Below are 71,630 nucleotides of genomic sequence, written 5' to 3' on the forward strand. Positions count from 1 at the left end.
TCATCCAGCATTCAACCCAGGACCACACACTATTCATTTGTCAGCTCTTGTTTGTCTGGGCTAAAACTGCACCATGACTCTTCCTTGTGTTTCGTTACATTAATGATCTGGGTTGTCTGTTCAAATGTTTGTTTTACAATAGGATCTTGCTATGTAACCCATACTGGCCTCAAATTCACAGTCCTCTTGACTCAGCCTACATAGTGGTTGAATTACAAGCATTGTGCCTCCATGCCTGGCTTGGTTTTGATGTTGTTAGTGAGTATTGCTTACTAATTTTGTAGGGCATATCCAGTTTAAATTTCCCTAATGCTTCTTAAATAATTGAATTGGCTGTGCACTTAACTAGCAAGGCCACAAACATAACCTGTGTTCCTACTCATACATTATCATGGATGTCCCAGAATGTCTGTTGGTTCGTCCCAATTGCCAATTTGAATTGTCATCATTTGGCTTAAAGTGTTAATTAGATATTGAAACTGGAAAGTTATTAATCCCCTTCCTCCTTGTTTTACACAGGGTCTTGAGTAACCCAGAATGATCTCAAACTCACTATGTAGAAGAGGATGGCCCTCAACTTCTTCTAATCCTCCTTCCTCTGCCTCCTGCATGCCAGAAATAGTGTCACCACTTCCATTTACTGTGATAATAGAAATCAAACCCAGGGCTTCATGTATGCTAGACAAGTGTTCTGCCAGCTGAACTACATCTACAGTTCTATTTTTCCCCTTTTTGGCAGCATTTTTCCAAAGTACAATATTTCAATAATCTTATCATATGCTAATGAACCTTATTACCATGAAGCATCTTTGTTCCATAAAGGCAGAGAGTTTTATCTGAGTGATTCAAACATGTCACAAATAGACACCAAAGATATAGAAGAAGATTGCAAGGTTTGCTCTGGGGTCTCCAGTGGCAAGAGAAAGGGAGACAAGGGATTCAAATGTTCCATCTAACAGACAGCAGTGGAAGTCTAGTTTAGACCCTCACTAGTCACTCCCTGTCTATCAATGTAGAAGCACTAATTCTCAAACTTGAGTACCATTAAAACCCTTCCCCTGCAGCCCAGATGACAGGGCTCCCATGGGCTTGAGATTGGAAGACTGAACCTACAATCTATATTCCTATGCCCAGAGTGATGCTAATGTGGCTGGTCTAGGATTCCTACTTTGAAAATCAGTGGCCTGGGGGTGAAGAGATGATTCCATGGTTGGGAGATATTGGAGAGGGCCAGGGTTCAGTTCCCAGCATCCACGTGGTAGTTCACAGCCATCCAGTTCCTTGGAATCCAACACCCTCTTCTGACCTCTCTGAGCACCAGGCATGTGCATAATATACAAAAATATACAGGTGAAACATTCACTCACATAAAATAAATAAATCTAAATTTTTTAAGAAAAGAAAACCAATGGTCTGGTGTTCTGTAGGATTATACCAGCTAGAATTACCTGGGAAGAAGAACATCAATTGAGAAAATACCTCAATCACATTGTCCTGTAGGCAAGCCTATAGGGCATTCTCTTGATTAGTGATTGATGCGGGAGGACCAAGTCCACTGTGAGTAGTGCCATCCCTGGATAGATGGTTCTGAGAGGTATGAGAAAGGCAGGTGAACACGAGCGTGGAGTAGCAGTGTTCCTCTATGGTCTCTACTTCATTTCCTGTCTTTGGGTTACTGCCTTGGGTTCCTGTTCTATTTCCCTCAGTGATGGGGCATAATCTGAAAGACAAAATAAACACTTTGCTCACCAAGTTGCTTTTGGTCATGGTGTTTCACCACAGTAATAGAAACACTAATTAAGACAGTCATCTCTAAAAGTACATTGTGGAACCCACATGACTAGTGTGATGGCCGTAATTGGTAGAACCTCTGAAAGGCAATTATGCAAAGCAGGTTCTGCCTTTGTGATAAGCATTCTGGGCTCTTCCCCCACCCACCTTTTGAAAAGGAAGGGTATTGTTCCTCTGGTCTCTAGGATAAAACAGTGAAGCCCCATTTTGAAAACTAGGAATACTTGCTTGAAACCACACACCTGCTGACACCATGACTTTGGATTTGCCTTCCTATGAGAAAATAAATTTTTATTCCTCATAAAATTTTCCACAACAATGCAACTAACTCCTAGAGAAGGAAATCCATTTAGTCAATTTTTTGAGAATCCTTTGGTCACTATCTCAAAGTCTGTTGAAGTTTCAGCAACTCACCTTCATCCATTCATCGTATTAAAAACTACCTCATCCAAATCACAGACCTCAAACTTGTTTTATTTTAATTTTTGAAGGAGGTTCTTGATATATAGTGCAAACTAGCTTCAGATTCACTCTAACTCAGGCTGGCTTCAAACTTGCAGTCCTTGTGCTTCACCCTCCCCAGTGCCAGCATTACTGGTAACCCCATCAGCAATAGCTGCAGAAGGCAGAAGGTTTCTTGTGTTTTGTTTCTTAGCTGCGATATTAAGAACATTGAGAGTTCATTAGCCACTCACCTCAAAAAACCATTCTGTGTTAGTCAGCTTTCTATAACTATAACAAAATAGATGGGACAATCAACTTACGAGGAGAAAATTTCATTGCAGTTCACAGTTTGTGAAGTTCCAGTCCGTAATGAATTGTTCTCTTTGCTTTGGGTGAATGAAAGCACATGAGGATGGCAGAGCAAAATGGTTTCTTACATGGCCAAGGATTTAAAAGGAGGGAGAAGGGGCCAGGCCCACAGTACCTACAGAGGACATTGTAATAATCTAGAGACCTCCTACTAACACCACTTTAAAATACTTCACTGCTGTGGAATAATGCATTTGTACACTATGAAGATGTGTTGCTCTCGTTAGTTAATGAAGAGATGATTGCCCAATGGCTAGACAGGATTTCTAGAGCAGAGAGACTGCAGAGGAGAAGGGAGGAGTTGGAGGAGACCTCATGAGATGCAAAGTAACCTGGATGGGAAGTACATACATTAGGTAAAGGAACCTCAAGGTAGCACATGCATTAATAGAAATGTGTTAATTTAAGTTATAAGAGCAAGCTAAAAGCAAGACTAAACTGTTGGTCAAGCGTTTATAACTAATATTAAGTCTCTGTGTGGTTATTTAGGGAGTAGGTAGAAGGACAGAAAAGTCTGCCTACATTTTGCCACCTCCTGGAAGCACAGGAAAGGGAGACTTTAACAATGTCAACAACGCTCACTCGGATCCCCTGGCTTGAGGACTGTAGCCAGATCAACTCGCTCCCCAGACAGAAAACCAAGGGACCAGGAGCCTGCAGAGAGAGCTGGTCCTCTTCCACCCACACTCAGGGCAGAGGGCAGAGGACAGAGACCAGAGGCCAAAGAGTATTGGATTTGCTTGCATCCACCGAAAGGGAACCCTGGTTTTCTACCCACCAGGAGAGGAAGAGACTCTTGCTACACCCACTGGAAGACATGATGGGGAAGAGGCAATATAAGAACACACTCAGCAACAGAAAAACAAATATGACACCACCAGAGTCTAGAGATTCTAAACCAGTAAGACCTGAACACCTCAATGCAGATGAAGTAGAAGGGAATGTTTGAAAACACCTTCATGAAAATGATAGAGGCCCTCAAAGAGGATGTGAGAAAATCCCTTAAAGAAATGGAAGAAAAAACAAACCAAAAAATGCAAGAAATAGAAGAAAAACAAACCAAAATATCCAACAAATGCAAGAAAGGGAGGAAAACACAATGCAAAAATTACAAGAAATAATTCAAACAGTGCAAGGGTTGAAAGCTGACATGGAAACAATAAAAAAGCACAGTCTGAAGGAATGCTGGAAATAGAAAAACTGGGGAAACGGTCAGGTACTACAGATGCAAGCATAACCAACAGAATACAAGAGGTCCTGCTCCGGATGAAATGACAGACTCTGGAGATCCCCCAAGGAGGGCCTTACCCTCCCTGGTGAATGATGTGGGGATTGGGCTGAGGGGGGGTGGCTGATGGAGGGACAAGGGGGGGAGCTGGGATTGACATTTGGAGCATGCATGTTTCTAATTTAAATAAAAACACACAAAAAAGTAAATAAATGCAAGAGAGATACCTTTTCAAAAAAAAAACAACAACAATGTCAACAGCCCTTTGGGGGCCACTCAAGATCTGAACTATAGCACATCCCTTCTAGCTAATAAACACCATAATGTTTAGAAGATATGAAAACTCTAGAGCTCTGTCCTCTCTGTGGGCCTTCTAGGAGCCAGGCTGACGATGCAAGTAGATGATGTACTTTGAGCACATTGCTCATCCCCATTACCCTCCCCCTGCTTATAATCAATTTTAAAACAAGATCCTGTTTCTTGTTTTCCAGACAAGTTCCACAAGTCTGGTTTGTGCTGGAATCAGCTGGGAAATGTGTTGAAAGTCTGGACCTCCGACCACAGCTCCACATTTTACCCCAGAGATCAGCAGCAGGCTCCGTATTTCTCAAGCCCCCTTGATGTTTCTGAGAAATGTTGCTGTAAAGGAAAATTGGTTGCTCCATTCTCCAGCTTCTGAAAGATAAGCAGCAAGTCAACCAGTCAGCAAATATTTGCTTTTACCCTGCATTTTGTTATTAAAATAAGGGTTGGAACCTGCTGGTGCAATGGTTTCCAGTACTCTGAAAACATCTCCCAGGGCTGCTCTGTGTGCTGCCTTTCACGGTTCTCACCCCCAGTCCTTGGCCTGGCTTCTAGGAGGCCCACAGAGAAGACAGAGCTCATACACACCTTGAGCACACTATCCTCTGCTCCAGACAAGGTCGTAGGCAGGCTGTAGTTCTGTTATTGAGATTGCTATGTAACCCAATCCTGAGCCTCAAACTCACAATATTCCACCCTCTCTCTGAAACACTAGGATCACAGATGTTCATTACCAGGCCTGGCTTCCATGAACATTTTCTTAGGCATATATAACTGTACAATGTTAGCAGGCGAAGATTCCCTAGCCCAGGTTAAACCCAGAGCCTTAAGAGGAGAAGAGGATGTGATTTTTTTGTAAGGATCCCCAGGGACAGGAAGAAACAGGGGCAGGAATTAAAGGGTCAGCTATTGCTCTGTTTTAGTAAACAGACACCATAATCAAGACAACGTATAAACGAATGCTTTCAATTGAGGGCTTGCTTACTTTTTCAGAGGATGAGTTCATGTTCATCATGGTGAGGAACAAGGTAGCAAATGGGCAAGCACTGAGTTGGAGCTGGAGTTGAGAACTTACATTCTGATCCATAGACAGAAAGAAAGTGAGTTTGGGCCTAGCGTAGCTTTTTGAAACCTCAAACCCTACCCGAGGGACACACCTCCTTTGACAAGGACATGCCTTCTAACCCTTCCTAAACAGTTTGCCAACTTGGAACCAAAAATTCAAACATTTGATCCTATAGGGAACATTCTCATTCAAATAAGCTCAGAGATAAGTGTTTGGATGGTCACTTATCCACATAATGTCATCTGTGCTCCATTTCGATTCCCAGAAAGAAATCTGAGATTTTCGGTCTTCCTGGGCTCCATGTTGAAGGGGATTCCTCTTCCCTGCTCCCTGCACAACTGGCTTAAGCTTTTCTATAACTATTACTGTGAGGGGAGAATTCATTCTTTGACTGTCCAACTCTGAAGTGTGTTTTAAGGTCTTAAGAAAAGGAACCAGGTACTAGTGTGTTGATTGAGGTCAATGCAATATGAAATATAATACATTTATTTACCAGAATAAGAACTTACACACAAAAGGCTGGGGAGTCAGAAGCATGGCAGGCTTCCAGAGGAAGAGGGATTCGTTTCTTTCACTTCCTAAATTTCCTTGTCCCCGCCCTTAGGGTGGAGAGCTTTGTGGGGCTCACCCCTACACTAGGGAGCTTTCTATTACCCGAGTTGACCAAGTTTATGAAGGAAAGGTTTACTAAACACACAGTTTTAGAAGGTCTGGAAGTCCCATATATTTGACCTCTGGAAAAGGTAGCTAATGGCTAAAGTAGGGTTCATGTCTAAGCAAGCAGTCACACTTTAAGCCAAGAAGCAGAGAAGAGGGATGGAAGAGAAATGGATTTCTCCACCTTTTCCAAGGGCACAGCCCCAAAAGGACATCTCATTAGGTCTCACCTCCTGCAGGTCCACAGCACTTCCCAAGTGCTGCTGTGGGGACCAAGTCTTTAACACAGAGACCACAGAGAACACTCCTTTTATTGAAATCATAGTACCAGAATTTTGATTCATCTCTTTTTTTATTTTTAATTTTTTTATTTTAGAAACACTCTTTTTTACGAATCAATCCCCCCATTCCCTTGCCCTCCCATCCTCCCTTGCTCCCCATCGACCCCCTCAACTCACCCCCCACCCACTCCCCAGGGATAGTGAGGCCCTCCACGGGGCACCATCAAAGTCTGTCACATCACTTGGGGGAGGGCCCAGGCCCTCCTTTCCATATCTGGGCTGCAATAGTATCCCTCCATAGGGAATGGACTCCCAAAGTCCATTTGTGCTCTATGGATAAACACTGGCTCCACTGTTAGAGGTCCCAAAGATTGCTCTGGCCTCCTAGCTGGCATCCACATTCAGAGGGCTTGGTCAAATGCTGGTTCCCCTGCTTTACAACTAGGGTCTCTCTCTGCACTCTCACTAGGTCAAGTCAACTGTTTCTGCGGGTTTCTCCAGCACCTTCTTGGCTCCTTTGCTCATTCCTCCTCCTTCTCTGCAACTGGATTCCAGGAGTATGGCTCAGTGTTTAGCTGTGGGTGCCTGTTCCTGCTTCAATCAGCTACTGGATGAAGGCTCCTGCTTGCCTTTCTGTGACTGGGTTACCTCACTCAGGATGTTTTCTTCCAGTTCCATCCATTTGCTTGCGAATTTCAAGATTTCATTGTTTTTTTTTTTCTGCTGAGTAATACTCCATTGTGCAAATGTACTACATTCTTTGGTTGAGGGGCATCTAGGTTTGCTTCCAGGTTCTGGCTATTACAAACAACACTACTATGAACACAGTTGAACAGATGTCCTTGTTATATGATTGTGCATTCTTTGGGTAAAGGCCCAAGAGAGAAATTGCTGGATCTTGAGGTAGACTGATTCCCACTTTCCTGAGGAACTGCCAAAGTGGTCAAACAATTTTGTACTCCCACCAGCAATTGAGGAGTATTCCTCTTTTTCCACATTCTCGCCAGCATAGACTGTCATTGGTGTTGTTTATTTTAGCCATTCTGGCTGGTGTAAGATTGTATCTCGGAGTTGTTTTGAGTTGCATTTCCCTGATGGCTAAGGATGTTGAGCACTTTCTTAGTGTCTTTCAGCCATTTTAGATTCCTCTATTGATAATTCTCTATTTAGTTCTGCACCCCACTTTTTTTTTTTTTTTTTTTTTTTTTTTTTTTGGTTTTTACGAGACAGGGTTTCTCTGTATTGTTTTGGAGGCTGTCGGTCCAGCCCGGCCTCGAACTCACAGAGATCTGCCTGCCTCTGCCTCCCAAGTGCTGGGATTAAAGGCGTGCGCCACCACCACCCGGCTGCACCCTACTTTTTAATTGGATTGTTTGGTATTTTGGGTGACTAGCTTCTTGAGTTCATTGTATAGTTTGAAAATCAGCCCTCTGTCAGATGCGGACTTGGTGAAGATCTTTTCCCATTCTGTGGGCTGCCGCATCTCTCATAAATGCTCAGTCTAACATCTGTAATTATTATAAAAATGCTGACAAATGAATGCATGCATGCATAAATAGATAAACTAACAGCCAAGGACTCCAATCTGCAAAGGTGGTGAGAATACAAGCAGATGGCTACTGATTGAGAATCAAGGTGATGTGGGCAGAAACAACATGGCAGAGGGGGGAAAAGAGTCACTGTCCAGAGCTTGAGCAGAAGACCAAGACAGAAGTCAGTTCACTGGGTGTTTAAAGAAGGAGAACTGAGATACAGTATAGCACTTCAAAACACTTGAAGATAACTAGCCCTAAAGCCAAAGAAGGGGTTTGAGATGCACAATTCTGTTATGGGAAGCAAAACAGAAAGCCAGGTGAGTCAAAATAACTACAAGGACGAAAGCACAGGCCCCACTCAAATGTCCCCATCAAATGCTGGTTTCTGAGCGTGTGTTCACAGCTGTCCATCTGTGCTCTCTGTGTGGTTGGGTTTTATCTTTCTGGATTTTGTTGGTTTTTTTTGCTTTGCTTTGAGACAGGGCCCCATGCATTCTAGACGTGGCTTGAATTCTCCCATAGATGAGGAGACTGTGAGCTTCTGATCCTGCTGCCTCCACCTCCCAAACACTGAGATTACAGGCGTGTGCCACCACATTTGTGTAACCTCTATTTTGTCTTGACTAAAGAACTCAGCCTCATGGCTCTTCCATTCCATTATGAAAGAGTCATTATATTTCAGGAAATCTGTGGAGTCTCAGACACGTTAAGAGTTTAGTAAGCACCTGAGCAAAAGCTCCTCTTACAGGTGACCGTGAGAAAACATGTCTCCCAGGAAACAAGATGCAAAGGGAAGCCATGCTGAGGAGCCAGCTTGCCACTTACATCTCTTCCACTTACATGTGGCCAAGCGGGCCTCTGTCAGAGCCTCACCCCCACCCCACCCCTGTGTCCTATCCCTGGCAGGTAACTTCAGGTCTCCCAAGACCCTGTTAAAAAAGAATTATTCTGACAGAATGTCACAACAGAAAGGCCTACCAAGAATGATTTTTCTTCTTGTTTGTTTGCCTTCCTTCCTTCTTCCCTCCCTCCCTCCCTCCCTCCCTTCCTCCTTCCCTCCATCTGTCCCTCCCTCCCTCCCTCCTTCTGTCCCTCCCTCCTTCCCTCCTTCTTTCCTCCCTTCCTTTATTTATTTCTTCTTTCTAAGGGGCTGGATTAGTTTGACAATTTCTTTTCTGTTTTTCTCAGTTGCATTTATATAAGCCACATATCTCTCTGACAAGGTAACTGTTGCTGACATCTTGCAAAGAACACAGAGCTAGCAAGTCATTAGCAAGGAAAGGATCTGTCTGGCCCTGCTTTCAATGCACCCAGCACCAAGATCCAACCCTTTTAAAATATGGAGAATATACACCGCGTATAATTATAAATGGTTTTGTGGCTGAAACTGTTTTCTGCTCAAACTTCTTGAATTATATTTGCTTATATTTATTTTTTACTATTATTTACTTACTGATCATTACTTTTTATTTTTTGGTTTTTGAGACAAGCTGGATGCTGCCTCAGCCTCCCCAGTAGTGAAATTACATGCGTACGCCACCAGGCCTGGCCTTTCAAATCATTACTCCTTGAATGACTCTTCTCTTACCCTGTCTTCCTGTCCTCATCATACAAGTCTCTGCATCTCACATGCAGGATGGACAGACTGTGACACATGTATTTGCCACTTGGCCAAAGCTCACTGAACTCTGGACTCAATCTGAGCAGAGCAGATTCACTTGTCTGCTCATCAGAACCTGGGTCTCAGAGGAAACATTGCTTAAGGCATGATGGACCATTGGGAGGCAATACTTGGGGTAGCTCGGGCTAAGTTAAAATACAGCAAGATTGTGCTGAAATGCAAACAGGGAGGACATAGAGAGAATGGTGAATGTCTTAGAGTTTCTATTGATGTGATAAAACACCATGACCAAAAGAAACTAGGGGAAGGAAGAGTTTATTTCATCCTATAGTGTGTAGTCCATCATTCAGGAAAGTTGGGGCAAGAATCTAAAGGTAGGAATTGATACATAGACTATGCAGGTCTGGTTCTTACTCCCTTATTTCTCATGGCTTGTTCAGTTTGCTTTCTTGTACAACTCATGGCCTGTTGTACCAGGCCTACCCAGGGCAGGCACCACCCACAATAGGCTAGACCATTCTGCATCAATCATCAATCAAGAAAGTACCATTCAGGTTTGCATATTGGCCAATCTGGTGGAAGCATTTTCTCAGTCATGGTTCTGTCTTCTCAAATGACTCTGTCTCTTGTCAAGTCAACACTACATAAGAGAGCAGTAGGGGTGAGCAGAACAGTCTGAATGGGGTCCTTTCCACTTCAAGGAGCTGAAACAAGAACCACAGAGGTTTCTTCTATTTGTTAGTGGGGATGGAGCTCCCCCCACCCATCTCCAAAGGCCTGGAACAAGATGCTCAGAAACTTCTACAATTTGACAGGGGGTGTGGGGCTCCCCTCCACCCCAGAGAGCTAGGATATGATGTACAGAATCCCCTGCTATTTTATAGTAGAAGTGGAATTTTCCTCCACCCCAGGATACCTTGAGGGACAATGATCTGAAGTCAAAGCTCCTCCGGGAGTTGAACCACCAGCAACCTTTGCACTGAACTCTCTTTCGAGAGATATCTGCACACAAGGACTCTCAGAGCAGAGATAAGATCCCTGGAGTCAAAAGGATAATTTGCCTCTTGAAAAGGATAATTAAGATAACATCCATTGTCTAGGGCAAAGGTAGGGCAGGCTTGCTATCTGCCCCTTAGAAGATAAAGATTTCTCAGATTTAGGAATTACTCAGTGTTGATGGATAGCTGTCCTCCAGAGCTCTTTGTGAGCTGTAGGGGTCGGGGGAGAAGGAAGCAGGGAGATGCCCAGGAGGTCAGCTCTGCCCTGAGTAATATAGCCATTGTTCTCCTCCAGCTTCTCCCAGATACTGTGGAATTGTGGTGACCTAAGCAGTTAGCTTCCTAGGAGGGCAAGCAGTTAACCTGTCACAGTTACTGGAAGAGGTAGGAAATATACTAGTGACTGAACTGCTAAATAGGGCAGAGAGAATGGTTGGGTACTACAAAGTAAAACCCCCATTTCTAAGCTCCTCCAGTTCCCAGGCAAAACTACAGGAGCTTGACTAAATCTATTTTTAAACATGATCGTTGCATCCTGAACACTGGAAAGGCAGAGTTCTCCATGTACTGCCTCTGACATCATCTGATTGTGCGAGAATCGGAACTTCAAAACTCACATAATGCTGAAATCATTCTTCACACATCCCTGTAATTTTCTTCCTGGGGTTGTGGGAGGATGATGGTAACACACACACACACACACACACACACACACACACACACGTTGCCTGTGAAGATCTCAAAGCACAACTTCCCTCTGAATCCACAGCCTGGTAGCGATCGTGTTTGAGACGATGTAGGTTCTGAATTCTGTCCTGAGCATTTTGTGTGTGCTATGTAACTCAACTCTTCTAAACAGGGTGGATCACAAGTGTGGCAGAAGTGTCTTCCATCGTCTTTATCATATTGCCTAAAAATTTGATAAGATAAGCATTCTGGTGTTCTTGGAATAGAAAAAAAAATAGACCATTAAGAGGTCAATAATAGGCCAGAACGCTTTAGACTTTATGTAACTAAAAGCACAACTGAAACCAGTGAAATGAGAATGGCCACCATTTTCCACAAAAAAAAAAAAAAAAAATGGCAGCAGCAAAGTTAGCTGTTTATCACGGCTCATTACTATCACCTCTCTAGTCCTCCATCCTCAGGACACTGGCCATCAGAGTTGTCACAGTCACAGACAGATACAGCAACTGTGTTTCACGAGACAAACACCAAACTTTTCCTGGCAGTTTCCCTACAGATCGGTCATCCCACTTGCCTCCTTGATGAGAGTTGAACCACCACCCACCCTACGAGGAAAGAAGTCAATTTAAGAATATGTACACGTAAATTGTCAGGTTAAAAAAAGTCAGATCTACCTGCGGGAAGCAGTGGGTTCTGGAAGGTGCAAGCAGTATCCTTATGTGGAATTCCATACTTCTATTACATCAGTGCTTAAAACTTTGAGGTTTTAGAGCATTTCAGAGGTCACATTTGGGGTTAGGGAATGCTTATTCTGTGGCAGGAGGCTAAGAAAGGCACTTAGTGTGAGCACTGGGCCTAGGGAGGTACTGTATGATTCTGCCCTCCCGGACATCACTGCAGTTTCAGTGACATTATGACACTAGAAGGCGCTTTCTCCACCTGTTGGAGGAAGCACCTGGGAAGCACTTGAAGATCCTGGGCACTTGGCACTGGGTAAGCCAGGCTCTTGATCTGGACAGCAGCCGAGTCGCTGACAGCAAAACTGAGCAGAAGAAAGCACTTCTGCTTCCAAACGTTTTACTCATCAGCAAGTGACAGGAGCAGCTCCCAGGAGCAAGCCACTGCCACAGTGGGCAGGGCCTCTTGGCTTCCAGTGAACTTCACTTCAGCGGAATAACTTTTAAAAGTCAAGAAGCTCCTGCCAGTCCTGGAACCTCACTCTTGATTCATGCTCAGAGCCTGAGACACAGGTGTAAGGGGAGGTGCCAGGAGAGAACCTTTGGGGGGGAAATGAAAAGATTCCAAGAGTTCCCTGGAGGACCACAGGAAAGATTTTTCCAGGAAGAGAGGGTGTTGAAGGTTCAGTGTGTGAGAGGACAGCAGAGGAGGGGTGTCCCGGAAGGTGGGACAGCCATCCAACATCCTTGACCTGGGGCCAGAAACGATCCACCGAAGGGTCATTTAAAATCTCTCCAGAGTCCACAGTTATGAAAGACCCCCCCCACACACACACTCAAATACAAGCTAGGGAGGCAAGATCTGCCTCTTGCCTGATCTAAACCTAAAGCAGCAGTTTTAGGTAGCAAAGTCTGCTCCACCCAACAGGCACCCAGATGGCCCTTGAGATAGAATAGGCAGAACATTTTGTGGTTCTTTCCAGAAGGACGGATGGCCCCGCTTCCCCGAACCCTCCTAGCCTGAAATCTCCCCAGAAAAGCGCCGTGTGTGACCCCTTGATAATCTTATGGTTTTTGCCTTTAAAAAGAGCTTGTAATAGCTGCTCGGGGCTTCTCTGCCTCCCATGGCTCAGGAGCCCGTTTGTGCAAATGTAGAATAAAATCCTCTTGCTTGTTGCATCTTCTGGTCTGGAGTCTGAGTCTGTGGGGCGTCCACCTGGATACGTTGGAATCCCAACATTTTGGGAGGTCCAACAGTTATAGGGAGAGCACAGCATTCCTTCCCCTAAACATTTGCCCCACTCTTTCCCTTTCTGGGGGTCCAGGTCCCGCAGGTCCCACATGCAGACAGTGATAGGAATAGGACCAAAGGACAAAGCAGAACATTGGAGTGAAGGTCTGTGTAGCCACCATTTGGTTGCGTAAAGCCAGAAAGGTTGGAGGCCAACTCTTCTGTTGCCCAGTACTAACCTCATCTGTGTCCTTAGTCCAAGCCTAAATGGATCACAGCAGCAGCCTCCAGCCCTCTCACAAAGACCACCTCCAGTGGTCCTGAAGCATTTGGCTCCAACTCCTCCTGAACAACTGTCCCAGCCACATAGCACAGGACCATCGAGCTCCCTCCTCCCCAGGCAGACAAGGAATCACTTTATATCCTGATCCATCCATGGAGAGTATACAAACTGAATCATGCTCTTTTCGGGGGTTGGGGGGCGGCTCTTCTCTGAGATCCTGTATTAGCTGTTTAACTAGGGTTGAAGTTGAGGGCTGCCTGCTGACAGTCTAGCAGTGAGGTTGCTCTAGAGTTTGGAGGCAGTGGAAACCCAGGTTGGGAAGCCATCTTCCCTGGCCACCATCCTCTCTAGGGACATTTTGGCAAAACACCTCCATGAATGAGTGCAAGGGGTGGGGGGTGGGGTAATCAGTGGACTCTACCTACTCTCTAAGCACCTGGGAGACAGAGATTGCTTTCTTTTTCTAAAAGTAAATAATTTGTATTATTTATTTATGTGAGGCAGAGGCATGCATGCCACAGTGGGAAGTGAAGGTCAAATGTCTCTTCTTGTAGCTTCCAGGGATGCAATTCTGGTCTTCAGACTTGGGCACAAGCACTTTCATTCCTGAGCCTTCTCACCTGCCCAAGGTTATCTTTAGTTCTCCGAATACCTGAGGACTTTAATTCTACGCAGATTCAACTTTAAAGATGGAGACCAGCATTGTAGGAGAGAGAGAGAGAACCAAGATACACACAGCCCAGAGCCCCACCTCCACCTCTAATGGGCCTGGGAATCACCAAGATGTCCATAGGAAGCTTCAGTTGAGTTAAAGGATGCAGGACTTTTTTAAAACTGAAGGGTCGGAGAGGGATGTCAGGTGCTAGGATGATAGTTCTGCACACTTGGAGTAATCTGGGGCGACTCAGGATACTATGGTACCCAGAGAACTCCAGGTAGCTAGCAGGTCGTGAAGAACCAAGATTTCAAGAGAAGAGGATTTGAAGGGATGTGAAGGAGGCATGAGGCATGATTTAGGGGCAGGTAGGACCAGGGTTCAAGTAGAGTTTCTTTTAGAGTGCAGGCGAAGCTGGCAGCATGGCAGGGGTGGTGCGAGTAGAGAAAGCTTGCTAGGATCCCAGAGCTCTGCTGGCAGAGCAGACTGCACCTGTGGACCGCTCGTGGAGGGAGGGGCGTGCGCAGGGCGAATGGAGCTCCCGCGGCCGGGGGGCGCGCGGCAGCGCGGGGATTGGAGGGCGCTCGCGGGCCCCGCGCGCTTCTTAGGCGGAGCGGTGGTGCAGAGCTTCTGCGCGAGACCCCAGCCCTCCGCTTGGTCCTTGGCGGAGCACTCAGCTGCTCCACCGCGTTCCACCGCCTGGGGTGAGCACCCCAAAGCATGAACGTGCCCTCAACACTGCCCCCCGGGGGCGAGGACACCACCTGGACCCCCGGGACCAACGCCAGCAGCGTTCCGGACAACGAGGAGGATGCAATGCGGTCCGACGGCACGGGGACAGCGGGTATGGTCACCATCCAGTGTATATATGCACTCGTGTGCCTGGTGGGCCTAGTGGGGAACGCCCTGGTCATCTTCGTGATCCTACGCTATGCCAAGATGAAGACAGCCACCAATATCTATTTGCTCAACCTGGCGGTCGCCGATGAACTCTTCATGCTGAGCGTGCCATTCGTGGCCTCAGCGGCTGCCCTGCGCCACTGGCCCTTCGGGTCAGTGCTGTGCCGCGCAGTGCTTAGCGTGGACGGCCTTAACATGTTCACCAGTGTCTTCTGCCTCACCGTGCTCAGCGTGGACCGCTATGTGGCTGTAGTGCACCCTTTGCGCGCCGCCACCTACCGGCGGCCCAGCGTGGCCAAGCTAATTAACCTGGGAGTGTGGCTAGCATCCTTGCTGGTCACACTGCCCATCGCAGTCTTCGCTGACACCAGGCCAGCTCGCGGAGGCGAGGCCGTGGCTTGCAACCTGCACTGGCCTCACCCAGCCTGGTCTGCGGTCTTCGTGATCTATACTTTTTTGTTGGGTTTCCTACTCCCAGTTCTGGCCATCGGTCTGTGCTACCTGCTTATTGTGGGCAAGATGCGTGCTGTAGCCCTACGGGCTGGCTGGCAACAACGGAGACGCTCAGAAAAAAAGATCACGAGGCTGGTGCTGATGGTGGTGACTGTTTTTGTGCTGTGCTGGATGCCCTTCTATGTGGTGCAGCTTCTGAATCTGTTTGTCACCAGCCTCGATGCCACGGTCAACCATGTCTCCCTCATCCTCAGCTATGCCAACAGCTGTGCCAACCCCATTCTTTATGGCTTCCTCTCTGACAACTTCCGGCGCTCTTTCCAGCGGGTTCTGTGCCTGCGCTGCTGTCTCCTGGAGACAACTGGAGGTGCCGAAGAAGAGCCTCTGGACTATTATGCCACTGCTCTCAAAAGCAGAGGGGGCCCAGGCTGCATATGCCCTCCATTGCCCTGCCAGCAGGAGCCCATGCAAGCAGAACCTGGCTGCAAGCAAGTCCCTTTCACCAAGACTACTACTTTCTGAAAACCATTTCACACTCCCTCAGCTCACCTGCAAGGAGGTCGCACCACCCTCTCGGCCCAGCAACTTCTAGAACAACTCCTGTTTCACTAAGTCAGCCCCTTTCTGTGCTGTCCCCAGGAGTCTCGGGATTCCTGGAGCCCCTCTCCTAGGACTGGCTTCAAGACAACTCCATGGGGGTAGGACTCCTCTGGGAATCGGGTTAGAGTAACAGCCATTCCTGAACCTCTGGCAGTTTTTCATTGGGTGGGAAACAGGAGGAGGTCAGAAAGGAGTGTGTACCCTTGTGTGACTGTGACAGTGACCACTTAGAAGAGCCCTGGGAGGGTGAAGTAGGCAGAGCCCCTTCCCCCTGCAGGCTCTTTACCTTATGGTAGTACATGGTGAGACAGGAGAATGTAAGATATCTCCAAGTGCTTTCCCTCTCTGTCTGTGTGAGACCCTCCTTGCTAAGTGAGATGTCTATGTAACAGCTGAGTGCACTTGCTCTGTCATCCTACACGTGTCTCCCAGTTGTCGGGAGACCAGTAGCAAATTTCCTGTGAATGCAAAAGATTTATAGAAATATGATGTGGGGATTGCTGCAAAGCATAAAACTGATCAGGAATTAAAAGGTAGAAAGGATAAAAATATCATCTGCTGCAATTTTTTCCACCTCTTTCCCTGGCTAAAGGAATAGGAAGCCTCATTAAAGCCCATGTTATGCTATGCGGGGAGGGTGTCAGGAAAAGACCAGAGAACGAGGGTGGAGGGGAAACAGACTGTGTTTTGACACCAGATGCTAACCACAATGAAAGGCCATCCCTGTGTGACTGGTTAGTTAGCCACAGCTCCAGTGATCTTTCCCCTGAGAAAGTCTGACAGCCTGAGAGCTTTACTTCTGCTAAACTAGAGTTGGGGGAAGCCAAACAGATGCTGATCGCAGAAGCCAGGAGTGGCTGATTGCAGCCCAGATGTGTACATTAGAAGACCAAGTGCTGGTGGTGCTAGAACGATGAGTCAAGAGGGGAGGAGAAAGGCTGAGACAGTCAGCTGGGCAGTTCCCACGGCTGCCTGGCAGGGGAGGGTGAGCTTTCAAAGAAGCACCTGGATCCCATCATCCTGGAGAACATACCTCTGTGTGTGCTAGGGCAGTCAGCCTAAGTTCGAACTGCTGGGAGGCTAATGGGAATCCAGACTGGCCTAAGGAAATGCCCTGCCACCACATGGGTTACAAGGGCATCTCTGAGAGCCTGGGAGACGCAGGAGGTGACCTCTTCTGGGCTACTTGCCCAGAGTCCTGACTTGTGTGACAGTAGCAGTGCCTGGTATGTGGGAAATGGACAAGAGAGCTGAATTCTGGTTCCAGGCAAAAATGTCTTCTAGCCCAAGCAGGACCTTCAGGCCAGGTCTTCAGAATTCTTGTCTGGAAAAATCAACAGGTCCTTGTAGTGTGGCAACTCTTTTGTTATTCCTGTGTTTTTGTTGTTTTGTTGTTGTTGCTGTCGTTTGAGATGAGATCTCATGTAACACCAGATAGCTATGAATTCACTTTGTAGTAACTAAGGATGACCTTGAACTTCTGATCCTCCTACCTCTCCCTCCTGAGTGTTGAGATTACAGTGTGCAACACCATGCCCATTTTATATACAGTGTTAGGAATAGAACTCATGCTGGCTAGGCAGGCACTCCACCGACTGAGCTACATCTCCAGCCCCACATGGTGGTGACTTACAGGACTAAAGGCTGAAGTTTTTTTTTTTCTTTTCTTTTCTTTTTTTTTTTTTTTTTTTTTTTGGACTAGAAATTTCAACTTCTTCACTAACAATAGAAAAGATAAAGGCCTATGTTAAGTGTCTAGATGTATAACTGTAGGATTCTTACCTTCTCCAAATGCAGCTAGCTAGATGGCCTATGAATAACAATTCATGTTGATGGTAGGTGCATCAGAGAGTTATATAGGAGGGTGTGGAAATAATAAGGGCCTGCTGATCAGGTGAGCCTCACTTACCTCTGAGAGAACTACATTGCCAGACCTCTTCCGTGTCCCCGGCCATGGCTGTGCATTGGAAATCCCTAAATAGAGCACTGACCCCTTGGTTCCACACATGTTTACACACAAGCACATATCATTCCTAACTGGTCATCACTTCCCAGAGTCACTCTGGGCATCCAGAACAAGTCAGGCAGTCCCACATCTGTGGGTCTTACCTAAATAACAGCAACTTCTTGCAAGTCGTTAGAATTAAATTGTTACTTTCTCTGTCCCTGATGCCTGGCAGAGTGGACACCTGATAAACATGCTTGAACTTCACCGCTAGGATCACCTCGTGGGAACTTTTGGCCTTAGCAATGGTTGCAGTGGACAAAGGTGGTAGGCCTTTGCCTCATTTGAGGAAGTCTGGAGTTCCTCTTTTCAGCCTTCTACTGACCCACACAGGCCCTAAGACATGCTTGTTTGCCAGCAAAAAGACTAATTTCATTTTTTTAATGCAAGCTTTTAGCGGGGATTAATGGCGAATGAGGAACCAATACCTTCAAGCTGGAGAGTCACCAATGACAACAGAAAGCATCAGCTTTAGCTAGCTCATGATCAGGACTTTCAGCTCTCCGGCCTCGAATTCCCACTCTTAATAGATGTACAAAAAGAGAGTTTGCGTTCCAAGCTTTCTGTTTTGTCTGTGCTATCACAGAATCTGGACATGGATCCCAGCAAGTCAGGACCTTGGAACCCTTGCCTGATAGATTGTAAGTGGTGAATCACCCCCATTTCTCACCCTCTTAGCCTGAGAACATGACAGCCCGCTCTTAAAATTCTGTGAGCACAGATGTCAGGATTCTGAGGCTGTGTTTGCTGAAGCAACTCCACTGTGTTACTCAGTACCACGTCCCAAAACTCAGCTCTGTGGGTCCCTGTGCAGGGAGATGTATTCAGTGACAGTGTGCTGAGGGTGTCTCTCAGTGATACAACCAGCTTCCAGACAACATGGTGAGTCTGCATAGTGTGGAGCTTGGAAATAATTGGCAAAGATGGGCATTAATCAGATAGCCGTATAAATGGAAGTGTAATTAAATTCTAAGATAAAATAAGAATCATGTCATGACTGGAGATGCAGCTCAATGGTTAAAGTGTTTGCTTAGCATGTGCAAGATCCTGGCTTCAATTCCCAGCAACACACACACACACACACACACACACACACACACACACACACACACACACACTATTCAAAGGAGGAATTTGGCTCCCAGGAGCTAATACAATAGAGTCAGCCCTGCTCTTACAGCAGGTATTCCTGGGACACTGAGGAGGAGGGACTAGGGTGGTGTGGAGGCTTCTCTGTGTGTTGTTATTCAAATTAGACTTTCCTTAGTCACTTTGTGCAGGCAGTAATTTCTCTTCTTCTATTTTGATGAAAGCATCATTTGCATAAGGTAAAATCCACCCTTTCCAGCTGTTCTGTCCTATGACTGCTGATGTTCAGTCATAGTTCTGAAGCTTAACACCCCAATCAAGAGGGCCAGTTTCCATCCTCATGGCTTTCTCTGTGATCTGTAACCTACAGAGGTGGACCACAGGGAAAACAAGAAGCATGAGAAATTATAATAAGGCTCTCCCTAAATCTTCGGATGCTGCCCCTGTTATGCCAGCCCTGGGTTCCTCCTATTCACAGGGAGAACTCAGCCCAGAGACCCAGGCAGCTGCAGCCTGTCCTTCAGCCCTAAACCTGGGAGAAGTATCCTGTACTTCAGAAGTCTCTTGAACAAATGGGGACTTGGAATAAGTTGAGAATTCCCTATGGACCTTGTAACCTTTGGGACACTGGAGGAGGAATGTGGCTTCCTTTCAGGTCAGGAACCCAGGCTCCCTTCCTGGAAGAACAGTGGGGGCATTCCTCTAGACTCTGCCTATGCTGCAGCCTGCCCGCTGCCTGCTAACTGCTCTCCGGAAGACTGACAGCCTGTGCTAGGTTCGTGTCACTCCATTGTAGCTTCTTATTTAAGTTGGCTTCCTGTGCTTTCAAAAAGGCCAGGAAAGCAGAGCCTCACTCTAGCCCATCAATCAGATGGCAATTTCTTTTGTTGCTGTAGGTGTTGGATTTCGGCAGAACCACCTTGAAGAGGTAAGGTGAAAACACAGATGGCAGTTAAAGATCTGCAAAGAATCCCTGGTGTTTGCGTTTGTGGGGGTCTACCTGCATACCACCATCTCAACTTGCAACAGGAGAGTAGGGCAGAGAGTAAGGTCAAATTAGCATTCGAAAGAAGCTAATTGACTGAAGGGAAGACTATTAACCCTTTCTCACCAAAGCTGAAGTGCAACAAACAGAGCCTTGGGATATACAAAAGGGAGGGGAGGGCTTCTATAAAGGTTCCTTCCAATCTCTGAGACTGGACATGGGTACCATTGAGCTCTGCCCTTTCTCCCAGCCATGGCTCACTTCCTCCCCTGAAAGTGCCGTCTTCCTTAATAAACTTGTTCTGCTTCTACCACTGTCTGTGTGTCTCTGTCAAGTTTCTCATTCTGAGACACAAGAACCTGAAAGCCCCAGTGGGTGCTCACTGGGTTCCTGGGTCTTCTAATAACATCAACGCATGTCTTAAAGTGGGAAGACAGGGCTACTGTTAGGACAGTGATAGATAGATAGTGCCTGGGTCTGTGGAAGGTGAGGGCTTGTTCTCAAGGTAACTAAAACCCAAACAAGGTAGAAGGATGAGGATGGACAATGCAAAGCTCCTCTCCGGCTCCTCTCTCTCTTTCCCCCTTTCTCCCCCCCCCCCCAACAAGCTCACCCTGCTCCACCAGCTAAGTGCTTTTGCAACTGAGGCCCCAGAGGCAGACACCAAGGCCATGCAAGTGAGATGAGGCCTCCAAAGAAGGTGTGGACAAGTGGCAAGGTTCCGCCACCAGCCTGTAACTTCCTGTATCACGACAGATGCCCTTCAGGCAGGGGTTTAAAGACGGACACCCCAGACTGTAGTCTGAGTGCACAATTATTACAAGGCCAGCTTTGAATCCCCGTGTTCTCCCTGCATCCCTGCAGCTTTTTGCTCTCTGCCCCGCCCCCCATTTCAAGCAGGCCTGACTTGAGGGAACACATTGTGGCTCTCTGTGTTTTGTAATCACACTTTCCAAACAGGCTGGAAAGGAGTTGGATTCTGTTAGAATATGATGTTAAAAACAATATTTAGTTATTTATGAGTGAAGAAATCAACTGTTTGCTTATGTCTAAACCTGCTGACCAAGAGAAAAGGGAGGAAGAGCCCACTTGAAGCAAAAAGGTGGTGCTGAGACAAGCATTCACTCTGGAAAAGAAAAAAAAAACAGATCTGGGTGTGGGCTGTGTCATTCTATAAAAGTCAGGCAAAGGTCAGAAGATGCTGCTGGGTTCCACCCTCTCAGAGCCTAACCACCATGATGTGTTTTGTGTTCTTTGTAAGTTCAGTTTTTCCGATATTTGCAGTGTCACTACTGGTTAGCCCAAGAACACAAGTAGCATTAGAGATCCTGGCCTTATGGACATCACAGCCACTATTGCTCCCAATGTCACCCACACAGGTGGTCAGAACCTCCTGGACTGAACTAGGCTAGAACCAGTTTCTCCTTCAGTCATCTGAAGTTTCTTGACTCTCTGTGATGTCAGAGGCCACTCTTGCACTGCCATGCATCTGCCTCCATGCTGTTCCCCATTCCAATGTAAACTTTCCTTTATTCTTGTATCTATTATCCCAATGGCTCACAGCCTCATAGTTATCAGCCGTGTACTATGGACCATACACTGCTTCCTCATCTTTTATACCTCATGCAACCATATCGAGGTAGCGCTTCTCAGTCCCATTTTCAAACATTAAAGGGTGCCTTTGGTAACGTAAACCCAAATATCAGACTGGGGTCAAATCAAGGTATATGTGATAGTCCCATTCCATATTAGCTCTGCTGGCTGCTTACAGGACAAACTGCATGCTTTCTCTTTTTAGGGACTTAGAGTCTACTAGCTTCTAATCTCTTTCTGAGCAATTTCCAATCTCAGCATGATCCTGATAAAACACCCGAGAATGGCCTGCAGCACTAACGGTGTTCCCCTTCCCCTGGACTCCTGGCATCTTCTATTTGTACCTGTTTGGGCTCACCTCGATTCTCAGATCACTGGGATTCACGATGAAATCACCACCTGTAGGGGCACAGTAAAGTGCTTTGTTGCACAAGTGCAAGGACCTGAGTTAAGATCCCCCCCAAACCCACATAAAAGCCTGACAACCCAGTCCTGCAACCCAGTCCTAGGGACTAAGAGACCCTGAGAGACTCATCTACCTGAAGACAGTGAGATCCAGATTCAATAACAGGCCGTCTCAGGTAAAAATAAATAAATAAAATAAGGTCAAGAAGCAATTTAGGAAGACATCTCAATGTTGACTTCGAACCTCCAGAAGTACCTACAGGGTTGAATACATATGCACCCAGCCATACCCCCAACACACACACACACACACACACACACACACACACACAAGCACACACACTGCCTTCCCACGGTAACAGCCAAGGTGGACACCAAGAATCTCTGCCCTACATGGATGTCGAAAATTATCTGAGTGTCTTACTTAACTGGTTTTTCTCATGTTTGCCTCATGGAAATTTTCCTACTCCTACATGTAAAATTCAGAAAGCTATGCCTTTCCACCAAAAGTGGACAGTAATGCCTGCCGTTACTAAGATCGATGAAGATTGTTTTATACCAAAGAAATGACGTTGGCACTCAGAAACAATACGATAATTTGAGTGATAGCCCCCTCAGGATAATCTTGAGTTTTACATCTCAGAGAACAGAAGAGGCAATATTGAAGGAAGCACACACAGAAAAACACTCAGCTGGGAAGCTAAAGATGCCTCGGATCTTAAAGTGTCTGAAAACACCGACATGAGGCATCCTGTATAAAGGTGTTACAGCTACACAAATAAAAAATAAATATCTGGATGTACACACATAACATAAACTCCTATATGTAAAATAGCTTCCTTTTGGAGGATATTTAAAGTCAGAGATTGTGCCATGAGCAGATAATAGGGTGCAGGCCAGCCTTTAATACATCTCTTAGAGCTTGCTTTGTTTTTGTGCATAAAATATGTCATAAAAATGAGGGAAGTGGGGGAGAGAAAAGGAAGGACAGGAGACACCCAATAGTTCATTATAATCTGTTTATTTTGCACATGTGACATCATAAGCAAAGGCTTTGCCTGTGTTCTAGCTAAACTCCAATAAATAAATATGTACAAATATGCTGAGCTTACAAACAGCAAAAAAAACTTTCCTTACAAAAGATACACATATGATACATCTGTTCCTTACACTGACATATAAGTTCATTCCTAGCTTAGTTAAACCGAAACCCTTCTGGACCCTGTGTGGCAAAATCTAGAGATGTGTACCTAGTCATTTAGTTAAGCAGTGAAAAATTCCTCAGTTTCTTGATAATAATTGGCCTAACATAGCCTGCTACTTATTATTAACTGACATTTAATGTCCTCCAGAAAGTTGGAAACTTGTTAAAATGCAGCTTCTTGTGAAGGGGGTGGGGTGGTGCACTTAGGATTTTGCAATTCTAGCCAGATCCCAAGGGAGGTCCCAATTCTTGTCAACAGGCTAACGGCCAGGGCTAGAACATGCCTCTGAAGTAGATATTGTCCAAGAGCCTCATTAAGACAAGACCCTAACCAGGCCCCCTCCAGGCCCATTCCCAAGTTCCCATGTCTCCCAAAGCAGCACACTGCTTTTGTTTGGAACTATTAGTGGCAGGAGCAGTTGAAAGTCAGCTAGGCACAAAGCATACAACTCAAAACTTTGCTGGAAGATGCTTCCGTCTGTCAGTCTCAAATATGTCCAGTCTAAGGGCCACATACAACGCAGGATAGTTATGAATGTGGCCCAATTCATCTGAAGATGGCAATGTCCTATTGCAACATCAAAACATAGGACTTAGGACTAAGGCTCATCTCAACATTTTCAACACTGTCAAGAATTAGTAACACTATAGGAACCTGTATAAAAAGCTTAAAAATAATTACCATTTTGTCGTTCTAAATCAAAACAACAGCAACAATAAAAAAAATACCCAGGCTCACCTTTTCAACAATAAAGATGAAAACAAAACAAAACAAAAACCCCAACCTCCTTGAGTTCAATTTCTGTGACATTCCAGCATTATCAACTAGTGTTTAGCTGTGGCATTTTAACTTTCATTAAAATCGTTTTGCCCTGGAAACCTGAATTTTCCAACTAAATTGCCAAAGCCAGTGAAAAAGACAACTTTTGCTTTTAGTGTTTCTTTTCTGTTTCACGTAAGAGTCTTGTCTGGAGAGGAGGATAAAAGCAAAGTAAGACAAAGTTGGGGAAGGAGAAAAGTGAGAAAGGGGGAGGGGGAGGAGGAGGGGAGGAACGAAGGAAACAAAGGGAGAAAAGGCAGGAGGATTGGAGATGTGGAGGCTGGGAAAAACCAAAGGGAAGACATGCAAAATACTTTAAAAAAATAAATATCTGGGTCATCTCTAGCCTGTGTGGTCAAGGTTTGCCTAAAGGCTAAAGATCAGCAGCGCCTGTACATCCTGGACCCTGATGTGAGGGAGGGCCTGGGACACTCTGCAGTCTGATCCTCACTGTGTATTTGTCAACTCTGCCCAGTTGTCCAGAGTATCGACATGGAAGAAATTGGGCTCTCCTGCTTCAAGTCCTCCTCACCCCTGCTTATCATGAGGATGGGACAGGGTTCTCTCCAGTCATCAGTTATTGTGTCAGCCAAGTGGCTTTTAAGTTGCCAGAGAGCACATCTGGGAGGCCAGAGATAGAAAGAAGAGGTACTGATCCAGGAAAGACGAAGGCAACCTGGGTCTCTGGAGCAAAGTCCCTCAGAACTTCTGCAGCGTCCGATCAGTCCTCACCTGCTGCAGAACAACCTCCTTGGCTGGTGATGCGCACTTGTACTCCAGCTCTGCTCGTGCTCCCTGCTTCTTGCGCAGGTGACATAGAAGCACCAAAAGCGCCACCACCAGGGACAGGCTGGCAATGGAGGTGCCAATGAGAACGCCAGAATGCACTGGCTTTGCTGAGGGCGGACCTATGGGAGAGCCTGGCGTTGGACTGACTGGGGGCTCCCCAGAGCCATGGTCCTCGTTGTATTCAATAACAGGACTGGGGTTACAGTCCTTGCTAACCTGGCCAGCAAGGGCTGTGTCAGGCCCACAGTTGCACTCATAGGAGCCGGGAAGATTGCGACACTCACTGCCAGAGCATTCGCCTTGACTGCACTCGTCAATGTCCACGCATATGTGACCTTCATCCAGGATGAAGCCCTCAGGACAATAGCAAAAGTCAGGAGCGTAAGGGTCACAGTCAGCTGGGCATGAGCTTTCATTGCAGAACAATTCACACCTGTGCGGTTCCTCGGGTTTGGGTCTAAAGCCCTCAGCACAGATGCAAATGTACTCGGTGGTGTTCACTGGCTGGCACTGATATTCGCAGTTATTTCCGAAGCACGGATCCAGGCGCTCCACGCACTCTCCATCCACCAACTCAAAGCCATCATAGCAGAGACATGCAAAGCCGCCCTTGGTGTTGACACAGCGCTGGGGGCATGGATTGGGCCCTTGCCTACAATCATCCACATCCTCACACTGGTGTTTGTCAGCCGCCAACCGGTAGCCCGTTGCGCACATACAGGCATACGAGCCGGGTATGTCGGGGTCGGTGATGCAAAAATGTTCGCAGAGGTCAGTGCATGTCTCAGGCTCCTCCGGCACAACGACATCTGTGCAAGAGCGACCATCAGCCAGCAGGTCGGAGTTGCTGGGGCAGAGGCACCTGGGCTCGCCCATGCTCTGGTTGCACAAGTAGTCGCAGCCACCGTTTTCCACTCTGCAGTCCCAGGCTCCTGTCGCTTGCCGAGTCCAATGTCCGTCCCAAGTTTCAGGCCGGGCCTCACACATTAGCTCCAAACCGAGGGACTCCACAATAGCGAAGCTGCCTTCTGGCAGATTCTCAAAGTCCGCACCACGGGCGCCGAAAGGCGTGTGGTAGGTGCTGGAGAAGTGCGCAGCCTCGGGATCTTGGGTATTCACCACCAAAGGTCCGCAGGACACTCTAAAGTGGAACTCACAGAGGAAGCTGTCGGCTTCAGTCTCGCACTGCTGCTCCTCCCAGGCCTGCTCACCCGGGGCTCCTACTGTTGTGGTTGAGACCCTGACGCATAGCGGGCCGCAGAGTGGAGTCGCTTGGTCTTTGGGCCGCACCCACCTGCTGTAGCTGGTGTAGTTGTCGCCAGTAACCCATTGGAAGCCGCCCAGGATCCCGAGATGTTCTGGGTCGTGGCAGCCCTGCGGGAGCCGTAACCCAATCCAGGGGCGTGAGTTCACACTACTGTCGTCGCTCAGCAAAAGGGAGATGACTTCGGCAGCCACTGTGGAGCGCACTGTCATTAGATGTCCTTTCAGGCTCTCGCAGCCAAGGCTGGCAGAGAGGAAGTTCCTGGGGCCCTGGAAAAGCGCAAAGCACTCGTAATGCAGGCACTGACTGCCTCTTGACTGCAACTCGGTTAGTGCGGTGATCCCCAGGCCAGCTGGAACCAACACACCGAGAAGAAGAACCCCAAGCATGCTGCCCAGGGGTTCACGTGTAAGCTCCCAGGAAAACGCTAGCCCTAAGACAGTGCAGGCACCCAGCGCCGGCAGGGGGTTTCGGACGCCTAGGGCGACAGCAGCTAGCCTCTATCACAGCTTAGACGTTTCTAGCCCAGGCTCGTAGTACCGGCGAGTTAGTCTCTGACATGTCACTAGCTGCGACTCCAGTTTATAAATGCGCGGCCCTCCCTCTCTGGACGTTCGGGAAAAGGAAGGAAGTGCTTGGTGGGAAGGGCTGATGCTGCATTCTCGGGTTACTGGGTTCTCCGGACGCCTTGTGCCCGCCCTCCAGCCTGGGATCACCTCTGCGCGATGAGTAAAACTCGGCCAGGGCGCACCGAGGTTCTCGGGCGGGGCCCGAAGGCACCACCAAAGAACAGAACCATATCAGCAAGGCGACAGACAGTTCCCGCCCCGGCAGGACACTCCGGTCCCGGACACTCCGGTGTAGCCCCCCCCACACCTTCCCCATAGATGCTTCCAGACTTTGTAGGATGATCTCGTTGGTGGGCCCTAGAAAGAACAAACTTAGAGTCGGGTAGGGAGTGTGTCTGAAAACTACAGGACACTGGGAGGAATTGGCAAACATCAAGAGGAGAGGACAGACAAGATTGATCCCTTGGAAGACTAGCTAGGTCCAAGACCAGGGACCAGGAAGCCTGGCTGCGGTGACAAAGGGAGGGTTAGGTCCCAGAGGACTTTAAACGGGGTTAGGAAAACAACTCCAGCAGCAAGAGTACTGATCTAATAACCCGACCCCCACCACTCCTCCTCTACATTCTGAAGACTGGCCAGCGATCGCCAGTTCCTGGGCAGGTATCTCCAAGGCCAGGCCCTAGCTATCTGGTTTCGTGAGAAAGTCGTGTGAGCTCTGTATAGGCTTAGAGATCCTGGCCCTCTGCTCCAGTATTATTCCTACAAAACACCTTGGGGGGGGGGGTTGCGTTCCTTTGTTCTGGTGTTTTGTTTTGTTTACTCCAAGCCCCCCCCCCAACAAAACTGATTGGGAGCCGCAGCAAGGAGGTGGTGTGAGCTACAATGGAGCCCACTTGGTTTCTTTTGAGGTGATGATTTCCTGGAGAGGCTCAAAAAATAGAGGTTCCTGCACATTCCATTTGCTCACAAAAGGCATTCAAGAGATTCAAGAGAAGGGGTCCTGAGGGCAAGATGCCGGGTCGCTGGGAGGGGCTTATGGGAGTCTGTCACTTAGCACTTTTATCTACTTAAGCACTCACCAAGAATGTGGAGGGGCTGGGTCAAAATCAAAGCAGAGAGAGAGAGAGAGAGAGAGAGAGAGAGAGAGAGAGAGAGAGAGAGAGAGAGAGAGAGAGAGAGAGAGAGAGAGAGAGACTCTCTCCCCACCCTCTTCGGCTGTCACTTATACCCCACTGCCAGAAGGCGGCGCTGTTGAACTCTAGACTAATCCAAGGATTACAAAACAATTGTCAAGGAAAAGAGAGAATGGGCTGCCTGAGGCCTAGCCTGAGGTTAGGAAGTTCAACTGTGGGAAGCCCCACATAGTCTCCCCTGTTTACATGTATGAATCTAGCTTTGCTGGTTGCGTAGAGCTCAGACTGTGGTGTCCTTTTGCGGGGAAGGGGGAAACATGCACAGATGGGCACATACAAGACCAAGAGGGTAGGGTGAGAGCACCAAGGCTGTGAAAAGAAGCAAGTGGGACATCCTCCGTCTACTTGCCCACATGGAGCTCTGCCAAGACAGAGCTGGGATCTATAGAGTCCTGCATCCCGTTGGCTTAGCTTTTCTTTATTGGATCAAAGCTTCCCCAACTCTCAGTCGTGAAAACTCCAGAGCTGAGAGTGGATACCAAGCTTTTAAGCTCTGGGAATGGGTACAGCTACATGGGTTCTGGGAAAGAGGAAGGAACAGCCAGGGATTGGACAATGGGAATGGCCTCTGGAGGAGGAGGCTTGCTTTTGATGTGAGATGGAACCTCCAGGGGCATTATCCCAAAGTAAACACTAGGTAGAAGACAATAGGATAGCCCACATGCACTGTCTAAGGAGACCTCGTTCAAGCTCTAGTAATTCAGTATTGTGACAGCACAGCATTAAAGGGTGGTAACCCTCCTGAACAGGGACTTCTGAACAAACACCACAGCCAAAAGCAACTTGGGGAGGAAAGGGTTTATTTCATCTTACAGCTGCGAGTCTACCACTCAGAGGAGTTAGGGCAGGGACCTAGAAGTTGCTTACTGGCTTGCTCCTCATGGCTTGCTCAGTTTGCTTCTTCTATCACCTAGGAGCCCAGGAAGTTGCTGCCCACAAAGAGATGGGCCCTCCCATATCAGTCATCAATCAAGGCCAATCTAGTGGGGGAATTTCCCCAACTGAGGTTCCCTCTTCCCAAATGACTCCAGCTTGTGCCACGTTGGCACAGAACTAGCCAACGCAGCAGCCCTGAATGTGACCAAAGGCTGGTTAGGGTCTTGGAGGGATTTTAGCTGATTCACTGCCATCTTTAGGGGATGTTGTATGAGTAAGCTTTTCTCAGGGAGATGCAACACACATGTCTAGTCACCCTAGGTAGGGAACCCATGACAAACCAAAGTACAGATGCCAACCAAGTCTAACTTAGTGAGCCAATGTGTTTTACTGGGTGTAAGAGAAACTGTAGCCAGCCTACCCAAGCCACAGTCTTCCTGCCCCTGGTGCCCAGGCCAGCCTGCATGAGTATGCATGGCAGGCACTTCCTCCCTGATCCAAGCCTGCCTCCATGCCCAGAGACTGCTGACAGAGACACACCTGACCCAGAGACACCAATAAAGAAAGGACAATGGCAGTCTGCAGTGTGCTCTGCTACCCACTGGTTCCCAGTGCCTAGGTCACTGGTGCTGCATCTTCTCACCCCTCCCCCAAAGGGTGTTCGAACAGGGTAACCTGCAACAATTGGGGTTACTTGCAGGAATATGGGTGAGTGGTTATTTAGAAGTGACTCAAAGGCAACTGCACCACCAAAGCCTACTCAGAATACATGCCAGCTCACAAAGCTGTGAACCTAGAGCACACTACAGCCTTCAGACAGCGCAACAGTTTAGAGAGTTTCCTCTCCAAGCTCTTCGGTTGTTCTAAACCTCTTCCAGGCCGCTGGCTTGGTCTACAAGTCTTCTTTGCAGCATGGCTCCACTCTCTGAGAAAGACTCCTGCTTATTCTGACAGGAAGGTACCTAGTAAATTTGGTCAGTTTCAGGGACTTCCTGAAGCTATTTTGAATTGCTTACTTTCCCTGCAGGATGGAATGTTTTAGTCTCAGAGGAAATTGTTAACAACAGTGGGGAGTATGCAAGGTGTAACATCACTGCTGCAAAGTACTGGGAGTTCTATGCAGAGAACTCAGTGATGGCAAGAGTTGTCCAGCTACATATAAAGAGGCACTGGTCCTTCCATATTAGAAACAGAAACCAGAGCAGCAATGTGTGGGAGCTGAGCACCCACCCATGTGGGTACTAGTAGCTTCTATGACATCCTTGCAGAAGACAGATGGATATGGTATTGGGCTCTCCTACGTCGCTCTACCTTGTCCCTAAGCACACCCTCCATTGCCTTCCAAGGTTTCCCTTTCAGCCACTACAGTGCCAAAAGGTCTTCTGCATGCTTTAAACTGCCTCCCACTGATTAAGGTCACCAGACCTCTGTGCTTCGTGGTCCCTAGCTTCCTGTCTGCATTTCCTTCTCATCTCTGCATGTGACACATCCACCTCCCTCTCTTGGTCTGTTATGTGCTCTGCCAACTCCAATGACACATCAACTAAGATATTTACTGCTGAGAGTCTCCTCAAAGGCCATCGTGTCCCACGTACTGACTCAAGAACCAGGTTTCAGTCTTTTCCCTTCCAAATATCCCTGAGCCTTTTTCACTCTTGACCCTTTTTCCATTTTCAGGACTTCTTCAGGGATGTTCAGTACATGTGGTTCTGCCCTCCTATGAGTAACTTCTCTGATCTTCTGGCAGGGTCCTCCAAGGTTACCACTTCATAAGGTTCTTCTTAGAGTCATCATCTATCTCTGAACTTCTCATTCTCCCATTAGGAGACTGCCTAGGGAATAGCCCAGCAGAGTCCTCCAACTCAGTTTTGTTGTGTGTCAGCATTTGAGCTAACCAGTTTGGAACCACCTTTTCATATGCCGTCTTCATCAGTTTCTTGTGCCCTCCATTCTCAAGCATCAGTGCTCCTGACATAATTGATGTTAATATTGAGGCAGCTGGATTCCTGATTCTGTTCCTGACTTTTAACCCTTCCTCCTCCTCTGCTGCTGCCCATGCCACTTGGATCCTTCCTTATATCCACTCAGTGTTACTCACCACAGACTTAGAGAAACCTAAGCTGCTTTCTGCTCCCTTCCTCACTGAAGGTTCTTATCACTGGGCCTCTATTCCAAGGCCACAAATAAGAGGGTTTGCATTTAGGAATGCTGGCATGAGATTTGGAGCCAGAATCTGCATTCCACCTATTCACACAGCTTCAGTGACCAATGCATGTTAAAAGTCCTGGCAGGAGAAGCTTCTAACCAGTGTCAGAGAAATGCTGCATCCGTCACTGGCTTCCTGGGGAGAGTCATGGCTCTCATACCTCTTTGTATCCCTCGCACCTATCATCATGGTTAGTGCAGAGTCAGCACCCAGCAGTGACTGAGCATCTGTACCTTTAGTAATGATGTATGTGCACTTCTCTGTGTCCCTCTGGGTGATTTCTTCAAAGTAACCTGTAAAGTCAAATATGGAGGACCTCAGAGCCTTCGGGGTAATTCAGAGCACAGGTTAGAGCTAACTTGGCTGGACTTGAGTCCTACCCCTATCATTTACAAGATTTTTCTTTTTTAATATTAAGATTTTGAAAGTAACCTCACATTTCTCTGTGGCCCAGTTTCCTCAGCTAGTTGATGTGAATCATAATAGAAAAAGCATTATGAGAACTTAATAGGTTATGTGTGTGAAGCATTTAGTGAAACTGAACTATAATGAACTCTCACATTTTAGCTAAAAAACAATCACACATTTCTCTGGAATTTGAGTTCAGCCACTAATTGCTTCCAGTGCCCAGCATGGTTCTAGTTTCTCACTAGAAAGTCACTATTTACTGGATTAAATTTTATTCAGCCAAGCATTTTGTCAATTATAATAATAAGCAATTGAGGAGCTAAGGAGGCATAGGGAAACAACTGAAGATGCCCAGTGATGTCAAGAGCTGTAACATGAATAATAAAGACCCAAACTTCAAGGGTTCAAACTTCAAGCTGAAGATCAGAGAAGCAAAGCAGTCATCCATTAGCTGTTTGCCTATACCTCAGACTGAAAGGGTGATCTGGTTAGATCCACAAATCCTCAGAGAAAATTGCTCTTCCTGTCTGGAAACTAAATATCCACAAGAGACTCTTCGCTTCTTCCTTTCATTTCTCTCTCTGCCCATTCATAGCACTTCTGTCTTTACCCCCTAGTGCTGGGATTGAAGGCCTGTAATCCCAAGCGCTGTGGTCACCTTTATGTGAGCTTTTTCTCTTTAGGACTGCATCAGTTTCGTGTAGATCAGTGTGGCCTTGAACTACCAGAGATCCATCTGCCTGTCTTCTGATTCCTGGGTTTAAAGGTGTGTACCACCGCCTAGCTTTTATGTCTAACTAGTAGAGTTTCTGGGATTAAAGTTGTATATCACCACTGCCTGACCTCTATGGTTTGTGACTAACTTTGCATTCTGAACCTTCAGGCAAGCTTTATTAGATCATAAATAATATATCACCGTATTGGGCCTCTGGTTCCAATCCACATGGAGGGCATCCACTGTTAATCTCCTCATTTTTCAGATATGGAACCAACCAAAAACCAGAGAAGATATGTGACCCCCCCCAAAGTCATGCAGTTAATACATGATGAAATGAGTTACCAGAACTTGTTTGGATAAAAGATTTACAATGCAGGACACATTTGAGTCCTAATTAGTAACATGTTAATTCTTTTGGCTCAGGTTTTTAAATATTTAATTATCGGACACACCAACAGAGGTACAATATCCAATGCACAGGAGGCTGTGCACTTATAATGACCATTAATTTTCTTGGGAAACAGTTGGTCTGTTCACAGGGCTCACTACTGGTGATAGCTTTATGAAAGGCTCCTGTGATCACCTGTATCGTTCTAGAAATCTGACTTTTTAGTTGAACTTTTTGCTTAATTTCTATAGAGAAGACATGAAAAACTACCTGCCAGTAAATAGATATTATACATCTATACTGAGAACAGACATAGCGGAAATAGACACCAGGAGGAGTCCAGATGCAGAAGAGGCATTCAAGGACAGGTGCTTACCTCATCCATACCTTCATCATATCTTATAAGCCATAACTACTGGGGCACAGACTTAAAAAAACAAGTGTCTGTGACTATCCATAGGTGGGAAAAACAAATGCTAATTTAGTAAATATTCAGTAACCAGCAGCATGTTTATAACAAAGCAAACATTTTACTAAGTCCTGGATCTTACTGCAGCTTTCTTCAGGAAACAAGGAAAATGTGGGCAATCCTTTATTGATCCATTATAAATAAATATATTTTGCATCTGTAAAATACTTACAACTAATACCACACTTAACAGTAAACACTAGAAACATTCCCCTTTATGATCACCAGCAAAACAAGGATGTTTCAGCTTGATATTTGGACTATATACTGTACTGCAGTAACAGATGACTTTACATGCTATAGGATATAAGATCAGTACACAAAGTCTATTCAATTTCTGTATAGTAACAATGCACACACTGAAACTTAAGTTCATAGAACAATTTCACCATAATACTGTCAAAATGAATGAAATACTAGGGATAACTGTAACAGAAGAATATAAAATATATATTCTAAAACAGTAGGGCAATATTAAAATAAATTTTAAAAGATGTAAACAAACTCTATGACTGTAGGTCAGAGGCCTTAATATAGTGAAAGTCAAAATGCTCTTCAAATTAATCTAAAGATCTGTGCATTACCTATCAAAATTTCAGCTCATTATTTTTAACATGTAACCAAAATTCACAAAGTTGTGAAGTGAAAAGCAAAAAAAATCCTGAGAAAAAAAGATCAGTAGCAGGAGTAGGAAATTCACACCTACTCCTTTCAAATCTATAGCAAGCAAATTTTTGAAATAGTCAGCTAAAACAGCAAAGTGGAGTGAAGAATCTAAACATAACATATTTATGCTTAGTTGGTTCCTACAAAGGTATCAAAATTGTTGTGTGTGATAAGAATGGTCTCTTTAGGGATGGAGAGGTGCTCAGGAATTAAGAGTACTGGCTGCTCTTCCAGAGAACTCTTCCAAGTTCAATTCCTAGCACCTATGTAGCAGCTCAAAACTAGCTGTAATTTCAGTTCCAGGGTATTAAAGACCCTCCCTCATCTGGCCTCTGTGGGCACCAGTCATAAATATGGTGCACAGACATACATACAGACACAACACGTATGCAAATAAAAGTAATAAATAATTTTCAAGACCAATCTCTTCAACAAATGATGCTGGGTAAACTAGAAAGCCACACGAGGTAGGACTAGAACTCTATCTCACATTTTATCTAAAAATTAATGAAAAATATTTTTAAAAACCTAAATGAGAACACTAAAACTATAAAACCTACAGAAGAAATTACACGTGTAAACCTTTGTAAAGTTTGTGACTAGGCAATGATTTATTGGGCATGAAACCAAACACACAAGCAACAAAAGAAAATGCTACCTGGACATCATTGAAGGTAAAAGAAAACTTATATTTCACAGAAAACAGACACCCATATATAGGAAGAAAATATTTAGAAGTCAAAACTGATAATATAAGGAACCAGGCAATATAGGAAACCAATGAAAGTCAATAAAACCACAGCTAACTCAACTACAGTATGGACAAAGGATGTGACAAGGCAATTGTCTAAAACAAATGATCCACAAGGACTTGAAAAGATGCTCCTCAGGACCAGCCAACAGATAAATGCAAATCAAAACTACAGTAAGATATCTCTTCACATTGCATAAAGATGGCTGTAATAAAATACACAGATAATAAATGCTGAGAAAAATGTTGAGAGATGAGAACCCTCCTGTAAGTTGGAGTGGAGAAAAGCAAAGGCACAGCTGCTTTGGGAAGTATTTGGCAGCCCCTCAAGTTGATAAATAGTACCAAGAGAAGTGAACGTATTTCCACATAAAAACTTGTACATCCATGTTAATAACTGCATCATTATTAATAACTGAGTGAGTGGTACAAAGAACCCAAATGTACAAAGACTGATGAATGGGTGGATAGAAAGTGGGAGGTGGATAAGTTAGAGAGTTCTTGGCAATAGAAAGACATGAAGGGACAAATTTTAAAAGTGGTATGCAAAAAAAAAGATGCCACTTACAAATGACCACTTACAAATGCCACTTACAAACACATATTGAATGACTCTGCTTTCATGAAATTCCAAAAGAAAAAAATCTGGAGGGTCAGGAAGTATAATGGTGACTGCTAGTGGACATACAGTTTATTAAGGTGATGATGATAATGTCTGAGAATTGATTATAGTAACAGTTACTGAGGTTACTATGCTGAAGGCCATTGACTTGCACATTGTAAATGGATTCATAGTATAACATATGGGATCGCATCTCAGCAAAGCTGCTTTCAGAAAGGACATATATTTGCTAATTATTAAGCATTAGAATAACAGAACACAGACCCTGCCAAAAGCAGCCCTGATGCCAGGCGCTTCATGGGATGAGGTAGAAATAAAACCTATGACCACCTCTACATCAGTGTTACTCAGGAAGGATCCGCTCCGCGGATTTCTGCATAAGTCAAAGGAGGCTCAGAGATGACTGGTGAGCTGCACTGGAATCTGTTATCCTGTGTGATCTGTGTTGGGATATTGTGTATGGTAGATTCAAGGGCTACCACCTTGATCATTTAGCTCACTCCTAAGAAGGGTCTTCAAAGAAAGCAGGAACCTTGAAGAAAACAGCAAGAGATCAACAGACGCCTACTGAGCAAGGACCTTTCTGAAACACCTACTGGGCATGATGATTGGCTAATAGTTGATGTACGAGAGGTAAGAAGCAATTGTACCATGAACCATCTATCATTAGTAGGTAAAGCCTAAGGACTCTTTTTAAGAATGTTTAAAGTAAATACATCAACTAAAATACAGAATATTTTAGGGCTCTTTCTAAATATTGTGATGAGAAAGGTATGCCCATCTTCCTGCTTCCCGAGTGGAGTAATTGGGCTCTACTTCAAAGTTGTCTTACCTGTCAGGGTCTTCACAAAGGTTTATCATCCCACCCCTGAGGCAAAGCACTCAGAACAGTGTGAACTCATTCCAGATGTTGTAGTCAGACAGGATGCAGCTAGCTTTCAACTGCTTGGCAAAAAAGACTATGCTCTGCTGGTCAGGGAGGATGCCTTATTTGTCCGAGACTTTTGCCTTGACATTCTTAATGATGCCTTTGAGTGTTTTTAATCACAATTCAGCATCATTCCAAACTGGTATTCCATATCTGCAACAACACAGATATCGGTGAATATCTGTGATTCCCACTGCTGGTCGCCCGGGTCCTGTCAGCACTGCTGTGGTAAGTACTGACTCCTCCTCATTCTCTGTCTTCTCTTTTTCACCTTTGACCTCCTCCTCTCTTCCTTTGTCATCTTCTCTTCCTCCTTCTTTTCCTTCTTTCTCTGCCTTCCTCCGCCTTCCTCCTCCTTTGGTCCCCACTTCCTCCCCTTTCTTCTTTTCCTTTTCCTCTTCCTCCCCTCTTGCTCCTCTCCGTTTCTTTTTCTTTCTCCTCCTCTTTCAGAATGAAAAGATACACTAACTTTCATGTAAAGATGAATGAAAATAAGAATGTACCCGTTCTACTTTCTTTTTTTTGTGTGTGTAGCTGCTTCTGAAACATTCAACTTTATTAGTAATTGCTGTGTGTGACACACTCTAGAGCAGCATATACAGGTGTTTTTAGTAATTTCTTCATTTATACTGCAATGAATTGTTTAAACTAAAATCAACCTTTTTTTTTCCCCGAGACAGGGTTTCTCTGTATTGTTTTGGAGGCTGTCCTGGAACTCGCTCGGTAGACCAGGCTGTCCTCGAACTCACAGAGATCCCCCTGCCTCTGCCTCCCAAGTGCTGGGATTAAAGGCATGCGCCACCACTGCCCAGCTCAAAACCAACCTTTTAAAAAAGAAGTATGCTAGGGATCAAGTGCAAGGCCTCACACATACTGGGTAGGCAAGAGCCTTCCCTGATCCTGGGTAACCTGCTCAGCCCGGAGTCTACATTTTTTTAATAATAATTTTTTATTTAACCTTTTACACATGTCACCCCCCAGTTCCCTCTCCCTCCCTCCTGTTCTCCTTTCAAATTGACAGAACTTCTAAAATAAGAACTACTAAATGGAAAGAACACAGAACTCTCTCTGTCAGTCAAATTTTAAAAATTCTGTAGTATTTTGTCAAGGTACATTATGTCATGTTAGGCTGCCCCTTTAGTTTGCACACTATACTTCTCAGAGATCTTAGTTTAATTGGAAACACAATGCATGGTTGGGATGAATATACCCTTACACTCAGCAGCACCATCCTGGAATCTAGCCCTTACCGAAGAGCCAAGAAATCCACAAGTGCTATTTGAAAGACTTCGAATGTCCTTTGGCTTCTTGCAGACACGTCCTGTGGGTAAGTCCAGAGCTCATGAGTACACAGGACAAGAGGCTTAAACATCAAGCACGTGTGAAGAATATAACTTACTTTGCTAGGAGAGAGAATATAGAAAGGGAACTATCTATTTCACTGTTATGATAGAAGAATGATTTAATACGGACTTTAAATATATTAAAGATGAGAAACCCAGCAGTGAAATACCTGTTCTAAGACTAGTTGCACATACTTAATGCTCACCTTTAATCTTGGGAAAAAAGCTGAACGTTTTGTTAACATGAGAAGTATATTGAAAATATTATATTTAATACACCCACTGGGTGGAAAGTTCTGGAAATAATCTTGCCTAATTTAGAAAAACCGTGTGTAACAGTTAAACTGTCTTCTAAGTGAAAGCAGAACAACCATTTTTCAGTTTTTCTGATTTTTGTTATATAAGCATAAATTTCCTAAGTAAAGATTTCAATTTATGAAGAACATGAAATTACTTCTGAGCAACAAAAACTAGTGACTTACAAGTATTTTGGTTATTAATACAGTTTAACTTTTTCAGTCTTAGGCAAACAGAAACTATCTGACTTATTTCTAACTCTGCCCTGCCATGATCTTTAGATAGCAGCTGTTCTTGGGACTTAAGATATGTGTTCTGCACCCTGCAAGCTCATCCTGCATCCCCAAGTGTGATTCCCCAAACACATATTTTACAAGAGACAGATTGATTTTATCCCATGTGCTTAGACTGTTCAGAAGGCGTCTAGCTTGTTCTAGTCCTTACCAGTCCCAGCTTACTATTTAGCTGCTATGTCACACTGTATCTTCTCACTGAGAAGACAGTGAAGAGAGCTCTGTAGGACCCATGGATCTGGAGGAATTCTGGGGGCATCCTAGGTGCGAGATGGATATGTTTTTCCATAAAGAGTCAGAATCACTCTTTCAGTATGTGTGGAAACTCCCATCTTTGCTGTAACCAGACAGCCCCACTTTGGTATCACAACAGAGGCAAACATTAGCTGCATCCCATAGCAGTTCATTGTCTGCTGCCTTGTAACAAAAGTCCCCAATGCTTTCTGTTGGGAATACTCAATATTTGAGCTTTCGATCCAGCCAAGTCTTAATGAGCAGATTTGAACTGAGCTCTTTCAGCAGCTGGCTGAGGATAATACAGGCTGGCAACATATATTCATGCACATCTGGCTTAGTCAAGACTAGAGACTGCCGATTAGCAACCTCAGACCCTTTATGACTATGACAGGTGTGACACCTCTGGGAGTGAAGCCTTCAAGGACAGGAGGTGAGGGGGAGGGCTTTACTCTGGAGTCAGAGATGGTCAGCACTTGACTCCATCATTTAAGAATGTCATTGACACACACAGGTCTGTGGATGACTGAGAATCTCTCTGTGTGTGTGTCTTTTGAAAGAGCAAAGGAATGTTCCTCACTGGGGGAGCTGCACTTCCATCAAGAGTCAGCCCATCCACCATGGGCTTCAAGGTGAAGGGAAGGATGGAAAGCATCCATTCCACACCCAAATGATTACAGATACTTAAACTGAGTGATATTGACGCCAGATCCCACAGAAGCATTGGCCGAAGCTCCTCTGTGAGGTTTATTCCTCCTTGGAAGGGACTTTTGGAACACACATCAAATTGCATCCTCCCATAAACTCTTCCAGGCTTTTCCAGAAGTAGGGTAATGGAATGGGCACTTATCTGTCTGGTTTTTCCTCAGAAAGAGTAGTTACTTTTCTGGTTCTGATGACCAGCTGGCCACTGAAGAACTACTGAGCCAACAGCTGCAAAAGATAATTTTGGCGACACCAGTCATGATGCAAATTTCAAAGTCCAGCTGGTTCCACTGCAAGTAGGATAAACACAAATGGCTGAAAAATTAGTAAACCCAGAATTCGAAATACCCCAGACATGCTGGAACTTTCAATTTTATCATCTCATGTGTCCTGTTGCTGTCTGTGGTCTTAAGCTTAGACATCATTTTTTTATTTCATCTTGCTGTCTAAAAGTTGTATTTTATTAGGAATTAATCAGTCCTTGTAAACAAAATATTTGGCTTCCTATTTCCCTTCCTGTTGCTGCTACTCCATTGCTGATCCAATATCTTTCTAAAAAGTTGAGACTCTCATTGAAACCCATCAGTCCCCAGGGCTCATCCTGTATCAGTAGCAAAGATGCAGATATTCTTCCCTAGAATGCTGAATGCATTAGGGCTCTTGGCAGAACGAAATGCAGCTCACGTTGGAAAAACGATGCCCTCCTGTGTCACTGACTGAGGAATTGAAGAGTCTACAAAGAAGGTATAGTCTATGTCCTTACTCATAAATATGTGATCCTAGGTTCGCTCCTTCTGTTTCACCCAGACATCTGTTAGAAATGCAGAGTATTAGCCTTCACCCTGTAGCTTTGTGCCTTTTGTGTCGGAGTGTGCTTGTTGAAGAGATCCTAGAGGAGGTTGTTTAGGAGATTTGCTGCATATATTCTCCTAGAGGGCCTGTGCTAGAGAAGGAGCCAACTAGTCAACCAGTGACCTCAATGAGCATCCTGCACAGGAGCTGGATCTTCTCTTTGCCTCCCATCATACTGATGGTCCTCTCTTAGAGTGGATCAAGACAGCAAGTTTGTATCTTCTCTACTTCAGACTTGTCTGAAAAGAGAATCCTGAGCTCCAGCACCAACATACTGGACAAAAACTCTAGTGTTAGCCTCAGTGTTCAGTGGATTCTGAGGCACATAGTTGAGGATTATATCTCACTGTACAAGGCATGAGTGAGTGGCTTACAAGATCTCTATCCCGTTGGCATCACCCTAACTCTCCCTCTTGGGTTTTTTCACTTGGAGCTTGGCTCACCATTTCTTGATCCTTGTAACCATAGTTTCTGTCTCTGGACACAATGAACAAAATCCCTGCCCTGATATGGTGGTAGAAATCTACAATTAAACCAAGATAAATGGAATTTTAGAATTTTGATACAAAGAAAAGTAGAACAAGAATCAATGTCATGAAGCTGAAAGTTACAGCAGGATGAAAGGAAGAGAAATGACTGACCCCAGATGCTGGAGTTTTCAGAGTTCATAGAGCAGTCATGCCCTGTCAAGTTCTGGATTTCTTGTCAAGTGAAAGGAAGAAATTCCCATTAGATTCTGTCACTACAGTGAGGAAACTGACCGTGCTACTGAGTTTCAGCCTCATCTGTGTGAACTTGAACAAGGTTTGAGTGTGGTGCACTGACTGCATGTTATTGGTTCTCAGACCTTTCAACTTCAAGGCCTGGCCCTATCATTAGTCAAATAGCATTATTAAATACTGGCAGGGACAAAGTTTATTAGGTCACACCCTTTAAGGCAAAGTCAACAAGCCTTTTTTGCTAAGGGTCAGATGACAAATACACTAGCCTTTAATAGGCCATTTGGTCTCTGCTGTTGCAGCAGAAAAGCTACCACAGACCATAAGTAAATGAATACATATGGCTGCCTTCCAATGCAACTTGGTTTATGGACTGTGAAATTTTGTAATTTTCACGTACCATGAAATATTTTTCTTCTGCTAATTTTTCCTAAACATTAAAATATGTAAAAACTATTTTTATTGGCTCACAGGCCACATTAAAAACATGCAGTGGGACAGATTGGATCTTCAGGCCACTGATTTCTCAACTTGCTTTGCACTCACTAAAAAAAGAATCTCAGAAGATGCAGACTTTGCTTACAAGAGTTTCTTCTTGTTGAAAGAAGAGATAAAGACAGAAAGGGGAAACCCGATAACTAAGAAACATTTTATTCAAAGGATACAGAATAAAATTCTTACCCACTATGACTGTTGAATAAGTTGTGAGGGTTATAGAGGCATTAATGACTGCAGAGGAAGAGGAGGAAAAGAAAAAGCAAAACTGCACTGGAAATTGAAAAGTTTAGAGCCACTACCTTTGTACTACAGTGTTGGGGAAGTCCTGTGTATATGTTAATAAATTACTGCTGGCCAATAGGAATCTAGATAGGTGGGGCTAGGAGTCCAGGAGGATTCTGGGAAGGAGAAACACAGAGAGTTCGAGATGTAACCGCCATGGGGTAATAACTTAAGTCAGAGCTAGCCAGTAAGAAACAAGCAAGGCCAGAAGCTTCATAATTAATACAGCATCTTGTGTGTTTATTTGGGGACTACAAAGCGGCAGAGCCCAGGCAACTGGCGGGAGATAAACCAAAGTGGCTAGCAAAGAAAAAGATTCTTTTAACAAAATGGTGATCAGGAGTGGGATGATGAATTTCCACGTAGAATGATAAAAGCTTTAAAGGAATTTGAAGAACGGAGAGAAGCACAGATTTTTGGTAGCAGCATTTTTCTCAGGTGTGCTCTGTTTTGCTAGCCACAAACCGAGATTCACGCAGCTCGCTTACTGGAGTCTTCCTGACTCGACATAAAAAGAAAAAGAAAAAGAAAAAGAAAAAAAAAAAGCCAACAAGGTTGTTTTAAGAGACTCTGCTAACGATTTAAAGGTGTGTACGTACAGTTGGAAGTGGCAGCATTTGCTGGATGTCAGCATGGACTGAGGCGGTAAGCTGGAATCACGCTTACATCGCCATCTTGAAACGGCAGTTTAAAAGAGCCGCGGTTTTACAAATAAGACACGTGGCCAAAAAAACATAAAGATTTACAGTAAAGTCAGACTTGGATAAAGGAAAGCCTCTAAAGGTTTACAGTGTGTTTAAAAATATACGTGAGATTGAGAGAGAAAATGAAACGGCAAAGTGGTAAATAAATACAAAAGCCAGCGTTGTGGTGGCGCACGCCGGTAGGATTTACTCCAGAGGCAGAGGCAGGCGGATTTCCAAAAAGAAACCCTGTCTCAGAGAAAAATAAATTAAAATAAATAAAGTAATAATATATAAATAAATAAGCCACGTAAAGATGGAAAATACACATAGAGTCTGGATACTGTATGCAATTGTGTTTTTCAGTTTTTTGATTGCTCAGGAAGGAACAGTTGCTAAAGTACACTTGATTATAAATGCTGCTGAATTAATCCAACTTCTATCTTTTAAAAATGCCTTGACTTCAAAATTTAAGTATAAGGATATTTTACTTGGGAAAGGAGATTTTGCTTATGTTTCCACAGAAAATGAAAAGCTGAGGATTCCTTCCAGACTTCTGTGGTTTGACGAACCAAGACCCCCAGAAGCAGTTCCAACTATTGAGACAGCTAAGACGATGCAGCTTTACAGACCCCGAAAATACGGACTTATAAAGGTTTCTGAGTTTTGTCATGATCCCCATGGTGTGAACAGCGCCCCCTTCCAGCAGGAAGCAGTTTGGAATGAGCGACGTCCCAATTCCCATCTTGTTTATAAATCTTTGTTTTCATTTAAATGGGATTGTTTATAATTGGCTAATGATCACAGCCAATCTTTTTAATGGTAAAAAAGGGAATTATGGTATGGGTATTGTTTTTCATTTATTGACACAAATTCAAGGTCAATTTTGTGATATGTATATTTCTCCTCTTGATTAAGTATTGTGCTTATACTGATCTTTTAAAATGCAATGCATAATTGAATACAGACTATAGATAGTTACTTATAACAGAATTTATAGTTAGGTAAGTTAGGTTTTCTAGATATATAGAGATGTATTTGAGACAGATAAATAGTCTTCAAACCTTTCAAAGACCTTCAGAAAATGGCATTTAAAATGGTTTAGGGTTTTTCTTGACAATGAGAAATGTCTGCTCCTGGCAGCACCAATTATGAGAGGAAAATGGGCATCGAAGAAACTCGTTATGGAGTTTGCTTTCAACATGGCAAGATTAGCCATTTGGGCAAGAAACTGCTCTTGCCTAGACTGACTGTTGCTGTATAAACTGGACATGCAGGACCCACAGGAAAGTGAATGCTGAACTCAGTCTTACAGGGTTCCTGCTTCATGGAAGAGTCCGCGAGACTTTCTGCAGGACAAAGAAAAATGAATGATAGACTGTCAATGCAGATGGACAGTTTGAAATTTCCTGCTTTGCTGAGAAGTGTTCCAGACACATTGTGGCCTATGGGCTGAAGATGGATGCCCCAACGTTACAGAGGAACTTCGGGTGACTGTCCAGGCAGTAAGATACCTCTGTCAATCCTAGTGTTTATATATTATCCTTCTGTGGTCTTTGATGGAGTTGAAGACAGATAGTTATAATTATAGTTTTCCTTTGTTATGATAAAAGATAAGCTACATATAGGACTTTGGACTCACAAGAATGGGATGGATGATATTTTCTTTAGATCTTGCTAAATGTTAATAGACAAAATGTTGTAACTGTGTTCTTACTTGATAACTGTTCTGTCATATACAATTTGACTATGTTAAAGTTAAGACCTTTCTTTTTGTTTAAACAGAAAAGAGGAGATGTTGGGGAAGTCCTGTGTATACGTTAATAAATTACTGCTGGCCAATAGGAATCTAGATAGGTGGGGCTAGGAGTCCAGGAGGATTCTGGGAAGGAGAAACACAGGAGAGTCGAGATGTAACGCCATTGGGGTAGGAAGCCCGGAAACCTCTCCGGTAAGAGACATACTTAGATTAACAATTATGGGGTAATTACTTAAGTCAGAGCTAGCTAGTAAGAAACAAACAAGGCCAACAGCTTCATAATTAATATAGCCTCCTGTGTGTTTATTTGGGACTGATGCGGATCTAGAACCAGGCTGGCGGAAAGGCTTCTCTGAAAGAAAAAGCTTCCCTTAACACTACAGGAGGAGAAAGAAATGCTGTTCTGTGTCTTTAGTAAGAGGAAAAGCATCCTGCACCCTTCCCAAAAAGTACAATCTCAATAGGCCCAGATTCTCCAATCTCACTGGACACTGGGGATACTTCAGCGCATGGCTCACTGACAGTCTGAGACTCCTTTTTTTCAGAGCCCTCCAGTCTCTGAACTCACCACCCCCAACAAGGAACAATGCATCTCATGTTAAAAGATCTATCTTTCCTGCTTCCAAGGAGCTTCTATCCTTGGTCAGGCAGAGTCAGCCAACAGGAGCCATAATTTCTGACCCTTCGGACTTCACACTTGTGCACACTCCATTCTAACTGCTCCTCAATGCACTGGACTGCTCTGACACAATAGACCTAAGCTGTATTTTTAAAACTTCAAACTATCTGTTGTTAGCAGTGAGTAATATAATATTTTCTATGATAGGACGTACACATTTGCAGTTGTTGTGACAGCCAGTTACCACAAGCAAGTGGTTTATAGCAACATAAATTATCAAAAAACTCTACATGTAAGAGGCCAGAATCTCAGTCTCCACAGAGCTGAATGCCACAGGCAGAATCTTTTCAAAACCAACAGCATAGAGACCATTTTCAGTTCTCTCTGTGTGTCTCTGTGTGTGTGTGTGTGTGTGTGTGTGTGTCTGTCTGTCTGTCTGTCTGTCTCCTCCATCCCCCACTCTGGGCTCCTCTTTTCTTGACTGACTCTTATCCCTCTGTGTTCTGTGTTCTGCAGACCCTGTAAGTGCACTGAACCATCAAGCTAAAGCCCCTAGAGCAGTGGTTGTCAACCTGGAGGTTGTGTCAGGTTCCCAACCTGTGGGTTACATGTGCTGGGCAGGGTTTGCATTCGTCTTAGGACTGTGTCACCAATAAGGGTCGGTCCTCCATTGTAAGCTATCTTATACAACACAGTATGTACAGAGTTCATTGGCAGTTGTGGTCATGGGACTCAGTCTTCCTCAGGTTCCTCTTTGGAGTAAGGTCTATGACGGCATTTTATTTTCCAGGAATGATGGCACCTATGTTAGCCAAAATTGGGTAACTATGCCATTTACTCCAAGACAGATGACAAAATTACCTTTAAAATAACAAATGAATAGTTCACATGCCTGACAACTGGGCAATTTATAAAGCTTTACTTTCAGATATGTTGAATCCCTTTATTTAGAAATGTTATAAAACAATTACTCTGTAGATGTTCCTGATGGAAAGTTCTAGAATCCCTGCCATGCCTGATGTTTACAGTTTGGGGTTAATATTTATTAACCTTTATTATATATCATTTCCCGTCATCCTTTCCATTTTCTGACAACTCGCTTTGTGTCCAGTGTCATAGCAAATATAAATCAAAAACATTTCCTTAAACACTCATAATAAGTGTCCACATTATTTTATTATTCCCATTTTACAGAGGATGAAATCAAATTTAAACATATTAAGTGGCCAAAGGTACAGGACATCTGTGAAACCAGGTTTCAATTCTAAGTCATAAACACTGATATCCAGCATATGTCTGCTTTTGAAATGGCTTAAGCAAATGAGATGTCAAAAGAAATATGAGCTAGTCTATTGTCATGCACAGTGTGTAGGTTCGCTTCTGAGAGATTCCAAGTCTTCATTCAGACAGTCTCGTGAATGGGGCATTGAGTAGATGAGGGAGCACAGCCACTGTATTCAAAATACTCCCAAAATAGAAACACCCATATGCATTAGTTGGCTTTCTTTTTCTATAACAAAATGACACAGTTGGAAACATTATAAAGAAAAGAATCATTCAGCTCCCAGTCCTGGGCAGATGGTATCACATGACAAGAGTGCCTGAGAGGGCACACAAGGAAGTGACTAAGCATGTTGATAATCTTGCCATTAGTAACTCAATATCATTGGAGGCACTTCATTATTGAGAGACTTAAGTAATTCCCTGATGTGAATCCTAATCCCTCTTAAGAGTAGTAGCTTAAACTCTATGTCTTAAAGAGTCCACTAATTGCTTGATATCACACACTGGGGGTCAAGCTTCCAGAACATGAGCTGTAGCACCAGATTTTCATCAACAGGAAAACGGATAAATAAATGCTGGCATATTAAGTTCTACTCAACTGCTCAAAGAAGTGAATGTGGAACAGCGTGGATAAATCTCCAAGTATTACACTTAACACAGATCCAGGTCATTGGGTCATCTTGAGCAAGTATTTCTACTCTTGGCTGTCTTTCTAGAATAATGAATTTCCCTGAGCTCAGTCTCTTTTCTCAAAATGAAGATGAAGCCTATATCTGGGTTGGGAATGTCTTTTTGAGATCCTCAGTCATGGCTTCTACCAGTTGGTGCAGTTTTCCTGCTCTGACCCTTCTTACCCTTCCTCTCACAGCCTTCCTCCCAACTTCAGGACTGTGGAATATTGGCAGCTTTCCTTCACAATTCCCTCAATGCCAAGTTTAACCTTGACACTCAGTTGATGGCCTAACATTCACTGGGAGTCAAGCAACAGATTCAGCATCTTCCCTGAGCCCAGCCTTTTGCATACAGCAACACTGTATTAAAGCACTTGCTTCTATTTGGCTTACAGTTTCTGTATTCACTGCTCGATCACCTGGAACCTCAGTGCTGTCTCCAGTTCATCTGAATTCCAGACACCAAAGAGAAGCCAAAGGGCACTTAAAAATTAAAGACATGTATTTCATTAATGCTACTGCTGAGTGAATTTAAAGACAAACCATCACCATCTTGGAGATCAAGATAGAAAAATTATCAAGCCATCAAAATGGCTGGAAAACTTTCAATGCACTCGGCCAAGTGGAAGAAGCCAATCTGAAAATGCTACACATTGTGCAAAGCACATTCGGAAAAAAAAAAGACAACACTATGTAATCAATATGAAAAAAAATCATAGTTCTTAAGGAGACAGAGCACAGAGACTATTCATGCCACTAAAACTGCCCTGCTTGATATTGCTATGGTAAAATGTGTGACTAATCACTATGTATGTGTCAAAACTCATAAAGAACACAAGGTCAGTGTTAACAAGGTCTTGTGGTGCACTTATCTGCTATCCCAGAAATCAAGACTCTGGGAAAGGAAGATTGAGAGTTTGGAGCCAGTGTGGCCTCCAAAGCAAGACAATGTTTTAGACACAAAACAATGAGGCTAGAAAGATAGCTCTACAGTTTACAGCATGCACTGCTCTTCCAGAGAACCTGAGTTAAGTACCTAATATCCATGTCAGACAGTACACAATAGCCATAACTCCAGCTCCAGGGAGATACGATGTGTCTGGTCTCTGCAGGCACCTGCACTCACATGCACATACTCACATACAGATGCATGCATACTTATAATTTTTAAAAGAAAAAATCCAAGAAAATTATTTTAAAAGGTACCCACTTATTTTATGCATTTGTGTGTGTGCCTGGATGTATTTACTTGCGTTGTGTGCATGCAAAAATCCTAGAGGTCCGCTGCATTGGATCCTCTGGAACTGGAGTTATAGATAGTTGTGAGCTATGTGTAGGTGCTGGGAACAAAATCCAGATCTTGTGCAAGAGTAGTAAGTGTTCTCAACTGCTAAGTCCTCTCTCCAGTGCCCCCCAGGAATTCTAAGAAGAATACTTTAGTGGGTGGACCTTTCGCATGAGAACCAGAAATAAAGCAATCATATGGCAAGCATGAGGCTGAAAGCCACACACTGGTAATGGAAAACCACAGACACAAAATACAGTGACTAGCCAGCACAGAAGCTCTCCTTTGGCTACTCTGAATATCTCATTTCAAGAAAAAAACCAAGAGTTTTGATCATTAGACTTTATCATGTGCAAGCAAATTCACTGTCAAATATATTTACATATAATCAGAGTCAGAAAAAGTGTCTACAACATACTAGTTATCTATATTTGTATATTATTCACATATATCTTTTGATATATCATGTAAATATAAACACAGGGGCAAATGTCCCACCAGAAGAATTTTTAATAGGCCTACAACTTAGCCTACTTATGAACATAATTTCCTTTAACAAACCTTTAAAAACTATTTTTTTGGGTTGTTTTCTTGTTTGCGAAGCTGATGCATGGGTTGTTTCCAACTCAACATGACTCCAGATTTTGAAATAATGAGGCCCAAATGAGTCATCTTTTCCTTTGCTCAAAAAGAGTAAATAACTCAAGCTGAAGACCATTCAACGTGTAATTAAAGTTAATAGACGTCACTTAATTTCAGCCGCAAATCCATTAAGCATCCAATCCAGTCCCAGGGAGCATTAAAGTAGTCAAACTGGGCACCTGGTCTTTTTTGTGCAGGGAAACAAAACAAACCCCAAATCCATCTTAATGAAAACCCATGACTTTATCACCGATCCAGTTCTACTTCAAGCTTGGCACCTGTAGACTCTTCAGAAGTTTTGCCGTGGTTGTTTTTGCTTACAAAGTTTAATAATAGCAAAGGTGGTCTACATAGTGAAACATGCTTCCTCTAAAGAGCAGGGCTGGATTGATTGGCTGCATGTAAGAAGGAAATGTAAAAGGATGTAAAAGACAGAGGTCAGCACTTGACATTCACAAAGTTAATACTCAGTATGGGGAGAAGATGGCAATGGAGCAGACAGGCGGTCCTTCAGGATGCGTTTGAATGGTTTGATGGAGGTTAATATAATCAAAGGGCTGCCTGATCACTAGGCTACTTTGCGTAGAAAGCTCTCAAGGCAGCAGGGTCACAAGACAGTATTTCCACAATTGCTAATGCTGAATGGTGGGCTCAGGCAAGGACCAACCAGAAGAGAAAAATGAGATGGCGTAAGCCAACTCAAATCCACAAGAGATTCATTCACCTTTTACTACTTCTGGAATAATGAAGCCTGGGTAAAACATGTCTCACTTCTCTAGAAAAATAAATTCAGGCCTTATCTTGTAAACCTTTATCTTCCTCGAACACTGATGGGCAGAATTTTAAAATCAATGCTGTTGTGCTCTACTTTATATTCAATAAGATGTGCCTATTTTCTGTTTAGGGTTTAATGAGTGCTGATGAATGCAATCATCCATGTAACCAACACCTTATCAAGACATAAAACTTACATGGTTCATTGGAGATCCTTAGATTCTTTGCAGTAAGCCTCACTTCCCCCTCACCTAATTACTTACCTTCTCTAATCATAGATTAATTTTCGTTGTTCCAGAATCATACAAATTAACTCCTAAGCTTCTAGCTTGCCTTGCCCCTCTGAATCTTCCTTAATTGTCCACTGACTATAAGATATTTCCTAGTGAGGAGTGTTCTCCTCAATAGATAACCCATGAGCTTTCTCCATTTTCCTGCTTCTGGATAACTTGATGGCTTGCAGGTAAAAGGTCTACAAATAAACTTCCTATGAAGATCTATGGCCAAGACTGCATAGGTCACAATTTTATTTCTATTAAATAACCACCTAAGAGCAGAACAGCTGGATTCTGAGAGCTGGTGTGTGACTCATAGGTAGAGTATATGCTTATAATATGTGGGGCCTTCAGTTCAATCCCAGCATTGCAGATTCCCAACCTACCCCACCCAAAATAACTGGGATTGACTATGCATGTATTTTTAGTTCTTTAAGAAACTAGAACCGGGCAGTGGTGGCGCATGCCTTTAATCCCAGCACTCTGGAGGCAGAGGCAGGTGGATCTCTGTGAGTTCGAGGCCAGGCTGGACCGACAGCCTCCAAAACAATACAGAGAAACCCTGTCTCGTAAAAACAAAAACAAACAAACAAGCAAAAACAACAAAAAAAGAAACTAGGAGCTGATTTTGAAGAGGCTACACCACTGACCTTCCCAGCAGCATGTATCCCAGTTCCAACTGAGCGTCTAATGACCAGGTATGTGACATAGAGCAATATGGGTATATTTCCTCTCCCTCCACTATTGTGTATAAGTACATCATCTGACAGAGGCAGAGGAGATGGCCACACTAGGATCACTAGGATAAGCACGGTGCATCAATGGGATGTGCCTTAAATTGGGTAAAGTCTATTTTGGGTGTGTAATGACTTTCTGACACCTGTGGGTGAGTGGGGTATGTAGACACAAATATGCCTGTTTGAACATAAAACACTGCCAAAATGCACATATTACTCAACATTCCACTCCTCCTGTTCCAAAGGGCCAAAGGCCAGCTTGCTCCCTGACTGAATGGTTGATGCATTTTTTCACATTAGCGTTCCCAGATGTAGTTCCTATTTATGTTTAGTACAAGTCAGTGAAACCTAGTGATCTATACCCTACATCAGCATCTGTCATCTGTGAACAGATTCTGAAATTCTCTGTCCCAGTGTCCCTGTCCCAAGGCAGAGCCACAGAAATGCTACCTGTTTCTCAATAAATAAATGCTACCTTCATATTCAGTAAATTGTAAAAAGCTAGATGATTTTAGTAACACATACTATGAAATAATGCATATCGCTGATCTTCTGTCCAATGTAGCTGGGACTGGAATATGAGTTAGGGCACAATAAACACACAACCTTTGCTCTCTCAAGTGTCTTACAGTCTCTCAGGAAGCCAGGACACATCGCTACTTATATATTGTGGTCAGGACCATCAGAGAAATTCTGAAAGCCAATTTCTTGCTCAAGGACTGAGGATCCCTGAGGGGAGGAGTTGGGAAGGCGTAACTCTTCAGGGCTTAGAAAGCAGATGCAAGGAAAACAGGGAATGTGGTGATCCACTAGCAGCCTGCAGCCAGTTGTCTGAACTTGAGTCAGACTCCACTTGCCAGCATCTCATCTGCAGCCAGAGATCCTAGTACTCCATCAGAAAAGTCTTTGTGTTTAGTATTGGGCCACCTGAAAGTTCCAGAACTTACCTGCCCATAGCATCTGAACAGCTTTCTACCACTGATCTGTAGGAGCCGGTCATTCAGAGAAATACCTCATATCTATTTGCATAATTTTCCCATGCTTTCAGTGACACCATTACCCTGGTGCCCCCTCTCATCACTTTCCAGGAGTTAAATGCAACTTGAATCCTCCCATCAGGATTGACAATGGAGCTGGGAAGGACAGAATCGGAGACCAGGTAGTCACAATAGCCACTGTCCAGGTAAGCAGCAGTGCAGGCTTCAATAGGGGAAGTTCCCACAAGTAGATACAAGGCAAAGGAGTAGCCAGAGGAAAGGTGGCTGAAGGGCATCAGGAGATCGGTGATCAGGGGAGGCTCTTGTACATCATGCAGGCATCCAACAAGATCTCCAAGACCGATTTATCCTGCCTCTTACAATGGTATGCCATCGCCAAGTCAGCCACACATTTAGTATGGATTTACCAAATACCACTGCATGTCATTCCCTGGTCTGTATGGCTGGGACATATTAGAGAGCAAAAGTAGGAACAGCATAGCAGGGCTGACTTTATAATAAATGAACACAGTTAGCATGGCATCATTATGAAGGGAATGTATAAAATAAGCCTCCAGGTACCCACAATCTTGAAAATGTGAGTAGAATGACTTCTCCATCGCAAAACAAAGATTTCAAATAGAAGGAGGAGAAGGAGAAGGAGAAGAAGAAATCACATGAAGTGAAAACCAGCTTTATGATGAGACAAAGTGACACCAAAAAGAGAAAATTAAAAATAAAATGAAATAAATAAATATTAGTCAGACAGCATGCAACTTGAATGAAATGGTTCCAACAGTTATATTTTTCTTACTGGCAAAGGAAGCAGCCTACCAGGTATGTATCAATCACCTTAACAACACAGCTCTTTATAGAAACAAAAGTGGTATTGAAGCATATTGTATGTATTGTGTTTTGAGCGTGTGTGTGTGTGTGTGTGTGTGTGTGTGTGCATGTTGTGAGTCTCAGAATAAGATTAGATTTCCCAATGTATTTTGTTACTGCCTAAACTTCTAGAGAATCAGGTTTATTTAATTTTAATGGACATTTATTAGAAGTGTCCTGTGCCATTAGCATTATAGAATGGAACCCTTTATCTCACATAAGCCCTCTCTTTACCAAGCACACCATCTGAATCTGCTTCCAACAACCCAGAATTTCAGTGAGATCTTTGCAGCCAAATAGGCAACATGATCCTGTCCAATTAGTTAAATAAACTGACAAAACTTAGCTGACAAACCGGCGATAATGCTCTGAGATAATTGTAGGGGGTGCTTTCAGAGTATGCCAATTGGCTGCATTTAACCCTTCACCAGGCATCACTCAGGTAATTAACAAGATACTGGGAATTAAGGGTGGCCATGGTGACCAGGATGTGAATGCTAAATCTGGAGGGAGGAGTAGGGTTTGCTCTCAGCTACCATGAGCACTGTCCCCTTGCAGTACAGTCTCACTCTGTATTCCATGTCCACCAAGGGCACTTCTTGAGAGATAGCACCAACAAAGACCCATGGCAGCATTCCTTTCAGCGAGAGACAAGCCATCAAGGTAACTCTTTGTAAAGGGTAACAAATGTAATAATCACAAAGGAAGTTCTGCCACATACTTTAAATTGCCGCAAATGACGCAAAACAAATTCAAAACAAATATTTTTCAGAGTTTATTAGGACAGGTGCATAACAGAAAGCTCAAAGATTGACAAAGCTACTACTTCCTGAAGGGGACCCTGAGCATCCCTTCAGAAAGTTATGTTGTAGCTCTAAGAAGGGGTGTACCAGATAAGCCTCGCCCCCCACAGCCTGGGAAACACTCATCAATGCACTAAAGTCCCTTCTATCTGAACATCCCATAGTTTCAGGACCCATGAAATTGATTTGATGCATGTATTTTAAAATATTTACATTCTCACTGAGGGATCAGGGTGTGATTACTAACCTTTACAATAGTCCACTGACAACAGAGAACAAGAATGACTACTATACAACTCAAGTTTAACCCATTTATCAATGAATTTCAACTCAGGGAGAACAGGTTAAAACTGCAGAGAAGAGCCACTTGCCACATTTCAGGTAAGGTGGGAAGGATGGAAAGTCCAAAGTTCCCAATTTAAACAGAAGGGTACTGTCAAGAACAGGTCACATGATGTTATTTTCAACCAGCACTTGAGTGAGGAGTCATCAGAATGTCTGGCTCTTGAATCCATGGAGGACTGACAAGTGTCTGTCCCCGTTTTGCTTGACAGGTTTCACAAACCACATGGTCAACACCTGGGTTTGGGAGCCAGGGAAGGGACAGATGTTTTGAGGGAGCCTATCTCAGATTCCCATGCTAAATCTATTGTTGAAGGACATGGAAATATGCAGCGGAATTAAGCCATTTTGCAGGTGCTAGAAAGCAATGCTTTCCTGTTTTCCTGATTCAGACAATGGGGAAGTCAAGAAGAAAAATAATAGGAAAAGGTTTTCCTATATTTGCTTTAAAAATTTATGTTATTTTGAATTGAGTAACCTTTTTTCCTTTTTTGGTCAATCTCATCTCTGTTCCTTTAGTTTTGCCAGAAATATTTATGGGAAAAGAGGATAGGAACAAAAAGACCTAATGCTCCTATTCACCTATTGAAAGTTTGGTTGGTGGGAACAGTTCACAAAAGGGCTGGTGGTTAGGAACTCAAAGAGGTTGAAAAGTTCATGAGGAGAAAAAGAACTCATTTCCTAAGCAGTGTGTCCTGCAGAGTGAACATAACCACACATTCAGAAATGTTTGACTTTCATTCCACATTCTCCACTGCTCTGGGGAAAGTGTCAGGATAGACCTTCCCAGAGCTGGTTTGCATGCTTCTTTTCTTTCTGACCTTTTTTACCAGGTGGGATTCACCTAGTTAATGCTACTGGGAAAACACCATGAGTATGCACAGTACTATGAAGTGGTTATGATGATGGCGATAGTGGTAGTGGTGAAAATGATGAGTGGGTCACCAAAGCCTGAAGAGGGATACATCTGGGTTTACATCAACGCCATGCTAGCTAGATACCAGGGAAAATTAGGGCATTCAGGAGTCCCTCCCGATGCATTTCTTTTTAAGTAGTTTATTCTCTAAACTCTTCAAATTACTGTGTGTGTGTGGAGGTATTGCATCACCTATCTTCAGTAATTAATAAACAAATAAAAAAAACAATACAAGGGGCTAATGTTATAGCTCCTGGAAAGCACGTGTCTAGCATACTTATGGTGCTGCCTCCCATCACCAGCACCACACAAAAGACAAAAGGATTGATGGTCACCAAACTGAAGGCTTGAAGGTATCCCCAACACCTACCACAGATTCTCTAGAATTCTTTGGAAAATGAAAAATAGGAAGAGATGAGTGGGTTCTAAATACAGTTTTTCCAGGTATGGATTTAGGAAAATTCTATGGCCTAGCAGAACTTTCTCTTGTCTTCATAGGCAGGGATTGTTCTGTCTCTGCTCACTGATTTCTTGGGTGGTGGGGGCATAACCCAACTACCTTGGCCCCCGTTGGCCAATGGAAGTTCATTTCTCTACTGCTTGGCCTCTTAGGTGCTTGAACCCAAGATTTTCCAGTCTCAAATATTAGGACAACAAGAATAGATGGGAGAGCAAAGCACATGTTTAGAAACAATGAAAGGCTTCATTGGCCTTGACACATGAGATGTGTGCACACGCTTTGGCAGGTCAGAGATGAAAGAATCTCTGCCTCCTTGGGAGGGGCGGATGCTAAAAGCACACTTTGAGGGAATATGTCCATCAATCCCTTCTCTGCTGTGGGTCTCACAGAGGAGATCCAGTGCCCAGGAGGGTGTTGGGGATGGGGTTCCAAGTCTACACCCCAAGTGGTCTTGATCAGCTTAAGTCCCACACAGCAGCCTGAGCATAGATCAAGCATGGCTATTGGAAACCTAGACTTTGTCTTCCTCCCCTCAAGTCCTAAGAGTGAGCAGTGGGAGGCCTGGAGGTAAAGGTGCTGCATTTGGGTTCATGTCAGCACATGCAGACATTGCCATCTATCTAAAATCGTCTGAATGGTGGGTGCTGGTCTCTGTAATGGACTGGCTGCCAATCTCAACTATTGCCAGGGGTCCTGTGGCCAATGAAGTTTCTTGCCAATTAGATACAGCTTTGATCTCCCTTAGGTTCCAAATATCCAAATTCCAACTGAAAGACAGATGGTGAACTGATCTTAAATGCACAAATTTCAGGCACCCTGCTGAGCTCCATATTTCTCTATCATCCTCCAACTTGTTTATCTTTTTTTTAGGGGGGTGGGTTAGTGTTTTGTTTCCTTAACTCATCAGGCCTTGAATCTGGTGGTTATTCATCTTCACTCCTCAGATGTCAGATTGAGGAATGGGTGCATTTAAAGGCAGAAATGAAAGGGCACCCTGGTCTGAGAACAAAGACTATGGATCCCATGATGGAGACACTATCCGTGTCTCTGTTTCCCAAATGCATAGGCAGCAAAAGCCCTCCATGAGACCAGAGGCCTCCCAGAGATACTGAAGTGACTCACCAGGACTGCCTTCCAGGACAGAGACAGACCTGTGTAGCTGGAACACCATCACCAACAGCAAGCTTAAGGGATACTTTTGCAAATGTGTGCTTTGAAATAAACATGTCCATCACAAAATGGATCTAAGCAGTTTTAACAGTTGCATAGTAGCCTAGTGTTCTCTCTTCCCCTTTCCCTTTCCTCTTTGACTCCTTTCTTAAGCAAACAGAGAGAACCTTCTGTGTGACTTGACTTGAGGTCTGCCACACCCACAAGACAGGGCTGAAGCTCTCCCGATGCTCTCTTAACTGTGAAGTGGGCAATGTTCATGTGACAGTATTCGAAGCAAAGCCCATCACCTGGTTCACACATCTTTTCCTTCCAGTCAGAATAGAATGAAAGCCTCCTATGCCAACTACTCAGTTAGGGATGGTGTTAAGGGAAGAAAGCGTGCCCTGCAGTGGAGATTGGGCCTGTGCTGCCTCAAAGTCAAATCGCTCTTGGGGTTTTGTTATTGTTTCTCAGTATCCAAGTGCGTTTTAATTCAGACAATTTAGTTCAAATATCTGCTACCTCAATCCCTGCTGCTTCCCTCTGGATTATCCTTTTACTAAGACCTCTCAGTCACTTGAAGGAACTTTCCAGTTCCCAGCTTTTCTTGTCCATAGGCTCAAGACTGTCAGAAGGTTAAGAACGAGGGGGTAGAATGTGTAAACATCCTGCCTGCTTGCTCCCTAAGCAGTTGGTTGAACTTCCTCTCATTCTGACAGTTTCAACAATACTGAGGGGGGGATTGAGGGGAAATGCCAGAAGGCAAATATACACAAAGGCAGCCATCCTGAAAAAGTCCCCATAGGAAGGGTAGAACCTTCTTCTCACAGAGTTAAATAATTAAGTGGTTTTGTTCTCCACCCTATGAGGGAAAGGGATCCTTTCCATCCTAATTAGCACCAGTAGCTCCTTTTCTTCTCTGATGAATGAAGGGATAAGAAAAGACTTTGAAGCCTCCCCACCCCCACCACCCCCACCCTCCATCCCCCACCCCCTACCCCTATGACTCCTCATGTCCTGATCAGGAACCAGAGGAACACATTAAATCAGTCAATTATGGATTTGAAAAGGGTGTGGGGGGCCTGTCAAAATATCCACAAAACTCCCAGCAATGACAAACCAACACACAGCTCCCCCCCCACCCCTGCCCAGGCATATCAAATGCAATTGGAAAATACCTGCCCATCCCAAGTCACCAGACTCTTAAGGGGAAGGTGCATATTGTTTGCTGAGAGTCCAGTCCAGTCTTTGAAATTGATGTGGGTCTCCCCTCATCCGGGACTTGAAAGTTCTGAAAGTAGTGGCAGCTGCCTGTGTTGCTATGGCCACACTGTCTTCAGCAGTCTGTCCCAGGTGTTGGGCTGTGGAAAACAAAAGATTACAGTGTTGGAAGCTGCTACTGGGTTCTGTCACATCTACTTCTTTGGGTCCTTTGCCTCCACTCCACATGCACTCACAGGACAGATAGGCTCCCCTTGGACTGCACTGCTGAGGTTGGGCTTACCATCAATAGCCAGCTAATTCTTCCTGTCCCTGCCTCCCAGTACAATGGTCTGTGCCTCCCACTCCGCATCTGCCCACCCAAGCTACCCAAGTAACCTGCAGCTTTTTTACCTGTACTGGTTCTCCAGGGCTCGGCTCTCTGCTCGCTCGGGAACCCAGGAATAGCTGTCAGCAGCATTCTGGGGCTTCTTCTCTTTTATCTCCTCCTTCTTGGCTCTCCGTTTACGATAAATGAGAAGCCCTAAGGCCAGAGCCAGCAGGAATGAGATGGCCACCACAGCGCCCAGGATGTAGAACAGAAGCAGCTTCTGCCCATCAGTGTCGCTGTCACTGTGTGCCGCCACAGAATCTTCATGTGTGGGCTTGCTGTAGCCAGTGGTCATGGGGAGCTGTGTACCCAAATTCATCCAGACACCAGATGCCTCACTAGGGACTGGTATTTCTGGTGGAACAGAGGCAGTGGGGGTATCTGATCGGAGGGAGGGTTGTCCTGTGGGATGTCCTCCTTCGGAGACATTCTCAGAACCTCTGGAAGAACTGGGCATATAAGTAGGAGGCACAGTATTCCCCTTTCTGTCACCTTTGCCTTCCTTTTGGGGAGACCTGGTTGGTGGTTCTAAAGACACAGTGTCCTTGATACAAGAGACCCCATTGGGAGCCAGCTCCCAGCCTGGCTGGCAGCCACAGCTGAAGGAACCCTCCGAGTTGAAGCACAGGGTGTCACATGGACTGCCCCTGGAATCCGAACACTCATCTATATCCACACATTGGGTATTGTCTTTCCCAGACAAGGTATAGCCATCTCTACAGGCGCAGTAGAAAGAACCACCCGTGTTGATGCAGCGATGGGCGCAGGGTGAGTGGGTAGCGGCACATTCATCCACATCCTCACAGGCCTCCTCTTTGGGGCCACTGGGTTGGTAACCCACCCAACATTCACATAGGAAGCCTCCAAGAGTGTTAATACATTCCTGGGCACAGGGGGAGTCCTCACATTCATCTATATCCACGCAGTGCACTTGGCTAGTGTCCAGCTGGTAGCCACTGGGACACTGGCATGTGTAGTTTTCACTGAAGGGTACAGGATGACATGTGCCCCCTCCCGTGCACGGATTGGAGCTACAGGGGTTCCGAGAAGCACAGGTTATTAGGTCATCCAGGAGTCGGAATCCTGGCCGGCAGCCACAGCGGAAGGAGCCATCCCCACCTTCGAAGCAGTCCTGCTGGCAGCCCCCATTGTTGAAACTGCAGCCCAACTTGGGACTGATGCAGAGGGGGCCTGAGCTGCCCCAATGGAATACACCTGCAGTCTTTTCCTTGCATAGGAAATAGTAGCTCTTACTCTTAGCCTCATCCCCACAGGCTACATTGGCTACAGAGGCAAAAGGCACAGCCTCCAGGGAGGAGGTGGTGGCCTGGAAAGGAGTGGTATAGGTCACCTGCCCTGGACCACCCAGGGCGAGGGGACGGCACATGCCTTTGAAGTTGAATTTGCACAGGAAACCTTCAATGCTGCTACCTAGACCTTTAAGAAGCCCACAGGAGCTCTCATACCACTTGGGGAGTTTGCTGGGGCTAGGTGTCAAGGACATGTCCAGTAACAGGGACACACAGCGCTGAGAGGTACAGGATCTCTTGCCCTCTTGGTACCAGTTTGAATAAGCTGTGTCGTTTCCACCCCCCACCCAGCTGAAGCCCTTCATTGGCAAATCATTGTACGTACACTTGGCCTTCTCTCGCTGGAGCCCGATCCAGAATCTGCCCATCCTGGCTTCCAAGGGTTCCTTGGTCTTCAAAAGCTGAGCCAGAGCTTGTTGGACATACCGGGCCTCCTCCTCGCTCTTCACCGTGGCTAGGTTGCCTCCATTCTCACTGCAGTGTTGCTGGGCTTCAGTGAAGTTCAGCTTGCCCCAGTGGACAGTATAGCAGGCAGTCCCCTGGCATATGACAGCCTCGGAATCAGTAGCAGCCCCTGCCCAGGACTGGCCCAGGAGCAGCAGGAGCACAAGCAGACCTGTTGAGGTGGCCATTTTGCTGTGCCTTCTGGGAGAGGCGAGACTCCTCCACAAAGACAGAAGCTGCCACTGGATCTTGGAGCTTGGCACCCTGCTGTGCTCCGAGGGGAGCTGAGGGCTGTGCCTCTGCTGCCAAGCCACCACAGCTCTGGCGCAAAGAAGGTTGCAGACTCCAGGCTTTTCACGTCCCCCTGACCCAGGGCGCATCCTGTGCTCCAGTGCTTCTTATTTCTCACCGGATGCTGGGGCTTCCTGCCGTGAATAGCGTTCTGACTCCTGTTGCCTTCATCACGGTTTTGTTGTTCACAGGACAGCGTTGCCGGTCTCTGGCTCAGAGCTGTGGAAACACGGTGGGGGTGTACAGAGGAGCCAGGAGATACCGCTGCTTTATTTTGGGTCCATTCACTTTTCCCATAGCATGAAGAGCCCCAGTGGCATGCTATCTAGCGAGCCGAGGCTTTGGGGGCCAGAGACTATAAAGGATCATCCAAGAAGCCCATAATAAAATTCCACTGCAGACTGCAAACCACCAAAGAGAAAGACAAGTATGTGAGACTTGAGATACAAGGCCATGGATGGGTAGAGTTTTCAGCCTTTTATAGAAGCAAACTGGATCTGCCTTTTTCCTATCTTGTGCCCCCCTCCTGTTTTGGGAGTCCTTTTTTTTTTTTCTTTTATTCTTCCATTCATGGACTTTAAATAGATAAGCATTTTTAAAATAGGATTTGGGCCGTGGGAATTTCTGGATTTTTCAACAATGCCAAGCTCCCTGAGAACATTAAACCAAATTGATTGAAAATAGGCCGTTTCCAGGGTTTCCTAGAGCATTGTGAAGTGCTGGGGTCACAAGAAAGATCAGACCGATAGGAAAATGAACCTGACCTCTCTTGTGGAAGGGGTCACATATCTCTGGCCCCCAGGCTTAGGGGGAGTTCAAAGGCAGTGCCGGGACAAGTCATATCCCTCACAAACACCTGGGCCAACCCTCCTGAATCAAAGGGTCTTTACCCAAGCCAGTCACAAGGAGGTGGAAACCATGTCTAATCGCTCCCCCACCCCCACCGTGCTCCGCCCTGCCCCAGCTGGACTCAGAGGTAAAGCCTTGCAGTGATTAAGACTGGGACTGGAGTGTAGTAATGACTAGTGACATGCGAAGGAGGCAACCCAGAAGACACCTGAAATAATATGTTTGTTACCACAGATCCTCAAGCCAGTGGGAAGTAGGGAGCCAAGGAGACACTCAAAGGGAAAGGAGGGGTAGAGAGAGGAGAAAGAGGGAGTGTCAAAGCCTGTATTGGGTTCAGGATGTTGTCTAGCCAAGTTTCTTTCTTTCTTTCTTTCTTTCTTTCTTTCTTTTTTTTTTTTTTTTAGGGCAGTGCCATCTGAGGTTCAGAACAAATAGGCATGATTCCCAAGGATTCACTCATACCTTTTTCTCAGGTGTCCATAGAATTCCATCCACCATATCTACCTATCCACCTAATTTAACCAAATCCTTTACATACCTACCACCAACCCATCCATCTATCTACTTATTCATCTATCAGTCTAACAACTTTTCATATTGTATGCTAGGTTAAACACTGAATTCCAAGAGGCATTCTTGCCTTCATGATTTCAAATATAGACCAATTTGAACAATTCACTCTCAAGCCACTTCATTGAAGATGTAAGGCAAATACTGAGTGACAGAAAAGACCATTATCAGGGTCATATCCTGGTAGTAGGAGGTAGGAGGTAGGCATTATGGAAGGGGACACAATGTAGTTAGACTCTAAGGCAATGGTTTTCAACCTCCCTAATGCAGGGATCCCTGGATATAGTTCCTTATGTCATGGTGAGTAACCCAACCACAAAATTATTTTATTGCTACTTGACTGTAATTTTGCTACTGTTATGAATCATCATAATAATATCTGATTACAGGATAGGTGATATGCAACCCCTGTGAAAGGGTAATTTGACCCCCAAAGGGTCAGGACCCACAGGTTGAGAACCACTGTTCTAAGGGTTATATAGCTAAGAATGTTGTCCATGTGGGAAGGCACACACACCAAGGCCTTGTGGACAAGAGAATGAATGTAGGACAGTGAACCTAGAGCCTGGGGTGTGGGAGGCAGGATGAGGACAAAGTCCTGTGAGGCCAAATGGTTTGGGATTTTCTTTGGAATCCTTTGGAGAAAATCAAGAAGACAACATAAGACAATTTTGTAGACAGTGAGCAGCGGTATTGAGGCACCACTCAGCAGGCAAATTTGAGTTTCCAAGACAAGAAGGGGATATAGGAACTGTGCTGGTCCTAGCTTGGGATCAATGGATTTGATAAATGTTGAAAATACAGAGCCAGCTGTGGAGTACAGGCTGCTTCTATGGCTCTGATTGACAGTTAGGGTCCTAGAAGGCTGTGTGCATTGGAAATGAGGATATGAGGTCTGGGACAGAGAACAGTGGAGAGGCATACTTCTTTACTATCAGCATCTCCCAGGTTGTCTTTCTTATTGAGGACCTACTTAGGACTCTCTATCCACCCCCAGAGAAAAAGAAGAGCCAGATTGGAAAGAAACTAGGAATGTGGTGTCTTTAAGCATCGACAATGGACATGCTGGGAAGTTCCTGTAGGGTGCTAAATTGATGGAAGAATTGGTCTTGGACTAAACAGTCACAGATCTAGACCAGGAGAAGGTTATGCTAGAATCAATGCTAGCCCATGTTGCTGCCCAAACCCAAGGATGCTGAATCAATGTGATAAATATTAAGAAGTGATCTGCCTTTAGAAACTTAGACTCTCTAGGAGGGAGAAGGTGAGTACTGACCTCCATCAAGCCCAAAACAATAGCCCTGGAGCCAAGGACACCACCTTCCGAGAGTTTCTTTCCAATCTGGCTCTTATGTCTCTCTTTTGTGAATAGAGATAGGATCAGGCCACAGTAAAATCCTGCCTTGCTCTCCCTTCTAAAATAAGGTAGGAAGCTAGGAAAGAAAGAGCAGCACGGGCATTCAGTGCTCACACAGTAGATGTGACCACATACTCCACAAAGCCTCTCTCTGAAGTACACATATGAATTTGTTCACACAAAGTGGAAAGGAATTCTCTTGATTATTCCCAACTCAGTTTTACCAACTCCCCCCCCCTCCTCCTCATCCTGTTAAGACAGGGTCTCATGGAGTCCAGATTCCCTCTAAACCTGTCCTCTACCTCCAAAGTGCTGGGATTTCGGGTGTGCACTACCACACGGCCATCCCCCTTCATTGAGGATACCTGCCTGACTTTGTTCCTCTGATCTACTGAGGAAGTGTCAGAAGTCACTGGAAGCCCAGGGTATGCCTAGTAGCTCAGAAATAGGCAGCAGTTTGGGGATCTTTATGGTACCTCACATGCTGAATTCCCCCATGGATACTGACGGACCACAAAGCAGATTATCAAACTTCTCCTTAAATGGCAGGAATCAGCAGCTCAAAGTCCAAAAGAATTTTCTTTGTCTGGTCCTTAGATAAAAGCCATTTCCACTATTCTAGAACTATCCCAAACCTGCCTTGGTCTCAAGTTATTTGCAGTCATGCTGAGTGCTCTGAGCTTTCTTTCTGAATTAATTTTAAAAGGTTTTTCACATCGTGCTGGGAGTGGAATGTTCTGGTCTCTAATCTAGGGACAGTTCAATCTCATTTGATAGCAGATTAGTTGCTTGGTGGTCGTTCAGGCACCTATCTGGCTTCTCTCTCTTATTTTCTGCAAGGTTTAGAAACAGACTACATTCTGCAAGGTTTAGAAACAGACTACATTCCTCTCAGAAGTTGCCCCCTCCTGTCCCCATCGTCCCCCCCCCATGCATGTGGACTCTCCTCGGTGTGTTTCTTCCTACATAAATGCACATTGAGTACCTATTGTGCACGTGGAAACATTATCTCCACTTGGGGTGAGGTGTCCTTCACCTTGTGATACAGTCTTCCTCTGAGACCTGGAACTCGCTGGTTAATGACTAACTAGCAGGTCCCAGGAATTCATCTCCCTCTGCCTCTAGAGCTGGGATTATAGGTGTGCATTGCCATGTCTTTCTTTATTTGATTTCCAGGCATGTGACTCAGGTCCTTATGCTCAGATGGCAAGCACTTTCCAATTGATCTGTCACCCAGCTTTTCCTGGGATTTTGGAGACAGGGTCTCATGCAGCGAGGTCAGGTCTTGAACTCACCTTATAATCAAGACTGGCCTTAAACTCCTGATCTTACTGCCTCTACCTCCCAAGGAATAGGATTACAAGCATGTGCCAATATTCTCAGTCTTTTTAAAAACTATCTTTTTATTTCTGTTGTGTCTCTACACTAAGTCCAAGCAGGGTCATTGATAAACCCCTTCCCACTCAGGAAACCTTTGGCTGGTCTAATCTTTAGCAATGTGATAGACCATTGTGTTAACAATGAACCTGTAATCCTCATGTGAGGCCCTTTTCATTACTTATACTTTAAAAAGCAGAGGTTAATTTAGAGAATCCACAGTTACAGAGAAGGCGTCTGCCTGTGTGAACCACTGTTAACTAGTGAGGGTTTAGCTCCCTAACTTACACAGAAGCCAGTAATACACAGAACCAAGATTTTGCAAAACATAAAACTTTGTTGAGGGCTGTTGTGTGAGTTCAGTTTAATCAATGACACTTGGGGTGACTAGCCCTATTGGGTCACGTACTTCCCAATCAAAACACCACCTTCTGGACCAAGCAGCTCTGGACTGGCAACAGAATTTCCGTAATGGATGGCCAGCAATGTAGGTCAGTGGGCAAAGGCACTTTTTGACAAGCCTGATGACCTGAGTTTGAGCCCAAGAACTCATATAGTAGAAGGGAAAACTAACTCCCATTAAGTTATTCTCTGACTCACACACACAACACACACACACACACACACACACACACACACACACATACACACAATAAATACATATTAATTTATAAAACCTTCATCAAGCAGTGGACCAGCAAGGAAGCCTGTTGTCGCAAGCTGTAGTTGCCTCCCTAATCAGTTGTGAGGAATTTGGCTGGACAGAAGGAGGAAAACCCAGACTTCTCTTTTGGTATACACTGTCCTCCAAGCTAAGTGTTTCTTTTCAGGAGAGCATCCTGTTCTGGGAGAGGAATGTTGAGCCTGTGACCTCAAACAGTCAGAGACTAGACACATTGTCTTCTTCTGAGAGTGTCCTTCTTGAAAAGCTGGTTCCAACTGTCCTTGAGTGGGCTCTGGATGTGTTTCCTATAGGAAATGTAAAAATATTGTTAAATAAAGAATTTGTATCTCCAATCTTGGAGCCAGTTTCAAAACTATGCTTGGTCCTCAGAAAGTAAGCTTATAGTAGTTGGAGGGGGCATGTGGGGGCCACTCAGCAGGTGTGGTGGCCAAGCCCACATGATTCCACATTCTGTAGTGAATTCACAGTGAATGGTAATAGCAGAGTGTAGGAAACTGGACAGAGCTGAGTCACTTACTACTCCGTCATTCCATGTGACTCAGGGAAGTTCATACTTTCCATCTACAAGTTTAAATCCAGTCTGTGGAAACAAACAAACTGACAATAGACAAATAGAACAAAGCCACAGTAGAATTTGCATACACGCATGCTCAGCAGCCATGCAAAATAATGAGCTCAAATTAAAGGCCGTGTGCACATGCCAGATACCTGGCCTTCTCTTCCAACAATGGGACCAGGGGACCAGGTAAACCGGACCCTGTATCCAGGCCTGCCTTCCAGTGCCTGGGGACTGCCGGGGGACTGCTACAGAGCCTCCCCTCCCGGCAGGAGCCACGCACCACACCCCAGATTCCTGGTTTTCTTCAGGATCAACAAGTTCCAGGGACAGATAATAAGACAACAAAAGCTGTTACCTTTTCTTGCTCTTGCTGTAGATGGAGACTTTGGGGGAAGATCTGGAAGAAGCTCCATTGTTTGAGTGTATGTAACTCAGATAGGGGACTAGGGAAAAGCCACTAACAACACACTCATTTGTCAGGGGTGTTTGATTTAAAATGCCCAGTGCTTCAAAATACCATATTCTGGAGCATTGGTCTCTCATTTCCAACAACAAATACTTGAGCTTGGGAGTTTCAAGAACCCAGAGTAGAGGTTCTGAAAGCCAATATTTTTGTATATAAGTGCAAATACATGAAGTACTTGATTAAATCTGAATAGGGTTTATTTGTTTTGTTTTGAGACATGATCTTACTCTATAGCCCACCCAAGCTGGTCTTGAACTCACTGCAATCCTCCCATTTCAACTCCACAAATGCTGAGATTGCAGATGTGAAGTTTGTCATGAATAACATTTTTAATTGAAATTTCTCCACTTCTATCTTTTGCTTTAGAAGTAAAGAATAAATTAAACTATTCGTATTAGTTACAGCAGGATTATTTTCCAAAGTATTCTGTTACATGGAGATGTGCACTGCTAAAGTAGCCCAGCTTAGGCACAAAGATCCCAGATTACATTAAGCAAACACACTCAAGGATGTGTTTCTCACATTAAAGTTAAGTGACAGGGACTGACCCTTCCTCTGTATTGAAGATATAAAAGTCATCTGTATATAGTGCAAATGTCACTGTGTCCTTGATTTTGTGACCTTGACAAGCTATTGAGCCACTGCACGCCTTCTCTTGTGGTTCAGTTCGACACACTGACTGTTGCTTATCTGTCTTTGCCCCTCCTGGGAAACACTTAGATAAGTGCAGGTTCACCTTGCTACCAGGAGCCCGCTAGGCTTCGCCTCTTCAAACCTGGGCCACTTCTGCTGACCCTGAACTTGGGCTGAACCTCTTCCCTATCTAGACCTTAACCTCCCAGCTTGCCAAATGGGGAGAATAAAAGCCACCATGCCTTTGCACTGTGGGGAGGATTAAATGAATAGGGCTGTCAGTCCCCACTGCTTCCTGTCTGTGCAACACATGGAAGCCACCAGTGGGTGCATAATTGGGTCTGAACCTCTGATTGCAGCAGAGAAGTGACTACTGTACCTCCAGGCCTCATCTTCACCACCAACACCAACACCCCTGTCTACACACACAAGGAACAAAACCATACTGCTCTTGCTGAAGATAAGAGGTTCTGTTCTTCCAAGTCTTGGGAGCCTTTGTTTGGATTCTTGACAAGGATTAACTTGTATTCTCTGCTGACAACCTGTCTTGATAAGCAAAGGCTATTCGTCAGCTCATATATCATGAAGGAGAAGAGCTTTGGCAAGAGCTTTTTACACAGAGCCTCTAACAACAGCTCTAGGCTTGCATTTGTAGCTGGTGTGGATGCCATTCAGGTTCCACTCAGCATCTGTAACATGTTGACGATTCCAGTCAGCCACCCTAACGGTTCAGTCCTTTTGGAACTATACAATCTCATGAACTAGACTACAGTCTGTGTGGCCCCACATGTCAACATCAAATTCTTCACGGAAAGAAGAGTGATGTAACAATTATTTGAAAAGAAACTGTTGGGCTCACCAGAGAAAATGTTATTGTCTTTGGAGGAAAGGAAGCTGCCGGGAAGCTTGCAGATTGCCAGAGAATTGTACGCTAGCTCTAGATGGGCAGACAGGATGAGTATCCATAGAGAATCTCCCAGAGACTGGGTGCACACAGAAGCAGAAAGCATCCAGGTCTACACCCAGGAATCCTTGAAGTGGGGTTAGGACTGCACAGGCTGCTGCAGAGCCTGTGGGTAATATGGGGCTCAGCCTGGTGTCCATGGGCAGGATGCTGCCTTTATAGGAAGAGTGACTCCTGTCTTCTGTAAGTCTGATCACTAGTCAAAATATGACATTTAATAGCCATGTGCCCTTGGGCAAGAGTTTTTCCTGTCTATGCTCTGCCCAAAAGAAAAACAGAGGCACAAGAATTAATGAGATTGCTTCATAAAAGTCCTGGCATAGGGAGTACTTAGTTAATGACTGCCATGATCAGCAATATAAATATAACCTGTCACTCACAAGTCTAACAACCATGACTATTCTTCCCTAGCCAATCCTCCAAGAATGTCACAGAAGGAAATGGTTGGAGTGGTAGTGCCTTCCCATAACTCCAGCACTTAGGAGTCTGAGATAGAAGAATCACAAATTCAAGACCAACTGGGGCTACATAAAAAGACTGTGTCTTAAAACACTAAGGACAGGTGAAATTGTTCAGTAGTACAACACTTGCATGGAATGAGTGAGGCCCTAAGTTAAATATTAGTAACACGTGAAGAAAAGAAAATGAAAGAGCAGGGGAAATAGAGGAGGAAAAGGAAGGGGAGGAGGAAGAGAAGCCTAGCACGTGCTAAGTCACGATACACTCTCACAGGTCCAGGAATGAAACAATGACAGATAGCAGCCCATGTGCAGAGAGCAGGCAAGGGGATGTATCTGAAAGGGGCCAGCTAGGGCAGACAGGGAGCACACAGCAAAGGTTCCTGGTGACTGTGTATAGGGCATAGGAGTGTGTGTGTGTGTGTGTGTGTGTGTGTGTGTGTGTGTGTGTGTTTGTGTGTGTGTAAGCTTGGAACTCTGCCTGGGATCTTAGACTATGTCCAGGGAGTTTCTCTTGCCTGTCTTGGGATGATAGCAGTCATTGTTGGGCTCCTGGAGCCATATGATGGTCTGCTGATGTCACAAGGCACCCAGGAATTGTACCGCTGTAGTTTAGATATGGTTTGTCTGTGAATATTCACATACTAGAAGTTGGTCATCCATGCAATATTTTTGGAAGGTGGTGATTAGGTTATGATCACCCTTATTAGGGAATTATTGCCAGAGCAGATTAGTCCTAGGACAGCAACTTACTATAGTGGAAGGATCCTGGCACCTCCTCAGTGTTCTGTTATTCTTATTCAATGCAGTATCTTTCACTAAGACCACACATGATACTATCTGCTATGTGAGACAGACATGGCCCCTCACCAGACACTAGCACTGCATTGTTTGTACTTTTCAAACATTGAAACCATGACCCAAATAGACATCCTTTCTTTATAAATGCCTAGAATCAGGTATTTTATCATAGTCACACAATGGATTAATGTCAATTTTCTTTTTAGTGAGGTCCTTCACGGCTTCAAGGCAGGCACAGACCTTCCTTGTTGGGGTGTAAAGAGGTTGTAGACATGCTGTATTTGTAACTCTCGGGTCCACTGGGAAGCACTTTCTCTGACCTTTGGAGACCAAATGTGCTACCTATGCTTTGGATGCAGACCAAGTCAGAGTTGGGCCTCTCCCTAGAGCCAGCTGGAAGTACTCAGGGCTGTTGGCAAAGCATATGGGTTTTGCAACGGCTGTTTATGCATCCCTCTGTGTGCTCTGGTGGCAAGACTCAGTCACACCCCATTCCCAAGAGTCTAGTCTTGCTGAGTTCCCCTGGCCATTTCCCAGTCACCAGACTTCTGAAGTGTGATATACAGAGCCCTGGGATAGAGACACAGACACCGGTGGATTCTCCTCCTCCTGGCTTTGCCCATGCTCTGTAACTTCAGGGGAGTATCTTGAGTCTCCTGTGCCCTTGGAGTTTTTTTCTGATAGGCTGGTGAGAGACCCCAGCCTCATCTACACATCAGAAGGAAGTTAGAGCAGGGTAATCAGGATAACTGCAAAGTGTAGACTACACTGTCCTTACCACACAAATCAATGAAGAACAAATGTGACCTGATGCCCCATGAAGAACAAGCTGACTGAACTTGGTTCTGTTCATTCTTAAAAGGAGTCTGGCTTTTTTTTATATCTCTTTTCTTGAAATAGCACATGACTTTCTTTGTCTGGTATCTCAGGCTCTTATAAAAAGGAAACCAGGAAAGGCTTCAGGAGGAGGGACAAGCTGAAAGGTCAGAGGCATAGCTATTCTGCATCCCAGTGGATGGAGAAAGCCCACAGGGGACACATCCCTCAAGTGCTAGCATCTGAAGTGAGGTCTATGTAGACTAACAGTTGGGGACTTGGGATGTGGTAGGGGGATGGGGCATAAAGTCTACTCCTGCATGACATGATAAAGAATGGTCCTTACCAATTAAATATCTCCAACATGATGGGATTCTTCAAGGCACCAGCAAGATTGGAAACTCTGCCAGATACCAATGTGCAAAAACTAAGCTGAAGTGTCAGATAAACTTTGCACATGGTCCAGAGTGTAAAGTGGTCACAGCCCTGGCTCTTCAGATGACTCAGCTAACTTACCTGCCATGTGTGTGTCTTGTTGCTGGGCTCATTTGCCTGATATTATTTCACCAGTGGGTACATTTCATCACCCAGCTTCCCTTCCCATAACGGCTCTGGATTGCATCTGGTTTCAATCTGAAACTCTGAGTCATACAGCCATGCCCCACCTTACTCTGCCATGGCAAGAGTTCCTGCCCACTACAGCAGCATTAATGTGTTCTTCTCAACACCCTGGTACATCTCACTCCCCTTTCCAGTTCTTTCTAGAAAGTGAAAGTTGGAAATCTGGACCGAAGAGAACATAATAATGTTCTGAGGTCTCCCCCATAACGCAAGTGTCCAACCCCACTTGCCTCCATTTTATACATTGTTATCTCAAATCCAAGCCTCTAAGATGAGACTCATGATTCCCACTTTTAATGACAACTTTTGATCATAGCCTGTTTCTTCTGGGTGAAGCAACTGTTGGCTTCCAAGCTGGTCAAACTCTTTATCATTTAGTGTTTGACTCACACTGTGTTCTTTAATATTTGAATCAGTTGTTCACACTCATATGAAATTTTAAATAAAAATCAAAATTTCCATATATTTTGGAAAAATCATCATCCAGCCATACCACCATGTACTTATGGAAACCAGCAGCCTCAATGGTGCAACAAAGGCCCATATAGCCCTCTACCTCACTAAACAGCAAACCAATAGCCCATATTCCTGCCAGGATGGACTCACAGATAGAATTGCCTGGGCTCCATCTAGGATCTGGATTATTTTCTCAGGGTATGAACTGGGCAGTGGAGAATCCTAAATGTAATCTCTTATGAATTTTTGTGCCTTTTGGATGAATTCCCTCTTTACAGTTTGTATGAGAAGCTCAGTTTGTACCAGTTGCCAGTGAGTTTCAACAGCTGTTAGTGGATTCCTCTATCCTGGTGAAGAAACCAGACAGTGCATGATATCATGTTCATCCCCTAGCCCCCCCCCATTCAGGAGGGACACATTGCACAGGCTGTTCATGTGGTTAGAGGAAACAATCTGTGCTTCTGAGAAAGTCCCTGTGGCCCTGAGATAAGGAAGACAGAAGGGGGTGTTCAGCTTGTCCACCAAGGAGGTCTTTCTGGAGGCTGCTTTGTTAAGATGTTGACTTTAGATGAGCCATCTGGAAATATAGTGCAAAAAAAGAGAAGGTACCTGGGTTTTCAAAGACTTGCCAGACCTGTAGAATGACCCAGACTCGTAATCAGTGTTCCTGAGACATCCTCTGTGAAGTGATCCTAATTTTACTGCTCAAGCAACTTATGCTTAGGTTGTTATTTATACCCTCAATCTCTAGACTCCTAAGTCCTAAAAGTTCTACTTTGTGGGACAAGAAGTGACTCAGATGCATCAGAAGTCCTTCCCAGGCCTATAGGTAGGTGGCCAGTTTATAGAGTCAAATCTCCACACAGTTCTAGGGGTCAAACAGCCCTTCTGCAATCTCCTATCCACAGAAGCATAGAGAAAGGACTTCCAAGCAGTTGCTTCTGGTGAAAGAGTAATCTCCCTTCCAGGCACTAACTAAGAAAAGGGAAGTGGCCGCTTACTCTGTCAAACAGTCCAAGTGATACCTAAGAACATAAAAAGCACTGGGTTTTTACTGGTGCGTTCGTGAGCTACAGCTTGGGGTAAAATGACAGTGGAAAACACAAACAAGATCATGGGCAGATGTGCCTGAGCTGGCCAAGATCTGGTGTGCACACCCATTCATGTGCAGCCGTCACCTTCCTTTTTCCCACGGGAATGAAGCACAGTGAGATATTCGCCTCTCCAGGTCTCAACATGTCATAGCTGTTGTAAACTTACTGAGAGAATACTGCATCCTCTGCCTGCTCAGGATGAAACACAATATTGGCACATCATCCAAGGCAGTTTCACAAGGTTCTCTAAGATAGGCAAAGCCGGAATACCTGCAGCTCCCAAGGCTGCACCTCCATGATTCAGTGAGAGTGTGAGGAGTTTCTTCCACCTTTTGTTTTAAAGCAGGGGTGATTTGGGTGTGCTAATACGTCATCTCTGAATCCAAAGAAAAAGTTATAATACTAAACTAATCTTAAATGATGACCAATTTATAGTAGTGGGGTTGCCCATTGCAAAATCAGCCAGTTCCACAGAATTCAATAAAGCAAATGGATTTCTACTTAACTCCAAGTTCAGGTTGAAGTAGAGAGAGACAACTGCACATGGGAAAATGCAGTCAGGCTAAGAAACTACTACTCAATATGTGAAAATAAAAAATAGAAAATAAAGGATGTAAGTGACAGTTTGTGTATAGTCCTGCTGTGGTTGTTTCTTACTGTTGGACTCTTTTTCCTGTATTGTGCAACTCAAGATTACATATACTACATACATACATGTGTCCAGGCTGAGAGAGCATCCCTTGATGTGGAATGGGCTCCCAGAGTCGATTTGCATGCCAGGAATAAATACTGCTCTACTCTCCAAGGTCCCACAGATTGCCGAGGCCTCTTCTCTGACACCCAGGTTGAGAAGGGTGTGTCTTGATCAGTCCCATGCTGGCCTCTCAGTCATCAGTCTGGGGTCCATGAGTTCCCCCTTGTTTAGGTCAGCTGCCTCTGTGGGTTTCGCCAGCCTGATCTTGATTCCTTTGCTCATCACTCCTCTTTGCGACTGGGTTCCAGGAGTTCAATTCAGTTTTTAGCTGTGGGTGTCTGCCTCTGCTTCCATCCGCCACTGGATGAAGATTCTAATGT

At 44.7% G+C, this 71,630-nt stretch overlaps 3 protein-coding genes and 1 long non-coding RNA gene across 4 annotated transcripts; 2 read left to right on the top strand and 2 right to left on the bottom strand.

The window, feature by feature from the left end:
* The first annotated feature begins 14,209 nt into the window (after positions 1 to 14,209).
* Positions 14,210 to 16,330, top strand: Sstr4 (somatostatin receptor 4). Its single transcript, XM_005072560.3, has one exon. The coding sequence runs from the start codon at positions 14,547 to 14,549 to the stop codon at positions 15,699 to 15,701; it is 1,155 nt and encodes a 384-aa protein (XP_005072617.1). The 5' UTR covers positions 14,210 to 14,546; the 3' UTR covers positions 15,702 to 16,330.
* A 2,900-nt stretch (positions 16,331 to 19,230) lies between these two features.
* On the top strand, positions 19,231 to 20,168 carry LOC121140554. Its single transcript, XR_005877465.1, has 2 exons — positions 19,231 to 19,648; positions 19,770 to 20,168. It is a non-coding gene; the product is annotated as an uncharacterized LOC121140554 (long non-coding RNA).
* A 2,693-nt stretch (positions 20,169 to 22,861) lies between these two features.
* On the bottom strand, positions 22,862 to 26,530 carry Thbd (thrombomodulin). Its single transcript, XM_005072559.4, has one exon. It carries the CDS (start codon positions 26,320 to 26,322, stop codon positions 24,580 to 24,582), a length of 1,743 nt encoding a protein of 580 aa, XP_005072616.1. The 5' UTR covers positions 26,323 to 26,530; the 3' UTR covers positions 22,862 to 24,579.
* A 29,725-nt stretch (positions 26,531 to 56,255) lies between these two features.
* Cd93 (CD93 molecule) lies at positions 56,256 to 59,239 on the bottom strand. Its single transcript, XM_005072558.4, has 2 exons — positions 56,829 to 59,239; positions 56,256 to 56,575 (listed from the first exon to the last, which is right to left on the bottom strand). Exons 1-2 carry the CDS (start codon positions 58,937 to 58,939, stop codon positions 56,551 to 56,553), a joined length of 2,136 nt encoding a protein of 711 aa, XP_005072615.2. The 5' UTR covers positions 58,940 to 59,239; the 3' UTR covers positions 56,256 to 56,550.
* Positions 59,240 to 71,630: the final 12,391 nt, after the last annotated feature.

Source organism: Mesocricetus auratus, unplaced genomic scaffold (genome assembly GCF_017639785.1).
Source record: "Mesocricetus auratus isolate SY011 unplaced genomic scaffold, BCM_Maur_2.0 Super-Scaffold_100004, whole genome shotgun sequence".
Taxonomy (NCBI): Eukaryota; Metazoa; Chordata; class Mammalia; order Rodentia; family Cricetidae; genus Mesocricetus; species Mesocricetus auratus.

Bases quoted from the DNA above. Each gene is read 5' to 3' on its own strand.
- Cd93 (XM_005072558.4), bottom strand. From the start codon at position 58,939: ATGCGCCCTGGGTCAGGGGGACGTGAAAAGCCTGGAGTCTGCAACCTT. The intron at 56,576-56,828 runs GTAAAAAAGCTG...TGTTTTCCACAG, and splicing joins GCCCTGGAGAACCAGTACAG to CCCAACACCTGGGACAGACT.
- Thbd (XM_005072559.4), bottom strand. From the start codon at position 26,322: ATGCTTGGGGTTCTTCTTCTCGGTGTGTTGGTTCCAGCTGGCCTGGGG.
- Sstr4 (XM_005072560.3), top strand. From the start codon at position 14,547: ATGAACGTGCCCTCAACACTGCCCCCCGGGGGCGAGGACACCACCTGG.